The 72,089-nt window shown below is 34.6% G+C and overlaps 1 protein-coding gene and 1 pseudogene across 3 annotated transcripts; both read left to right on the top strand.

Moving 5' to 3' along the window:
• Window positions 1-7,439: 7,439 nt before the first annotated feature.
• Window positions 7,440-26,063, top strand: LOC127839970 (uncharacterized; annotated as a pseudogene).
• A 22,958-nt stretch (window positions 26,064-49,021) lies between these two features.
• On the top strand, window positions 49,022-68,377 carry LOC127839257 (multiple epidermal growth factor-like domains protein 6). Of its 3 annotated transcripts, none has more exons than XM_052367539.1 (5): window positions 49,022-49,145; window positions 61,725-61,793; window positions 61,955-62,308; window positions 62,657-65,349; window positions 66,073-68,377. In XM_052367539.1, exons 2-4 carry the CDS (start codon window positions 61,745-61,747, stop codon window positions 64,681-64,683), a joined length of 2,430 nt encoding a protein of 809 aa, XP_052223499.1. In that variant the 5' UTR covers window positions 49,022-49,145; window positions 61,725-61,744; the 3' UTR covers window positions 64,684-65,349; window positions 66,073-68,377. The 3 variants fall into 3 exon arrangements, with proteins under 3 accessions (XP_052223499.1, XP_052223498.1, XP_052223497.1); XM_052367538.1 differs by having other exon boundaries at window positions 61,955-65,057; window positions 65,203-65,349; XM_052367537.1 differs by having other exon boundaries at window positions 61,955-65,349.
• Window positions 68,378-72,089: the final 3,712 nt, after the last annotated feature.

Below are 72,089 nucleotides of genomic sequence, written 5' to 3'. Positions count from 1 at the left end.
GTGGAATAATTATTGTTAAATTAATCAAAAATAATATTTATCATTGTATTGTTGAAAACACATTAAGAATCTATTATTGACATACCATAATTATATTGCTGAATACCTTCATTTAACATATTTCTGGTCTAAAGAAAATTCCAGGTCACCTAGTTCACGGATAGCGTCTTTATTATATAACAATTATTTTACTGGCGATGACATGTATATAAACGCTGACATCCACACACTTACCGCGAATGGACCCGATACCTCGCGGGTTGAAATGCAATGCATTAAAGTGAGGCCTCGCTTCCACTGCTCTATACTTTTAGATGTTAACATGTTGACAGGAATATGGAAGTAAGCAGACATGCCCAAAAGCATTTTAAGTCCACAGGACATCCGTCCGGTAGTCTTAGATAACTTGCAGGACCGGACCGGGATTCATAGGACCGAAACATCAATGTACAAACATATACTAGTATATCGTATTTATATATTTGCGAAGTTAAGTGTTATGTCGTTCGGCAACAACTCAGATGTTCAATTAATACTAAGTGTTGGTTGTTTTCCTAAGTCGATAAGTTGTATAGTTACATATTTGTTTTCTTAATTCCAGGGGTGTCAATTGACCCAAATTTGAAATCCGGAGAATTAAGCTAGGGGTCTGGGACCGCAGGACCCCAACGGGGATTAAGGGCCGAGTCCCTATGGGGGAGACCCCCGTGACCTAGCTTATGTACCTTTTTGTAGTATTTCTAGTTGCAATTTCTGGTGACAACAATGCGAAATATTATAAACCTTACCATCCGTATCACCGCATGTGTATCGTCATCCTATAAAAATGTTATAAAGAACGTCGAAAATAATTAAAATTGACGAATCATACTGTATCCGAATACGATAGTCCGAAAACATGTACATGCTTGCACATATAATAAAATGTGCTATATACATATCGTTTGAATGTAGAAAATGTAAACGGGTAACCAGTAAACTAGCAAATATGTAATCAATATATAATTCGGTTAACATATTGCGTTACAATATGCTACTGCAGTGCTTAACATTGCTCGCTTAAAATTTCAAGATGGCGGGCATTAGCAGCATTTCGCAGAATCGTAAGATCTTTGGGAAAGTAGCGAAGAGGTTTCGTAAGTTACCGTTCATTCTTTGCCAGCCGCTAACCAATTAGAAATCGATAAATAAAAGACCGGACGAAATTGGTACCAAGCGCAAATTTCCGGAATGCCTAGGAATATTCGTTCTCAAATGATCGCACACTGGAACGAATTCTATCAAATAAATCAACTTTTCATCTTGAATTATTTCCCCGACATTCGGACCGGCAACATGGCATTTTCAATCGGACGTACCTGTCTTTAAAACGTCGGTCAGGTCCGACGGTCCGACACTTTTGGGAATGTCTGAGTAAGTACTAAATATGAGAACATAGCCTTTAAGTATAAACGCTTTTTGCGCTGGTAATTCTCTGAAAATAAAAGGTGCACGCACAAACTGTATTGATGTCGAGAATTGAGTGTAAAACTGTTCTATCTATATATATTAAGCCTTTTCATTTGAGATAAAATTGTTTAATGCAGTAAAACAGTGTTACAAAGACGCGGATATGTTTCCAATTTCTGGTGGTATACTCAAATCAGCCAATGGAATAAATGAAGTGTATTCATTCGTACCTAGCCGCGGGAAATTTTATTTGAATTTTATTGGACACTTACAAAGGTCAGGTAAGGTGTAACGATGGCTTAATACAGCTCTGCCGAAAAAGTTGTCAATTTCGGTCTGCTCAATGGCATCGCATAACCTCTCTGATCAAATCAACTAATCGTTTAGACTCGAAAACACAAACAAAGAGTGGGGTAACTAAACTAAAGATTGTTAAAGATTCATCATGTAATTGTATATACTTTATGGGTCGAATAAACCAACAGGAGAGATAACCGCTGTCTGTGAGATTTTTAATAGAAATTAATTAATCAATTGTTTCCCCTGATTTCAATTTTGTCATGAATTAGTTCAATGAGTCCGTACACTATTTCGTCTATGAAAAAGAGTAGCGTCCTGGCTAACGACACGTTTTCGTTAAAATGTATAGACCAATTCATTGTTATTGTTTTGATTCCGAATTTTCGCGCATGCGTGATGCGCTGGTAGGCAAAAGCACTGGGTACAGTTACGATAAACATTATGTCGTATAGATAACGGCACGTGTTTGGTCAATATATCGAAAACATTAACAACAACATCATAACACCTAAATACTATTAAAGATATTGTATTTTTAATGTCAATATTGTTTAATTAATACATGTATTCTTATCTATAAAAAAAATATATACTCGTTAGTCATTATCATCAAGGTAAAGGTGGTCTGAAGACTAAACACCGACAATTTCACAAAACAAAGCTATGCATTAGCCGTTTTATTTCTTGCATAAGGACTTCAAAAATTACAAAAAATAATAATGCATCCCATTATATAATTATAATTATCAATTATAGGAGTATGAAAGTGTGATAAAAAAATATGAGTGAAAGAAAAGGGGTGCATTAAAATCTGACATACCGGTACAACAAAGCCCTATTAAAAGCGAAGTGCATGACAGGATTTAAATGTTATGATCATTTTCTTTTAAATTGGATGATTTGTTTTTAAGGTGAATAACACTATAGATGAATCGTAACATACAACTGAAAAACACAACTTCACATGATGCAAATTAACCCGTGAATTCATGTATATTGAAATTTCTTTACTAGTGTATATGAGTAATAAATATCTTACATTTTATAATATATATTTATATTGCTTTTTATTTTTCGTAAATATTATTTACCCAAGTAGTCATACGTAATTTCTTGTTTTCATGATGTCGTTTGTGCATGGCCGTAACATTCAATCTTCAAACGGAATGACGTAGTTTTAATTTACCGGTACCCGCTAAATACGTTTAATGATTATATGTACATTTACCAATTATTAAATACGTTTTGTTATAAATTACCGGTAAACAGGCTAGTATCTTCACAGCGTACATTTTCTGTTAATATATACTGGACAAATTACTATATATTTTTTTACAATATGTAGCATATCTAATTGAACAGTTGAACTTTGGCGGTATATTACTCAACCCCAAATAACTGCTCAATACTACTAGAAAGAGAAGACATGGTGGTATCATCAATTGCGTTTAATGACCAGACTTTCATATACCACCTGTGGTCAGGGACCTATTGTTTGTATAGGTCCCTGCTGTAGTTTATGACATTTTGCTGTTAGTTAAGTAGGGACAATATCTGATCAAAACGAGATAATCGGCTTGTGCCGAACAAAGGGGGCAATTAAACACAGGAATACAAAGGCTAACACGATTTTTAGATTGATGCAAACAATCAAATCAAACCAATTAAATTAAATTAATATATTTAATGTGTCAAAGTGTTAGTTTTCCTAGACAGACAGACAAGACTTTTTTTAGTAATTTCCTTTTTTATTTCCATTGTCAAAATAATATATTTTGTATATAACATATTATATTTAAAAATACACAAAAATAGTATATATGTTGTCTTTTGTCCCGATATTAGTTATGGTACATAGCATCTATAAAGACTATGGATGGTGTGAAAAATGATTTCCCGTGAAAAATATGTTTAAAACAGTGTCAATTTCGATATATATTTTATTACAGACATAAGCCCCCCAGGACAACCCCCCCCCCCCCAATGAAAAAATGAACATTTGGACAATTGCCCCCCAGTAGAAATGACAGGTAGGATATAAGCCCCCCAGTGCTTATTTTGCATCTGGACATTTGCCCTCAGTGCTTATTTTAGAAGTGGACATTTGCCCCCCAGTGCCTAATTTTTCAATGACATTACTCGATTTAGCAGATAATCATGTCCAATTATCACCACCTGATAACTCAAAACCTTTGAGATGATAATCCGTTTATCCAATTACCACCACTGAAAGGCTTAAATAATGGAAGGGATAAATAAGGCGACACTGGATTTGATCTCTTCTCTGACTTTCATAACTTCTATGGCTAAGTGGTCAGCATCGTTACTGTGTGTTGTGGATGATGTGACCATAGTAACCTGAATATATAAAAACAATTATTTAATATTGTAACTAATGATAATAGCAATGAAACATTTAATTTATTATATATAAAATTATTTTTTGTCGTTTTGTATAACTGTTTGGAATTAATTATGTAAATTAATTGATATTTTGAATGTTGTTACAGCTTACAAATACTACATTTACCTTTACTTCAAATAATTAAATTTGTGAAGTTATGCAATACTGTCTGGAATTAATTTTGCAAATCGCTATTTTAAAAGTTATGATAGCAAAGATAACAAATAGCATTTTAATATTATACTTACATCAAGATTAGTTGTCAAGGTTCCTTTACATGAAGCGCTTCTGCGCTTGGAACATTCCCAATGTATTGATTCTTTACGAGACTTCTTTTTGGTGTAAGAGTACCTATCCTTCAGTAATTTCTCAGACCCTTTATTACTCTTAATAATTTCCATGATGAAATGTATCATTTGAAATGTGATAGTTTCGTTATATACTAAGTTTTAGTTAATTGTCACTCTAACAATGTAACTACAAAAATAATTGCCTTTTAATGTTGTTATATGTGTTCACTTTAATTATCATTATTTGTACTAAGTTATGATAATTATTATTGATAATCCTTTTGATTGATTAAATAAAGAAGCCATTAATTTTCATTAACAAGTATATGATCAAAGCCACATGTCACACCTTTAACAAGCTGATAATCCTTTTGATTGATTAATTAAAGAACAATTCTTTAAGATGTTTGTTTTACCTAAGATTAGGAAATTCAAGTGAGTTTCTGGACCTTTTTTATTTCAAATTATAATGATCCAAGTATCTATGATTATATATTTGTGAGATATGAAATAATAATGAATCCAAAGACAGAGATATACTAGTTTAATGGAAACAACATATGATATTAGCACTGGGGGGCAAATGTCCTCTTCTAAAATAAGCACTGGGGGGGCAAATGTCCAGATGCAAAATAAGCACTGGGGGGCTTATATCCTACCTGTCATTTCTACTGGGGGGCAATTGTCCAAATGTTCATTTTTTCATGGGGGGGTTTTGTCCTGGGGGGCTTATGTCCTACGTTGTCTTTTGTCCCGAAATTAGTTATGGTACATAGCATCTATAAAGACTATGGATGGTGTGAAAAATGATTTCCCGTGAAAAATATGTTTAAAACAGTGTCAATTTCGATATATATTTTATTATATATATATATATATATATATATATATATATATACATACAAGGGAAAAAGTGTATAAATGTTGCTTTAAGGTACGTGAAACTATGTCACAAAGTATATTTACATTTTTTTTAGGGTAGGTGTACCCATTGAGCATAAAAAGCGCACAACGAATATACAATATATGTAATTTATTTTGTGTAGTCGCGATTAATTCCTCTTGTTAAATTATATTATTTAAAGGACACAAAAAAAACTATTTATGGTGTTGTTTTTTTCCTGTTTGCATTTAAAAATAAAATATTTTGCTAATAATACTACCGAGTTTATAATGTGTGCATTGATGTAATCAGCTATGGTCAGATTACAGAATGATATAATTGCAAAGTTTAGTTCAATGTTTTGGAAGACTTTTTTTAGTTGACTTGCACAATGTACCTCGTCAACATCACAGTCATGTGGTTGATATTGATACGCGGCAGAAAACACATTTCAACAAACACGAGTATGAATAAATCAAATGTATATTGGGGTACGTTAGATGAACAATTGGTAAATTACGTTATACGATTTTACAAATTTGATCTGATACTCAAAGATTTCTTAACACATAAACAAAGTGTTATTAGTTCAGACCCTGTTCTTTAGTTGCAGCAATTGTACATACTTAATAACAGATGGATTATGGATTATCATAGTGGTAAGTTATTATATGTTGTGTGCATGGAATCGATCTATTTATTGTTTGTTTTCATTCTTATTTGTTTGAGTACAGTACAACAACTTTTGGGATGTTTAAATCTAAAATCTAAAAATGGTCGTATACATGTCAAAATAATATTAAATAATGTATTTAATATAGATATAGAGCATGACAATAAATATCATGCTCGATATCTCCCCTTTGATCGTGTCTTTCTTTTGCCTACCAGAGTAGCACGGATAAAAACACGCAGGTGCGCGTGACGTCACGCGTGAATTGGTCTATTAATCGTTTTTATAATAATAGGTCAGATTTTCAGTTTGCGAGTGTATTTGAACAATATAAAGTTATGAAATAAAACTTAGCAATGGCTAGAAGTGTAACTCCGTTGCTCAAGTCGTACAGTCAAGTTATCGATACCATTACCGGATCATTACCCATAGCGGATCACTTTGATATTCAAGACTGCGTATCGCGATAAATAGTTGACATTTTAGATGATTTTTTGCACACAACATCTTCAAGGCCTGTTTTTTTAAAACGCATTGATTGAGTCGTAATCGGAGCTACTCTTTGTCAAACATTTCGGTATGTTTTGCTGACATGTATATACGACTTTGTTGACTTCCGTCTCATTTCCAAATCGAGGTTGAACATTATTTGCGGCCACATGCTATACATCTGTTGGAAAGTAAGACGTTTACGCATTAATTTAAAGGCCATTTAGTAGTATTTCTGCCTGCAACAGTCCATTTCAGTTTTGATTCGTGTTTAAGATTTTGCAACACCTTAAGTGAAATGAAGAATTAGGGCAATAGCGGATCAAGCGTGAGAATATGCGTATTGATATTATATTATATTAAAATATCTGCAAATCTTGTTGATTCTTTCAATAAATGATCTCAATCTTAATGTTTTATGTATGTTCCATGTTCAATATCGATGATTAGATAAGATGGAAACATGGACTATAAGATGCCCATATCTGTTCGATCTATTTAGGATTTTCAACAGATAATTCATTTACGAACGACATGCGTAAAGTGTACATACAATATAACATATAGACATCAATTAATAACAAAAAAATGAATATAATTTATAACTGGCAATGTAACTTGGCCATTGTAAACAGCACAGTTCATGTTTCAACAGTTCAAAAAGCGTGTTAGATGCCCTACTGAATGGTTTCGATCACGTGATCTGTTATGGCTACAACTGATCCGTTAATGCGTGAATTCTGAGGCGAAAAACAGGAATCACAAATACATTTTGCATGCGCTTAAAAATAAGACTATTCGCCGAAACAGTAAGCAAAGGTAATATTTAATCAAACCGGTGTTAAACAAGTCTCAAAATATGTATTGCTTTTCACCAGAACAACTTTATTAAGCTACTGATCCGGTAATGGTAGCTTGACTGTATTTAAAATCCAATCTCATCCATCAAGGATGTCAACACCAAGGGTTTTCTTATTCATCTTGCCTGCGGACAGGTAAGCAACTTCTTCTGGTCAAAGACCAATAGACAAGGAGGATAAATAACCAACATTTTATGTATAATCGATGATTTAGTGCGCTCCTGTCAAATAAGTTATACCAATCCAAGTGGCAACATATGGCTATTAACGCTCGACTGGTCATTGTTAGCTGGGGTACTACTTAAAGTACACTGGGTAATACTATATATACTTAAATGTACCCCAGGTAAAAAAAATATACTAAAACGTACCCGGCCAATTTTCACTGACTGTACCCGAGTATTATTCCCGCCCAAAATCCGATGTCATAAAACGCGCTACAGAAAACAAAACAAGATTCTCTTTGAAAAAAAACTTCCTCAACATGCTTTTTGAGCAGGACTTTCGATAATATAGAGGCTATTTTACAGAATATTGACATTAATATAACATAATTAATTTTAAAAATTAGCTGATAATGACCAATTTAGCGTTAGAATTTCCGGGTACATGTTAGTAAATGTACCGTACCCGGGGAACATTTAAATGTTTCCAATTTGAAAATATGACAAAATTAAACATTAACTCTCCTCAGAATTCTTCGCATTCCCAACAGGGTGAAAAAAACTGTATTTTTATTAGTGCTCAGCATAAAGGTTATGATGTTATCGTTTGCTCAGTAACAGAATAAATATTTATTATTTAATTTGAACAAAAGGCAATGGTCAAGTATTGTGAACAAATTAACATACATAATATTTCTGTTTAAGAAAGAGCAGTTACTTTAACTATGCAATGTAAATGTTTTATGCCCTTAACATCTACTGATACCAGAAGCATATAGTGATTTGCCCGTTCATTCATCCGTCTGAACAAGTTGAACCCAAATTGACACTTTTCCTATACATCAATACTGCTCTTTTACATAGCTCTGTTAAGTCGTATGAATGTTGACTTTGAACACTATCAACACACCAACATCTCCCTCATCTCATTTTGAACATGACATTGACCTACTTATACACTAAGATTAATTGAGAAGGTCCTCATTTTGATTTAATTAGCCCAAAATGATGTTGTTCTACTTAAAAAATTGTGTCTCTTGTATTGTATGATGTCTTTGAAGACTATCGACACATCAACATCCCCTGACTTGATTTTGATCTTAAGATTGAACTACATATTGACCAAAACTAATTCAGAAGATCCAATTCTTGGTTAACCAAAAATACTATTTTAAAATCTCAAGATCAGAGAGTGGGATATTGTGTATATTGTTTTACAGGACTGCACTAGAAGTAGAATATATTGTGTATATTGTGTTACAGGACTGCACTAGAAGAATATGATATTGTATATATTTGTTTTACAGGACTTCACTATAAGTAGAAGATATTGTGTATTCTGTTTTACAGGACTGCACTAGAAGTAGAAGATATTGTATATACTGTTTTACAGGACTGCACTAGAAGTAGAAGATATTGTGCGCCAAGCAGGGGCAGTTCCTGCCACTATAGGGATCATAAAAGGACAGGTGTACATAGGTAAAGCAAACAACAATAGTTCTGCTTCTTTTCTTTCTACCAAACCTATAATTTGTTTTTTTCTCTCTAGATATGCAATGTTTGTTAATGGGATATCAACAGGTATGACATTGCTATAAAGTTACAAACCACATGTAGGTAGTCAGAGTAATTGCTGACCTTTTGCCCTGAAAACATAAAACTGTTATGAAATAAACACTCAAACTCTGAACTCGTAAATTTTGAAAATGACTTGGTCAGATGATTGAACAACCGGGCTTATTTGCCTTCTTTAGCAAGGGCCTTTTAAAGGCCCCTTTCCCCAAGAGAAAGGCCCCTTCCCCTAAGAGAATTTCTTTAAAATGATGCAATTTTCCCCAAAGTTCAAGCTTACTTTGGTAAATTTCTTTCTCCTTTTCAGTTTTGTTGATAATTTTGTGTTTTAATGGAACTCCAAGCACTTTCCCAAAATCAAGAAAAAAAGCCATGGGCTTGTAACATTTTGGCAGGGTAAAAAACTCATATATGTGTTGTGAAACTTCTTGTACAAAGGGCTTTATGATAATTCAATGGCACATCAGTGATTTAAGGCCCAGTTTGCTATTGACCAATACCTATCCCTGTTGTGTTGCACTCCAACTATTATATAGCAAATCAGGCTTTATGTTGTAAACTTCTTTTTTTTGTCTTCTAATCTCAAATGTGCACAAACATTAGTGATGTTTTTTAAAAGCATTGTACACCCCAAAGTGCATTGTCTATTAGTAATGTATGCCTTAACCTGCATAAGTCTTGACCTTAGAATAACTGAAAAATTTAATCAACTTCAGCTATGAAATCATATGCGCAGGACAATACTATATATGTTTCCAAGGCTTGGAAAGGGACCAGATAGAGTACCTCGCTGATCCTGCTACAACTGCAGTGAAAACCTCTCGACGTGATCTCGCATATGTTCTATCTCAGGTACAGTAGGCAGCTTGTCTATATGTTACATGGCTCAACTGAGATTCATTAAGAATTGGGAGGTGCTGTATATGGTTATTATTGCTTTTGGAAGTTATGTAGTATTCTAAGTTACACATTTTGATAACAATACATAAACAATACAGTTGTTTTCCTGAAATTATTTTTTAGTTTGAACAAATTGTGTTTACTTATTTAATCATAACAGCTGGAGCACACTTAATAGGCTATTCATATCTTATGGTGGAGAAAACTTTATTTGTCCACTAGACAATTTAATTTTAAACCAAAAAATATAAGAGGGCCCTTCCAACGTTTTCGTCAATTGACAAAATTTAAAAAAATGTTTCAGATTTGCACATTTTCATTTTTGTTATGATATTTTGTAGGAAATAGTAATACAGACCATTTACCATGCTCTTAATTATCCATTATATGCATCTTTTGAAGATTTGAAAACCTTAAAATTATAAAGCGTTGTGCGATGCAAAACGATTGAATAATTTGGAAAGTTCTGTTGCTGAAGTTATATTTTGGGAAAATACGAAGACTGCTTATATAGGTAAAAAATACATCCGCTCTAATCATGAGCATGGATGGTCGAGCGGTCTAGGCGGGAGACTTTTTACTCCAGGACTCCAGGGGTCAATGGTTCGAGCCCTGTTGAGGGTTACTTTTTTTTCGTTTTTTAAATTGTATTCTTGTTTTTTTTACTAGAGATGTTTAGGTCAAATGTTTGAATTTATGAATATAAAGCATTTAATGACATGCTTCAATACATGCCAAAATTTGTTGGACAGCCCCTTTAAGAAGCAATAACTATGTATTTTTTGTGAATAAGATTTAAAGTTGCGATTTATTTTAGTTAAATTATATGTATCTAGTAGATGTTTATCTTATTCATCTGCAGACTTAACCTAAACAAGTGTATAAAGAAAACATCTATACTTTTTGCAATCAAGTTCAAGTTAAACATATAATAACATGTATTTTAAAAAGCTGTTAAGACAGAGACCTACATTGACACAGCCAATAATTTAAGATAAACTTTGGGGATTTTTTGTTTTTAAAAAAAGTCTCTTATAAACAAGAACCTAGTCTAGATGGATAGAGTCATCCTTGTTGAGTCTGTGCAAACTGCGCAGGCTAATCTTGGACGACTCTTCTTTCATTACATGCATTAAGTCCAGTTTTCACAGAACAAGGCTCAATCTAGGTATTGTTGTGTGTACAGCTCTAACAATTTCAGTATGTATATTTTATACAGGGACTGAATGGTGGTACCACTGTCTCTGGCACAATGGTGCTGGCTCACATGGCAGGCATACCAGTGTTTGTGACTGGAAGCATAGGGTGCGTGCACAGAGGGGCTGAGTCAAGTAGGTCACTGAGTCCCATTTAAAACTAATTGAAGTTTGCGTCTCATTCTGAGAAAATGGGGTTAATGCATGCGTATAAAGTCTTGTCCCAGATTAGCCCATGCAGTATGCTAATCAGGGACGATACTTTCCGCCTAGACTGGATTTTTGTTTGAAAGAGACTTCCATAAAATGGAAAGTGTCATCCCTGATTTGCCTGTGCACACTGCACAGGCTAATCAAGAACGACACTATGCACATTAATAAATTCAGTGTTCATTGAACCAAACTCAATTAAGAGATTTTTGAGCAGGTTTTCAGCAAAGTTGACAAACATGGTTATAAGATTGGGGCTGTGCAGGCGATGGGCAGACTGCTGTTTGAATAGAAAAACTTCATTTTGCATTATCAAACCTTGATAAAAATTTGGATAATGCAAGCTTGCATGGAGACCTAGCTTAGAATTGGATTAAAGCCAGTCAGCATCATAAAGGGGAATTAACTGTTACCAACAATTTGGAAAATTCTTGTTAATTTTTTTCATCAAATTTATGATACTGTCACTTTTTAAGTATCTGGCAAACAACTTCCCCAATTCTATTGATGTTGCTGCAGACATCATATGACCAAATGAATTTTATTGTCATAAATTTGCATTTTACTGTTTTGTTCCTTTGCGCAGCGATATTATTGATTGCAGTAAGTTTGCTATCCATACTTTTTCTTCCAGCAGACCACGCCATCTTGGAAAAACAAACAAATACTCTACAATACAAAAAAAATTTTTTGAATGTATTATTTGATTGATTGGCTAAAATGGTAGCATTATATTTGTTTCAACCAATCAGAAAGCAGACTAAAATCAAAGTTAGATTCGTTCTCTTTAAACATAGAGAAATGTGATATTCATCTCTGATTTTACATCAGCATTTTTGATGATTCATACCATGACATAATACAGTTTGTATACACTGAGTGCTTTAAGGTCTAATCTGGAAGGTGTAAAAAAGGGTATGTTTTAAGAGCTTTAAGCAGTTAGATAGAGTGTGAGCGACATAAATTGCAACATTACTACACAATTTTTTGGGCAACATTTTTGAAAATTATCCAAATATATCGCCATTTGGCGGCCTAGAAAAGTACTGCATTTTAACTTTGTTATGTTATGTTTATTATCAGCCATGGACATCAGTGCTGACCTGACAGAGCTAGGCAGGACACCGATAACCGTGGTATCAGCAGGGATCAAATCCATCTTGGACATTGGCCGGGCACTGGAGTATCTGGTGTGCTCATATTGTTTGGTTACTCAACTCATCCGTCCAGTTTACTATTTGCTGCAGATTTTCATCAAATTGCTGATATCATTTAAGATCTCTTGTTTTAGACATTGTTGCTTAAGAAAGCGCAATGTTTTCAATTATTTCTTCTGCTGCATGACGCAAACATGCATCTGCAGGGACAGAAGTGTTAAGTTTTGTTTTATATGTTACTTACACTGAAAGATTACAGCTTATTGTTGAAACTCTATGGAGTCTGTGTCCTTCCTAGGGAGAGTCAGTACTTATTGTATGTTTGAGAGATCAAGGAAAAGCTGTCTCAGTCGGGATCAAACTAAGGTCCATCGATTTCCTGGGCAGACTCCATATCCACTATTCCATTTATGACTTATTAGGCTGGCTGTTGCCTGAAGCTTACTTGTAAAATGTTTGTAGGCTTATTTTGACAAAAAGTCCAATATAAGAATATTAGATTATTATGCCCATATTCAAGTATATAATTGATTTGCTATGAACGGTTTGCTTGACTTTTGCGCGTCGGTTTACCTCATCTGCGTTTTTTCTGATTTTTACCATTCTTCTAAAAATATGCTTGGCCATAATTTTCCATTAGCTTAATCCTTTTTGATTGTATATAGTTAACATACTGACAAATTAGGTACTTGTTCACAGATTTTGGCATATTTTGAAATTTATCATTTAATGATCAAAATTTATGTCAACAAGTTATACTCACCTCGGCTTGAATCACTGACCATTGGAGTAAAAGTCTAGCGCTTAAACCACTTGGCCAGCCGTGCTATGATTGGTTATTGTGTATTTTATACTTTGTATAAGTAATGCAGTTAATGTCTCAAAATATAACAATAACAACAGAACTCTCCAAATTATTCAATTGTTTTGCATTTGTGATGCTTTATAATTTTCATATTTTTAAATTGTCAAAAGATGCATATAATGGGTATTTTTGAGCATGAAAAATGTTTAGTATAATTGTTTCTTCGCAAATAATATAACTGAAACAAAAATTTGCAAATCTGAAACAATTTTTTTCAATCTTGAAATTTACCAAACCATGAACAGGTCCCTTTAATACTATACAAACGCTAATTTACTATGTGTGATATAATATATACAAAAAGGGTAACAGTACAGTGAACACCTTATCTGAATACATATCCCAAATAAACCATTAATATCATGATTTTCTCTATAACAGGAGACACAGGGTGTATGCATGGCAACTTACGGAGCGACCAATGATTTTCCAGCATTCTTTTCCTGCTCAAGTGGATTCAAAGCTCCGTACCATGTGACATCACCATATCAGGTGGCCTGTATGATAGGTCAGATTTCTTTACAGATTTACATTTGCATCGATGAGTTGCGTCATGCGAACATATGTCTTATGCCAAATAGGCCAGCGTAGCACTAGATCAGCCTGAGCATACTCTTTCCGCTATTCAATAATGCAATGTTTTTTGTCTCATTAATGAAAAGGGAAGCCCCTGACCAGATTGTGCAATTGCGCAGACTTGTCTGGAGCTACACTGTTTGCATATGTAATGAGACAAAGTTTTGTCTGATGCAGCTCATAATAATTAGTTGTAAATGTTTCCCAAACTTCTGCAGAGGATTAACAGAGTATGTTAGTACACCAGGATTACTTTGGAAAGAAACCGTTCACTAGCATGTTTGAATTAGGTTATCGTTAAATATCTCATTTCCTACAAAAATGACCTAATCCAATTGGCTTAGAGCGGTCACGTGCGCATGGTGTATTTTCCATACACCCCGATTAATCTTCATTCACCCTGAGTTATCAAGTAGTCGGTTGAGATATAATTGTTACACGGTTAGTAATTGATGGTTTATGGGATATACATCCTCAGTGCTTTCTCATATACTCGAGCTTTGTTCTCGTATGGTTTATGTAACTAATAGTATTTAGTACATGTTTTTGTGGTGTAATTTGTTTTAAAATTGTAATTCTTTTGATATATAGAAACACATTGAAGCTGTTCATAGGCCTTTTCTTCGCCATATTTATTTTATTTTTCTAATACATTGATAAAATACAAAACAATATGTACACTGACAAAATATTTGTTTTATGCAAGCCTCTAATGAGATTCAAACTCATAAACAACCATGCACTCCAATTAAAATTTAACATTGTATGTATACAATATATGCATGTCAGTTTTATGCAAGTAAGTGTTCTCATTACTGGATCTCTTTTCTTAATTTGAATTAAGAAATAATCGACGTGTAAGCGTTGGTTATTGCAGTAATAACCAACGGTTTGGAGTTCGGATGCGTAGTAATCAAACCATGAGGGCGTAGCCCAAGTGGTTTGGTAACAAGCATTAGAACAACAAACCGTTGGTTATTACCGAAAGTAACCAACGCTTACACGTCAATTATTTTGATTCTAACACGATTTCATTAATAAATTATCCACGATTTAAAGGTTATAAACGATAATTATTTTAACCGAACATCCTCCACTCCACGAAAATGTGACGTCACCACAACAATGAAAATCAAATGACGCCGTCTTCATTCATAAACAGTGCGCGGACAATCAAAGTGACGTCATACTTATCTCTAAATATAAACAAATGTTTTGCTTATTGATTCAAATAAAAAGGAGATAACCATAGAACAAATACATTAAATGAATGAAGCGGGACATTTTAGTACTATTTTGGTAGAAATGAACTGCAGTACGCAGACATATATTTCTTTTCTGAATCGCGCGTTAGCGCCCGTGCATTTTACTGAACTAATTCTAGGAATTTCCAGAACTATTTTCAAAACATTTGTCTTTGCCCATGGTTTGTTGCAGAATAACCAACGGTAGTTTTCCTTCTTTGTATATAGAAAACAAGTCACGTGCCGTGTTAGAATATTGTTTACAACACATATACTTGAACAAATTATTTTCAAAACATATGAGATTTTGTTTTTTAACCTCATGTGACGTATTTTACGAGTATGAGTATAAGACAGAAAAAACACATATTTTCAAGTTAAGCTTTGTCATGGAAACCATTCAGTGTCAGAGAAAGACTTCTATGAGTTTTAAAAGTTCCCGAAGTCTTTGTTTATTCTTCTTTTATAAAAACTTTAAGACATGCCTTAGTAAATATTGGTAAAATGATTAAAAACAGACCATTTGATAGAAAGTTTTCACTAAGGTACAACTTAAGTTGCCATTTCCCTCAGGGTCTTTGTGATAACTGGTGTCTGTTTATAAGAATTCTTAGTTCATGAATGATTCATTTTCCAGTTAAAGGGAAGTAAATGCGCTTCTCTTCCAGATAAGAATCATGAGCTCGGCCTGCAGTCCGGAAGCCTGAGGTTAATGAGGTATTGTGTTTTTCAAAAAAAATTCCATAACTGAAAACAGAAGTACTACATGATTGAAATAATATCTAACATGACAACCATACATGCCCTGATTCGCTCATTTTTTTGGGTGATCGACTTTAAATTCAAATCCAAGGATCCCAGCTTTGATTCATGGTCTGAGCCGAATTCTGGAAAATAAGGGCTTATTGCATGTGTGTTAAGTGTCGAAGATTAGCCTGTGCATTCTGCAAAGACTTATCAGGGATGACATTTGATGCCTAGATTTTCATGTAGATTTCCTCTTAATGAAAAAAATCCATAACAGCTGCAAGTTTTGCTGACTGCGCAAGCTAATCTGGGAGGACACTTTACACACAAGCATTAGGTCCAGTTTTCCCTAGAGTGCTGCTCATTTATTTCTGTTGACATTCACCATATACCTTTTATTCAAGTATAGCATTGTCGGTAACTGTAGTTTGTAACAGTTAAGCAGTGAACCCAGTAAAAGTAGTAGTGAGTAGGTTTACTAACTGACATGACTAAAAACATTGTTGAGAACAGCAAAAATCCAAACAATCAAAGAAAACAAACAGACGACCATATGATTGTTTCACAGACTACTAAATATGAGCCTGGCTGTGGGAAAATGGGGTTTCATGCATGTGAGTCAAGCGTCCTTGATTAGCCTGGGAAGTAGAAGACATTTTCTGAATGAAAAATTCCCTAAAATTTAGAGTGGCGTCCGTGATAAGCCTGTGCAGGCAGACTACACAGGCAAATCTGTGATGACACTGAACGCACATGCATAAAACCAGTTTTTAAAGAGCAACACTCAAGACTATCTATTATCAGTAGTTCCCACATTGTGTTTCAGAAACAAGGGGATAAGTGGTAAGGAAGTGACCCCCTACATCTTAAAGAGAGTGAATGATCTAACCCAGGGAAAGTCATTGCAAGCCAGTATCCTTCTAGCGTACCATTGGGGCAGGGATATGAGGGGAAGGGCAGGAAGGGTATGGATATGAGGGGAAGGGCGGGGATATGAGGAGAGGGTAGGGATATGAGGGGAGGGGGCGGTAAGGGCATGGATATGAGGGGAAGGGCGGGGATATGAGGAAAGGGCAGGGATATGAGGGGAAGGGCGGGGATATGAGAAGAGGGCAGGGATATGAGGGAAAGGGCAGGGATATGAGGAGAGGGCAGGGATATGAGGGGAGGGGGCAGGAAGGGCTGGTCTATGAGGGGAGAGGCGGGAAGGGCGGGGATATGAGGAGCGGGCAGGGATATGAGGGGGCGGGTCGGAAAGGGCAAAATGCTTTTGCAGGTTTATGTGCCCTTGACCTTTATCAATTTTGTAATACTTTACATTATTGTAGATGTGTTGCAAACTAGTTTCTCAGTTCTCTATGTATCAACATGAAACTTTATAGAAATGTTGTTAGTACTGTAGAAGTGCAAGATGTTATTTGGCCTATGGCATGATATTTTCTGCAGAGATGTATGCCCTTGTAACTATGAAAACATCATTGTACATTGTGTACTTTGTGAAGCAAACTGTTTTATGTATATCAGAATGAGACATTATAGGAGTGCTGCTTATACTGTGTACAAGTGAAAGATGATGTTTTGTGTTGGGTTTGTTTTTCAAGCTCTTGTTTTCATAGTTATTTGCAATGGAACTTAGACAATTGATTCAATAAATCAATGCAAATATCTTTGTCTTTTTATGTGATGTTTTTGAAGGAGCAAGTAAACAAAGTTTGGAATTAACTTTACTTAAGCTTAAGTTTTGCACCTCCTTGAAATGATCCAGTATGTCGGGGGTATTTGTAATCTTCAATGACTGTTTGCCATGATGATAGGTCTCTAAAATTTCCAAATTTCATCATTTTAAATTTAAAATTGCATGAAAATGTGTGATTTTATTGCTGGAAAAGGGCAATGGTTATTTATTTTTTCCTTAACCGCAATTATATATTTATCTTATCAAGAATAATGCAGCAGTTGGTAGTGCTATAGCTGTAGAATTAAACAAGTTGAAACAAATGGAGGGAGGAAACTCTTCAAATATCAAAGAAATATATGCTACAAAGGGAGATCATCAAAAGTATCATAATATTTCCACTGGAGGAAACACAGTTTATTCTACCTTAAGAAACACAGCCATTACAGCAGAAACAAATGTGGATAGATCAAGTAAACCAAAAAAAGTTGTAAGTAAAGCGATTGTTTTTTTCGTTTCCAAGTGTATCAGATGATGTTAAACAAATTGAATTTACCTCATAAATTATATCTTTATTTGAAGTCTTCATTTTTATTTATCATTAAAAAGAAAAATGGTTTTATTTTATCTATTATATTAAAAATGCTTGTATCTTTAAGAATAGCTCAAGATTTGCTACCCTAATCTTTATACTTGTCCCAAAATAAACATTTTAAATAATTATTTTATTGTTTGCATGCTTCATGTGAGAAATAAAACCATTATCACATGATCATATAAGATTTTGAAATCAAGGTTATACAATAAAATGGATTATAATCAAATAAATGCATGGAATGAAATGTATAAGTATTTTTACAATTCAAGTTATAATAATTATTATTATCAATAAGTGTGATAGTACATGCTATACATTGCTTATTCATTATAAATTCTTGAAAAAATATTATGTGGTATAATGTTTTCTAAGTTTTAACATTTAACTTATTAACATTTTTATAATCATGACTTCAAATTTTATATTATATGCATCGTTTCAGACAGTTGTTGGTTGTTCCATTGTGGACTTCACAGTAAAGGTGACCCAGCCTCATTTTAAGGTAACATTTTTCACTTTGATCAGTTTTTAAGGTATTAGCCATGAGTTACAAGCTTCATATAATTAATGCCCATGGGGTGTTGTCCACGAATAAGTTCAATGCAAAATATAGCAACAGCCTGTTACCCCAAAAATAATAATTATAGTAAATATATAAAGTCTTATGTGCGGGGCAGGGAACTATCTAAAGCATTAATGTATATTGTTCCTTCTTTCTTAATAGGTTCTTACATTTTAATACTTTTCTCCTATATCCTATTCCTGTGTCTACATTTGAGTGAATTTCAATTATATCAAATCACTTGATTATTTTTGCTTTTGAATCTTGAAAAATTCTCCAGCTGATGCTTGATTTGCAGTGTATTTGTAAACATATAAATTAAGGAACTTGTTCACCCCATTGGAATTTGTCACTTCAATTTTGGAATTGTCATTTGAACTGCAATTATTGTTTATTTGGAAATACAATGTTCATTCTGGGCAGAGTGCTCTCAGTCATAAAATCTGTATGACTAATCTATTTTTATGGGGCCATGATTTTTTGATGCATTCACCAATTAAATATCTAGTTAGACACAGTGCAGGGTAGCCTAACAATGGCTTATATCAACTAATATTATGACTAAGCAATGTGTTCAAGTAACTTTATGTATTTATTCTCATTTCATTTTCAACGGAAGTGCCTAAGTAATTGTAAAGGACTGGGATAGCCCACTGACAATTTTTTAGTGTAAGCTTTTTACAATTTTATGCGGGAATCCTCCAGAATTAGCACAGGAAATCGATTGATTAAGTACACTATTTTATGATCCTTTGCTGTGGGAAAATTGGGCTTAATGTATATGCATAAATTAAGTCCCAGATTAGCATATGAAGTCCGCACAGGCTAATCAGAGAGGACAATTTCTGCCCAAACTGGATTTTCATTTAGAGTAGTCTTCCTTTGAACTAAAATTCCACAAAAGGGAAAAGTTTTGTGCCTGGTTACCCTGTATGGACTGCTTAATCTAGTCTGGGAGGACACTTAACGTTCATGCATTTAGGCCTGTTTTCCCAGAGCAAGGCTCACTTTGTATGGCACACAATCACCACTGGTTTCAGAGCAATGGAGCTTGTTACGCTGGCCACATACATCAATCCTTTGGAGGAGTGGGGCGTTACCTTGCCGACGGGTTGTTAAGGCTGGGCACCGACACACTCTTCCTGTCAGCTGTAGGGGACGACTCCTATAGAGCAGCGTTTGAACAGCACTGTACTCATATGGTAATTCGGAAGCATTTGTTATAAATGCATGTTGTTCAATTAATATTGCAATAAGTAAATTATAGCCCTGCAGACATTGTTTTAGATGGGGTATATTGGAGTTTTTGTGATGGTTAGTCAGTGGTAGGGGGTAAGTCAGCATAGATAGTTATTTGTATTTTTGTTTCTTTGTGGTAGAAACTACTTCTTTAGTGATCAAGCCTTTAAATTAAAATAGCTATGTCATCATTGGAAATTGGAAAGTGATGAGTTATTTGCAATTTAAAATAAATGTCAAAGCGGTGCATGTTTATAAGTCATATATGTGTAAAAGTTCTTCCTTTTTTCCAATATTTTTTCATCCTAGTTGATGTTTTTCTCATTATTTTATCAAACAAACGTTCTTTTATAATAAAATTAAATCTTGGATGTACATGACCTGTTTAAGTGTTTTACCACAAACAAACGTATGCAAGTATTTAGTAAAAACATTCTGGTTTGAATAAACAAAACAAAACCAAACAAAAATTCAACATTGTTATGTTATTGATAAAAAATTGACTTGAGAAATTTGCCAACTCCTCTGTCAGCTGCCTTTCTTGTTTGTTCAATAATTTCAAAGATGTAAGTGGATTATTGCAATTATGTGCTTTTATTGTCATCGCCTGATTAGTCAGTGCAATATTTAATTGAGAAGTCTTAATAGGCAAATCTCTTACATTCTGACTGTGATAACACAGTGTTATTGAAATCATAAAACAAAGGCGCTCATTATTTTAAGAACCTATCAGGTGTTGCTAGGTTACCGGGTCACCGGACAGCGACCTACTGTGCCATGCTACGGGACACCGGCCACTTACTGTTCGGGTCAGGATACCAATATTGCATCACAGATAACACCACAATATGTGAGAAAGTTTCTTATTAAAACAGCATATTTCTTGAGCAATTTTTGCATTAATTTACCCTTTTAAAAAAACAATTCATAAAGTTTATAATATACTTGTGGACACAGTGATATATTTACCCCTGGATTACTGCACTACTTGTTGATTGCATGCAAAGATCTATTATTTGTTTAAATAGATCTTTTTACCATCTTGATTCTGTGATTGCCGTATGTCATCATAAGATAAGGACTTAACTATAACCTCTCTGGTCACAAAGTGGTCATATGTTCATACATGATTATGATCAAATAATTTACAAATTAAGGTTTGGTCCACTAGACCAAATTGCATTGTTTCTAGCTATACATTACTAATACAATGACACTGATCATAACCAGTTAATTTTCTTGATCAAAATGTAAATTCTGTAATTACTTCTAAATTCTAAATGTAATATGACAGCCATGTATAATAAAAATTATGATGACGGAAGTAACCATATTTGGCAAGCCTTGTGGATCTATAGATACGTTTTTGGGACTGATAATCCCACAAATCTTGAATTTGAAACTCTTCTATTACAACTAGTCCTACCATATACATGTACATTACTAATTTCTATTACATTTTTCAAGCCATGGGCTGCATGTTTGGCTAGTAGTGAGAGTGCCGACTGGTTTGTAGCACTAATGTCTTTAAAATTCTAGGCCAAAATAGTACCATGTATATCAGTGTTAGGTATGTGTACTGCAATATTATACATGTGTTTGTAAGCTGCAGTCCCGAAAAATGTGTGCAGAACATATCTATATACTTGAAATGTTAGCTGCATTTTGCAAAAAAGGTACTAATGTCATATTCATCTTGTCAGGAGTTAACCACAAAACTTTGCATGACTAAGATATCCAGTTTTGAGAGGCAGCTGGCTGACTCTGACATTGTATGTATGGACGGCAACATCACAACAAAGGCAATACAGACCATATGTGGTATCTGTAGAGTGAATGGGGTACTGGGTAAGACCATATGTGATATATGTAGTGTGAACAGGGTACCAGGTAAGACCATATGTGATATATATAGAGTGAACGAGGTACCGGGTTAGACCATGTGTGATAAATGTACAGTGAAAGGGGTACCGCGTAAGACCCTATATGATATATGTAGAGTGAACAGGGCACTGGGTAAGACACTATGTGATATATGTAGAGTGAATAGGGTACTGGGAAAGACTATATGTGATATATGTAGAGTGAACTGGGTCCTGGGTAAGACCCTATGTGATCTAGTAGAGTAAACTGGGTACTGGGTAAGACCCTATATGATATATGTAGAGTAGAGTGAACTGGGTACTGGGTAAGACCTATGTGATATATGTAGAGTGAACTGGGTACTTGGTAAGACCCTATATGATATATGTAGAGTGAACAGGGTACCGGGTAAGACCATATGTGATTTATGTAGAGTGAAACAGGTAAGAACCTATATGATATATGTAGAGTGAACTGGGTACTTGGTAAGACCCTATATGATATATGTAGAGTGAACAGGGTACCGGGTGTGACCATATGTGATATATGTAAAGTGAAGGGGGTATAGGGTAACACCCTATATGATATATGTAGAGAGGACAGGGTACTGGTTAAGACAATATGTGATATATGTAGATTAAACGGGGCACAGGATAACACCCTATGTGATACATTTAGAGTGAATGGATTACCGGGTAAGACCCTATGTGATAAATGTAGAGTGAACTGGGTACCACAGAAGACCCTATGTGACATATATAGAGTGAACGGGGTACCAGGTAGGATCCTATGTGATATATATAGAGTGAACAGGGTACCAGGTAGGACCCTATGTGACATATATAGAGTGAACAGGGTACCAGGTAGGATCCTATGTGATATATATAGAGTGAACAGGGTACCAGGTAGGATCCTATGTGATATATGTAGAGTGAACAGGGTTCCAGGTAGGACCCTATGTGACATATATTGAGTGAACGGGGTACCAGGTAGGTTCCTATGTGAAATATATAGAGTGAACGAGGTACAAGGTAAGCCTGTGCTGTTTAGTGAAAGGGTTGAATATTTTGAATGCTTTATTTTAACACTCTTATGTGTTAAGTTATAATAAATAATGCATAAAGCTTGCAATGAATGGTTTTAAATCAAATATTGGCAGTTGTAATGATTAATTTTTATGCCCCTGGTAGGGTGGCATTAAGCAGTTGAACTCTCCGTCAGTATGTCAGTATGTGTGTATGTCAGTCTGTTCGTCCGTCCTAAAAAAACACTTTAACGTTGGCTATAACTTTTGCATTATGGAAGATAGAAACTTGATATTTGGCATGCATGTGTATCTCATGAAGCTGCACATTTTGAGTGGTGGAAGTTCAAGGTCAAGCTCATCCTTGAAGGTCAAAGGTAAAAAAATAAAAAAATAAAAAATCAAAGGGGCGTTCTCATGAAGCTACACATTTCGAGTGGTGGAAGTTCAAGGTCAAGGTCATCCTTCAAGGTCAAAGGTAAAAAAAATATTTAAAAAATTCAAAGCAGCGTTCTCATGAAGCTGCACATTTTGAGTGGTGGAAGTTCAAGGTCAAGGTCATCCTTCAAGGTCAAAGGTCAAAAAAATAATAATTTCAAAGCGGCGCAATAGGGGGCATTGTGTGCCTGACAAACACATCTCGTGTTAAAGGAAGTTACTGTACTGGTCATAGTCTGTTTGTTTGTTTATTTTATATTCAATTTGCTTGTTGTTTTAAAAAGTATTTCAATTGTAAAATGGTTGTAAACAAAACAATTCTAATTTTTTGCGGGAAAGCTGAGGTGTTAACCAAATGGCTATCAATTGTTGAAACCTACGTTATATTTTTAACCAGGTTTTCCGAAGGAAAAAACTGGCTTTTAGATTAGCGAATGTCGGCGGGTGGACGGGTGGGCTGGGGAGCTAGCGGGCGGGCGGAACAAGCTTGTCCGGGCCATAACTTTGTTGTTCATTGTGAGATTTTTAAATCATTTGGCACATTTGTTCACCATCATTAGACGGTGTGTCACGCGAAAGAATTACGTCAATATCTCCAAGGTCAAGGTCACACTTTCAAGGTAAAAATTGGCCATAAATTAGCTTGTCCGGGCCATAACTATGTCATTCATTGTGAGATTTTACCATCATTTGGCACATTTGTTCACCATCATTGGACAGTGTGTCGCACAAAATAATTACGTCAATATCTCCAAGGTCAAGGTCGCCATGACTAACAATAGATTTATTTTGAAACAAAGGGGGCTAATTATAAACAATCAGTTCAGTTTGAGTTGTCTCCCTTTATCATACTTTTTTTCCTACTTCAAACCTGGTTTTGTGACAATTTTGTCCCTTGTTTTGTTTATTAAATACTATGGGTTATTGACCTGAAAAATCGTTTTCATAAATATTGATTAGCCAACTAATGACCACTACATGCACAAATGAAGTCTTGGAAACAACACCTATTTGAATGGATAACAGCTAATATGATAAAGCATATATAGCCTGAATTGTAACTGTTTTGAAATTTCATCCTTTGATTGAATATCCTGCAGAACATATGAGATGTCTCATAAATCTATTAATTATTGCTAAATTTTCCTAGCATTATCTGCCACAGTCAATCAAAAAGCATAACGATGCTGACTGCGGTAAATTTTATAACTAGTTTAAACCTATCTTTTTATGCTCGATTGCATGAAAATCCTCAGGCTTATTGAAACATTCTCCGTTTCCTGGGCCTAGAACCAGTACTTTGTGTCTTTGGGGAAAATCTAAAGAACGCTTCTACAGTGGGGATCAAACCCATGACCACCCAGTCGCTAGGCAGACACCTTATCCACAACACCACGGCTCCCTCATAATTTTACAATTTTACAACTGAATACTGTTGAAAATGATGACAAATCCAATAAAAGAAACACAAAAAAATTAACTTAAAATCTTCAAATGAGGCGCGTTCTAGGACTACTGGTTAATGCATGTTCTTACAGTGTCATCCCAGATTAGCTCTGCAGTCAGCCCAGGCTTTTCAGGGACTTCACTTTTTGCTTTTATTGAAAATTTTTGCTTAAAGCGGCCTCTTCAGAAACAAAATCCAGTTTAGTCAGAAAGTGCCTTGATGCACATTAATTAAGCCCAGTTTTCCCATAGCATGGCCCAAATACTTATGTACTGTGCTTGTGTTGTAGTACTGTTTGAGCCCACAGACCTCCTGAAGGCCATCAAGACCCTCCAGAGCTCCGCCCACACGGTTGTAACCTTGACCACGCCCAACTTCAATGAGCTCAGGGCCATGGCAGAGTTCATCACTGGGAAACAATATACTAGTATAGGCAATGGTCTAGATGTTATCACTAGGAAACCCTATACCATTATAGGTCATGACCTTGATGTTATCACTAGGAAACACTATACCAGTATAGGTAATGGTCTTGATGTTATCACTAGGAAACCCTATACCAGAATAGGTAATGACGTTGATGTTATCAATAGGAAACACTATACCACTGTAATAAGTATAGAGAATGGTGTTGTTTTGACATTGAATGGACTTTTGCATATTGATTACTTGTGAATATTCTGAATGATTCTGAATTTATTGAGAAAAAGTCCACAACAACGTGTGTTTTAGTCAGATATGTATTTCAAACATTTTGTCCAAAGTTTTCATCAGGATATAATACATGTGTACATGCAAGAAATTACACAACAGGTATAGAGTTAAAGTTAAAATTTTATGATTCCCCGGTTTCTTAGTACTTTTGTGTTTGTTTTTATAATAGGCTTAATAGTGGAATATATAGTTTTATTGGTGAAAGAAAAGCTTATTAATAGTGAAAAAAGAAACAATTATTATTTTTATATTTGAAAGTCAATCATATTATTTTTTATAAATGTTTGTAAGCAGAGCAATACTTTTATATTTAGACAATGCGGTGCATTGAAGTTTGTTGTTTTTTTACAGAATCAGCAGATGACTGCAGTTGTTCTGAAGTCATTGAAGAGTCACTACGTCTCCTGTCACCTGTGTCTGACCGCATTCCAGTAACCATGGTAACGTTAGGTCGCCATGGGGTCCTTCTGTGTAGCCGTGGAGATTTCATCATTGGAAAGGGTTCTTGTGTTCAGGTACAGTAATAACCCCTTTCCTGCTCAGATATGCATTTGATGTGTTTGTAGTCCCTTAATACATATGGAATTAATGGAGTTAATGACCTTTCTTACTTAATTCAAGTTTAAAGGCTTCATTTCCAAGCCTTAGATGCTGGTGATCAGTAAACAACATTAAACCAGATCAGCCTTCGAGTAGTACTGGTTTTATGGTGGTTGCCAATTTTATTTTGCTTCTGAGAGGGAAAGGGTGAAAGTGTATATTAGTTTGGCTCTGGGAAAATGGGGCTTAATGCTTGAGATTAAATTGTCGTCCCAGATGAGCCTTTGCAGTCCACGCAGGTTAATTAGGGACAATATTTTCCACCTAAATTTGATTTTGGCTGCAAAGAGACTTCCTTTAAAAGAAAAATACAATAAAAGTGGAAATTGTTTTCTATTATAAGCATTAGCAGACTGTACAGGCTAATCTTGGACAATACTAAACACACATTCATTAAGCCCGATGTTCCCAGAGGGAGGCTCATATATATTTTTCATCCTACAGCAGATATAGTGCAACATAAACATGTCGCTACTGATTGCCCATGTGAAGGTTGATGTCAAGAAGTAAAATGGGGTTGGCTTGGTAATTGGTGAACAAATTGAGTATTCATTATCAAATTGCAAACATAGATATTGTATCAAAACTTGAATTTGCATATCAGCATTACTACAACTATGGGAATGGTTTCTGCTAAAAAAACTTGAGGGCTTAAAAATAAATTCAGCTATTGTTGAGATGCTGTATACAGATAATATATACATGTATATACCTTATATGAAGATCTTTCTTGGTGAAGCTCTATTTGGTCATGGGGTCATAATGGCGCAAACTAAATCAAGTGTTCATATTCAAATACTCCAAAAATAGTAAGTTAGTGTAACGAAACTGATTTCATCTATATCATATATCCAGTTCATATAGTTATATTTTCCAGTTCAATTAGTGAGCCCCCAAGCTTCAAATTGAGATTATCAGGTGACATACGTCGTATATGTATTGTGTGGCAGTAACATATATTTGAATTCCTATTTCTTTGTCAGGAAATAATTGAAGAGCTACTCTATGGAAAAAAGTAATTTTGATTCTAATCAAAGGATAGTAAAATAAAGTACTTGTTACAGTATCAAAATCATCTGTCTGATAATTTTAGAATTTAACTTAATCCATCTATATAATTTTACCTTAAACATGATTTCGCTTAATGATGCATTTTTTTTAAATGTAAGGGCATTAGAAATCCAAATGATGTTTATTCATTTAACAGGTTTTTCTTTGATACCGTAGTATGAATCGGTAACTAAAATTTAAAAGATTTGGCTTGTTAAGATGAGATGTCATTTGAAAAGATTTAACTTGATTAAAAAAATATTTTTCATTAGTTTTAAATTAAATATTATGTTCTATTTTCTGCTTTTGTCCATGGGTTTGAAGTGGTTTATGATTGTTGATTTACACTTGTTCAAAGTTTGTGTGAGGGAAAATTTCACCGCTTTGTAACTTTACCTGATTTATTTATGTTAATGTATATGTTAATGTTTTCTATATTATTTGATTATGCCTGTTCCGTTTTATCATTATGTATTATCCATTTTCTAATATGAATAATAACTAATGCTAGCAATTAGTACAGTGACACTGATTACTATTTTATTTCAACTGATGAACACGCTTAAAATGAAAGAAAAGTTTGACCTGTTTTCAAATTATAAATCCATCCAATTTTTGAACACAGTCATATCAAACAAGAACTATAAACTGCAATGTGAAGAAGACAAGATTCATTATCATGTGTTTTAACATGTCTCTATTAATGCCTGTTTTCCTTCTCCAATTTTTCTCTTACTCCAGTAAGCAAGATTATAAACCCCACATCCATTTGTATATTTATAGAGAGAGGGTAGGGCCACTGTGCGACACTACCCCGCCCTGCCTGTCTCAGACAGTGCACCCATCGTCAGTGTGTCAGGTGCCGGCGAATGGTATGTACGGGGTTGTATTTGATCTAGGGGTGTGAGCTCATTTGAGCGTCGTTCTTGTAAAATTTGGCTTAAAGCATGTGCATTAAGTGTCCTCCCAGATAACACTGTGCAGTCCACACAGACTATAAATGGACCATACTTTCCGCAAAAAAATGGATTTTTATTTAGAAGAGACTTCTGTTTAACAGAAAATCCATTAACAGCGGAAAGTGTCGCCCCAGAACGGGGCAGATTGCACTTGCATTAAGTCCAGTTCTCCCAGAACGAGGCTCTCATTTGTTCTCCTTTCAGCTTTTTATCACCATGTAAGTGTCACTAATGCTGCATAAATCATTCTTTAATTTAATTTATGTTTCATGAAAACAAAGATGGGAAAAGGATATGTTGAATGAGTATTATGTAAAAAGAGAAAAGGAAATCTTGAAAAATAGGCACTACTTTCAAATGAAGCACAGAATGAAACTCATTGATTTTATAGAAAGTTACCACAAATGATCCACATGTGGAAACATGTGTTGTGAGATACAGCTGTTTTCTAAGCTAACTGAGAGGTCAGATGTGACCATATTACAGCTATCCTTTCAAAAAATGTATCATGGGGCGTCGCTTTTTGGCAGCTAGAAACGCCACTATATATTTCAAAACACATCGTCCTGTATACATTCACTTTATTCTTTTATGTCTTGATTGACTAAATATTCAAAACAACTCTGAGTCAAATATTTCTTTAACATTAATAATTAAACGAAAGTAACCTACATACGCACATTCATAATTTTAAAAAAATGTATCTACACTACCACGTTTATATTTCTTATAGCATGGTGTCAGCGTTCCTAACGAACATTCTGGAAGGTAATGATCTGAACACTTGCATGATGTCAGGACTCCAGGCCGCACACCTGTCTCTCATGTCCAATTAAACCGTGCCGGCCACTATGTAACGTAACGTTCTGAGAGTGGAGTCAAGTGTGAACCCAACGCTTTATTCACTTCTATTAAAGTGACATGTGATAAATAATTGACCAATATGATAATTATGATCATATAAAACATACTCAGGACTTCACTGGACCATTTACTAGTATGTGATTTGATTATATTTGTAAACAGTATTATTAGCTCGTCGTTTTTGGAGAAAACCCGAGGTATTGTCATAGCCAGCTCGCCATACGCCGTCTGCCGTCCGCCGTAGGCGTCGTGCTAAAACCTTAACATTGGCTCTTAAATCAAAGTGCTTCCACCTACAAATTTGAAACTTCATTTTTAGATGAACCTTGATGAGTTCTACACGCCACAACCATTTTTGGGTGACTAGGTCAAAGGTCAAGGTCACTGTGACCTCTAAAAATAATATTAAAAAATAAATAAATTCTGACAAGCTTTCATTTATTCTATCCTTCGCTCGTAGCCGAGCGTTTTCACCCGTTATACGGTGCTTTTGTTTTGAGTATAGCAGGTGAAATTAATCACTAGAAAAGTGGCTTGTGGACCTTTTTCGCAAAAAAAATGGCTTGTGGACCTTTTTTGCATGTATAAAACCTGTAGGATGGTGTTGTTTGGTTAACCTCATCCGAGCATAACATTCACATGGTGAGTATACCTGATCACTTATGTCTGCCTTTCATTTGTTGACAATGTTTATGTTGTGTACACTCTACATGCCGCACAAATTACCTTGTTAGCTTACATTGAGCTCATGGTGAGCTTTTGTGATTGCCTTTTGTCCGTCTTGTGTCATGCGGCGTCAACATTTGCCCTGTTAACACCTAGAGGCCACATTTATTTTCAAATCTTCATGAAATTTGGTCAGAAGATTTGTCTCAATGATATCTTAAATGATATTAAAAATGGTAAAGTTTGCTTGAAAAACATGGCTGCTTAGGGGTGGGGCATTTTTCCTTATATGGCTATAGTATGGTAACGGGGACTATATAGGAGCCACTTTGTCGGTCGGTCGGTCTGTCTGTCCCAAAAATGTCATCTGATCTTCACCAAACCTGGTCAGAAGTTGTATCTAGATGATGTCAACGTTAAGTTTGACTATGGGTCATGCCTGGTCAAAAACTTGGTCATGTGGTCACTTTGTGCATTTTAAACCGAAAGTTTGTCCGGACCATAAGTATGTCATTTATCGGGGATCCAGACATAAGACATAAGCCCCCCAGGACCACACCCCCCCCCCCCGCATGAAAAATGAACATTTGGACGAATTGCCCCCCAGTAGAAATGACAGGTAGGATATTAGCCCCCCAGTGCTTATTTTGCATCTGGACATTTGCCCCCCCCCCCCCAGTGCTTATTTTAGAAGTGGACATTTGCACCCCAGTGCCTAATTTTCAATGACATTACTCAATTGAGCAGATAATCATGTCCAATTATCACCACCTGATAACTCAAAACATTTGAGATAATAATCCATTTATCCAATTACCACCACTAAAAGGCTAAAATAATGGAAGGGATAAATAAGAATATACTGTGTGAAAGAAAATGATTTTAATTTTGCAATTATAAATACAATAGCAATTACAGTTGTACATACTTTAATGCAGTTTATCACAAACATGCAATTTATAACATCAAGTGTTTGAATAGAGAGAATTATCATATATTATGAAGCACAAAAGAAGCAAATTTTTGGAAAGAATTAATATTCTATATACCAATAAATCCATTTAATTATTATTGTAAATTGAAAACACATTATATTATATTGAAAAACAAGAAATTGGTGCTGGAATTAATTATTGCATTATATAGTTCTAACCCATTGAACATTGTTAATCAGTCTTACTGGAACAACTCTTATAATATAATGGAATCAAATACATGATATTATTTGCACACTTTAGACATACTCTCATATTACACTCTTCAAAACTTACATTGGCATCAATACTTAAATCTGATCAAATGGCCAAGCGCCTGCAGAAATGCAGAGACAGTCTTTTTTCCCCTCGGAGAACTGTTGACACAGACTCTTCAACTTCTGTTGGTACTGTTTCACTTCCCTCCTCACCCGTTTCCTCACTTGGTCACCCTGTCTCAACCATTCAAGTTCTTTCAACACATTGATCTGATCCTTCTGAATGCTACTCATACAATACCACAGGCTGGGGTTCTTCTGTCCAACTAGAAAGGCGAATCCATTGTTCCAAGACTCGAAAATATTGTTGGTACGTGACCCGTCATTCAGAGTCGCTTCATTCACATTCCACATATCAACTGGATACCTGGGATTGTTTGTTCGGGTAACTTTGATCACTCCTCTTGACCCCCGGGTTGACTGGTAAGGGCCACTAACATAATAAGTGTCAAAATATTCCAATATTTCACTGAGTTCTTCTGGCACAACTGAGCGCAGGTACCGCATTCCCTCCTGCACACAGTCTGTTGGCAAAAATGCCAACCCATCGATCATTCCACAGAAGTGTTTGATAGAATCATCTTCTTTGTACAGAACCGACAGACCGTCACTTTGAAGTTTTCTCCATGTTGACTGCGTTAGGTGGTAAAAACAACTCTTAATAATTTCCATGATGAAATGTATCATTTGAAATGTGATAGTTTCCTTATAAACTAAATTTTAGTTAATTATCACTCAAACAATGTAACTACAAAAATATTTGCCTTTACATGTTGTTATATGTGTTCACCTTAATTATCATTATTTGTTCATAAATTATGATAATTATTATTGATAATCCTTTTGATTGATTAAATAAAGAAGTCTTTAATTTTCATTAACAAGTATATGATCAAAGCCACATGTCACACTTTTAACAAGCTGATAATCCTTTTGATTGATTAATTGAAGAACAATTAAATCTCTTTAAGATGTTTGTTTTACCTAAGAGTAGGCAATTTCTGGACCTTTTTTATTTCAAATTATAATGATCCAAGTTTCTATGATTATATATTTATGAGATATGAAATAATACTGAATCCAAATACAGAGATATACTAATGGAAACAACATATGAAATTAGCACTGGGGGGCAAATGTCCACTTCTAAAATAAGCACTGGGGGGCAAATGTCCAGATGCAAAATAAGCACTGGGGGGCTTATATCCTACCTGTCATTTCTACTGGGGGGGGGGGGGGCAATTGTCCAAATGTTCATTTTTTTCATTTTTTTTTGGGGGGGGGTTATGTCCTACAATCCATTTATCGTTTGATTCAATAAATGCTTGGTACATTTGTTCACCATCATGGGACGGTGTGTCATGCCAAAGAATTACGACGACATCTCCAAGGTCAAGGTCACGCTTTGCCTATAAATGAGCTTGTCCGAGTCATAACTTTGTCATTTATTGTGAGACTTTAAAATCATTTGGCCCATGTGTTTACCATCATATGACAGTGTGTCATAAGAAAGAATTACGTCGATATCTCAAAGGTCAAGGTTACACTTTGAGGACAAAGGTAAAAAATGGCCATACATTATATTGTCCGGGCCATTGCTATGTCGTCCATTGTGAGGTTTTTAGCTCCACTGGCCAGAGGCCAGCAGGGCTTTTGTCATGGTCCTGTGTCCGTCATGCATGCGTGCGTCCTTGCGTTAACTTTTTCTTTAAACATCTTCTTCTCCTAAACTACAAGTCCAATTCTGATTAAACTTCTCACAAATGTTCCTGGGGTGAACCTCTTTCAAATTTGTTCAAATTATTCCCCTGAGGTCAAATTTGACCCCGCCCCGGGGGTCAATAAATTAAACATAAGCTTATATTAAGCCTATTTTGTGCAAACTTAAAAATCTTCTTGTCCATAACCATTGGGCCTAGTGCTACCACATTTGGTATGTAGTGACATATAATAGTTCTCTACTTTGTTTGTTCAAAGTATGCCCCTGGGGTCAAATTTGACCCTGACCCGGGGGTCACAAAAATGAACACATGCTTATATAGAGTCTATTTTGTGCAAACTTTAAAAATCTTCCTATCCATAACCGTAGGGCCTAGGGCTACCAAATTCGGTATGTAGTGACATCTAATAGTTCTCTACTTAGTTTGTTCAAATTATGCCCCTGGGGTCAAATTTGACCCTGCCCCGGAAGTAACAAAATTGAACATACGCTTAAATAAGGCCTATTTTGTGCAAACTTTAAAAATCTTCTTGTCCATAACCGTATGGCATAGGGCTACCAAATTTGGTATGTAGTGACATCTAATAGTCCTCCACCATGTTTGTTCAAGTTAAGCCCCTGGGATTAAATTTGAACGTTCCCCAGGGGTCACAAAATTGAACATATGCTTATATTGGGCCTATTTTGTGCAAACTTTAAAAATATTCTTGTCCATAACCATTGGGCATATTTCTACCAAATTTGGTATGTATTAAAATCTTAAAGTTCTCTACCAAGTTTTTTCAAATTATGCCACTGGGGTCAAATTTGACCCTGCCCCGGGGGTCACAAAAATGAACATATGCTTTAATAAGGCCTATTTTGTGCAAACTTTAAAAATCTTCTTGTTCATAATTATAGAGCATAGGGCTACTAAATTTGGTTTGTAATGACATCTAATAGTCCTCTACCAAATTTGTTCAAAGTATTCCCCTGGGCTCAAATTTGACCCTGCCCTGGGGTTCACAAAACTGAACATATGTTTTATATAAAGCCTCTTTTGTGCAAACTTTTAAAATCTTCCTGTCCATAACCATTGGGCCTAGGGCTACCAAATTTGGTATGTAGTGGCATCTTATAGTTCTCTACCAAGTTTGTTCAAATTATGCCCCTCGGGCCAAATTTATCCCTTGAAGGCTCCCATTAAAAAGTTGTTCAAGAAAATTTGATTCGTCAAAAAACATGGCCACAGGAAGTCGTTGAACTTTGCATGTTTATGCATTTTTGCTATTTATTCATTATGGGATGCATAAACTATTTTCTCAAAATACACTTGGAATAACTTTTTAATTATAAGAGATACATGCATACATGTCGAGCGTGAAAGGTAGACCAACATGTTAATTATCCATAAATGTTAACCCTTTACCAAACGACACATTATGGACTGCCCCAAATTGAAAGAGATTGCAGACGAGAAATAATATTGTAAAGGACTATTTATAAATTGGCTGGGTGGGGTAGAAATCATTGTGATAAAAGGAGAAATTGCTCATCATGAGCAATTTCTCTTTTTGAAACCGGAAGTCCTGTTTTCAAAACGAAAACAAACTCTTCAGAAGAAAAGAGAATGTCACATGCTTGGGTACATTTCAACCCATGCGCATTGCACGCTTTTTTCGCATAAAAAAACAGTGGAGCGATACAGGGCCATCATGGCCCTCTTGTTTAAAATTATTTGGCACATTTGTTCACCATCATTGGATGGTGTGTCATGCGAAAGAATAACGTCGATATCTGCAGCATCAAGGTCACATTTTGAGTTCAAAGGTCAAAATGGCCATAAATGATCTTGTCCCGGCCATAACTATGTCATTCAGTGTGAGATTTTAAAATGACTCTGTACATAAATTTTGAACACAGTCATTGGACGGCGTGTTATGCGAAAGAATGCAAGAATTCAAAGGTCAAAATGGCAATAAATGATAATGGCATAATAATTCTTAAAAATCGCCATAAATTAGCTTCTCTTGTGTTGTGAAGACAGCCTGCAAAATATTGTGTCAATGCAGCATGTGGGGGTAAACATCACTTCTGTGGCGAAGCTCTAGTTAACACTCTAGAGGCCACATTTATGTTCCAATCATCATGAAACTTGGTCTAAACATTTGTCCTGATGATATATTGGACAAGTTCGAAATTTTTCACGTTGCTTGAATAACATGGCCACCAGGGGGCGGAGCATTTTTCCTTATATGGCTTAAGTAAAACCTTGTTAACACTCTATAGGCCACATTTATTGTCCGATCCTCATGAAACTTGGTCAGAAGATTTGTCCCAATGATATCTTGGATGAGTTCGAAAATGGTCACGGTTGGTTGAAAAACATGGCCGACAAGGGGGCGGGGCATTTATCTTTATATAGCTATAATAAAACCGTGTAAACACTCTAGAGACCACATTCATTGTCCAATTATCATGAAACTTGGTCAGAAGATTTGTCCTAATAATATCTTGAAAATGGTTCAGGTTGCTTGACAAACATGGCCACTAGGGGTCGGGGCATTTTTCCTTATATGGCTATATGTGGCTTCAGTAAAACCTTGTTAACACTCTAGAGGCCACACTCTAGAACCGCTCTTCAGGAAACTTGGGATGAAGATTCATTCTTATTATATCTTGGACGAGTTTGAAAATGGTTTAGGTTGGTTTAAAAACATGGCCACCTAGGGGCAAGGCAGTTTTCCTTATATGGCTATAGTGAAACATTGTTTACACTCTAGAGGTGACATTTATTGTCTGATCATCATCAAACTTGGTCAGAAGATTTGGCACAATTACATCTTAGATTAGTTTACAAATAGTTTTGGTAGGTTGAAAAAAATGGGAACCAGGAGGCAGTGCATTTTTCCTCATATAGCCGTATATATGGCTATAGTTAAACCTTGTTAACTCTCTAAAGGCCACATTTATTGTCTAATTGTCATGAAACTTGGTCACAAGAATTGTCCCAATGATATCTTAGCAGAGCATAAAAATTGTTCCAGTTGGTTGAAAAACATGGCCAGCAGGGAGCGGGTCATTTTTCCTTATATGGCTATTGTAAAAACTTGTTAACACTCTTTATGTCACATTTATGGTCCAATCTTCACAGAACTTGGTCAGAATATGTGTTTTGGATGTGTACCAAAATGTATCCGGTCTGTTAAAAAACGTGGCCGCCAGGTAGTTCACCAATCATGAATGTTGGTTCTAATGACATCTTGGGCTGCACAGAACAGGTCAGTTCCTTTGAATCTCAGGTGAGCGACTTTAGGCATTTTAGGCCTTCTTGTTTTCACAACACGTTTGTTCAATATGATATCCTGGCAAAGCTCGTAACTGGGTCTGTTAGAAATGTAAATACTTATTTATCATGGCTTTGTGGTCTGGTGGGATATAAATAACGCTGTCTTTCTGCATGCAATGTGTGTTTGCGTCTCTGGTTGGTTTTTGTATTAATATCTATTAATCATTGTTTACTACCACCCCATTCAATACATATGAAATACCAATTATTAAAACAATTTAACTTCAAGCGTGCTTAGACTTTTCATTGAAAGCTTCAGAAGACATTGTCAAGAAGAACTGGGTTCCTACTGAAATATGAATTAATATTTGACCTAAAAGATTTTATTTTACCTCACATTACCAAAGAAAATAATCTCCAATTCAGAAAAAGTGGGTATTTTACTCATGACTTACGAACCTAAACAAGGAAATTACAGTACTGCAAGGTATTGCTTTAACCAACTGCTGTGTCAGGCTTGGTGTTTTACCCTGTCTTATAATGGATATGTAAGAATTCCCAGCAATACGACACCAGAATGTAAAAATAAAACATAGGGTAATTCGCCCTTGAGTCGGACGGGTTAAAGGTTTAGGCTTATAATAACAAGCTTTGTGATCAAGATTGAAGTATGTTAATTTGAATGACTACACGGTTAATTCTCATCTATATGCCTCTGTCAGTAGGTACATTCATGTTTGCCATTAGCACCGTCTATCATCAACACCGGAAATAGATGACCAGCGAAGCGAAAGTAAACAAACCAACCATGGAGAGAAATGAGTATTTACCTAAATATAGATCTAATAATTACTCGCTCCTGGATTACCAGTGCGTGTTAGGCATCTTACAGAACGATTAATATGTTTAAAAATGTGTATCTATATTGCAATTCGTATTGATGAAGCGTTATTTACACAAATTTATGATTGCTTGGTACCGGTTTGAAATTGGTAATTCTCGGTAACAGCTTTTCTTTTATGATTACATGGTTTGCCATCGTGCATGGAGTTGATTTCCTATTCTTATAGGCAATGTATACTATCTAAACGCTATTTCTGGTCTTGGTTTGACTATTGTTCGTGGAAATCTATTAAAATAAAATAACTGTAGTGTACTGCGAATAGCTGTTTATGGCAAAAGTCGTGTACAGTGAATACTTGTTGTGGTAGTATTAGTGAGAGAAAGGTAGAGATGCAATGCAAACGAAAACGTCAATTTTGAAAACAACTACCCTCCCCAAGGGTGGCTAATAGTGGAGTGGTGAGTAGTGGGGATGGTGGTGAGTAGTAGGGGTGGTGGTGAGTAATGAGATTGGTGAGTAGCAGGGGTGGTGGTGAGTTTTGGGGTGGTGATTAGAAGGGGTGGTGGTGTGTTTTGGGGTGGCGAGTTTTGGGGTGGTGAGTAGTTGGGGTGATGAGTTGTTAGGTTGGTGAGTAGTAGGGGTGGTGAGTACTGGGATTGGTGAGTTTTGGGGTGGTGAGTAGTTGGGGTGGTGAGTAGTAGGGGTGGTGAGTAGTTTGGGTGGTGAGTAGTAGAGGTGGTGAGTAGTTGGGGTGGTGAGTAGTAGAGGTGGTGAGTAGTTGGGGTGGTGAGTAGTAGGGGTGGTGAGTTTTGGGGTGGTGAGTAGTTGGGGTGGTGGTGAGTAGTGGGGATGGGGCGTTATGGTGGTGATGATGAGTAGTGGTTGTGAGTAGTTGGTGGGGTCGTGAGAAGCGAGGAGGTGGTGCGTAGTCGGGTGGTGAGTAGTGGGGTTAGGGTCGAGTAATAGTGGAATTGATGAGAAGTGGGATGGTGTTGAGTAGGCGGGTAGATGGGTTGTGTTGAGTTTGTTAGTGGTTCTGAGTGGTGAGTGAAGTGGATCGTGAATAGTATTGTTGGTGAGTAGTGGGATAAAAAGTTTGAAACACTTTAAGAGCGAACTATTGTTGGGCTTTCTGGACTTCATACTTTGACCTCATCCCCAGAGCATAAATAATCCATAAACTAATACACAAAGTTGTCAAATAAAACTTAATTTCCATGTCAAAAGACCACAACGTCAAATCATGTGTTCAAACAAATAATAACAATCATGTGTTCAAACAAATAATAACCATTAAGCTTTCTTTGTCCAACTAAGACATTTCGTTCTCCTCTTCTATTTTCCTACTATCTTAATGACTTACTAAAATACATAAAACAAAGTAACAGCAAGGGATTCGAATTTGAAACCAGGAAGGATACGCAATCCAACTGCTTATTTGATTGTTCTACTGTTTGCATATGACACTTTTCTCACTAACTTTTAAACAATGTTCAAAAGATTTTGATAAATATTGAAAACTACCGAGAATATCAAGATATAGGGAGAAAACTAAATTAATAATATTTTGCATCAAAAATATCTTGGCGAAAAAACTCACATAATAACATAATACACAATAAATTGATTGCAATAGTAGAATATTATAAATATCTCGGAACATAATTATTTGAGTCGCAGTGGATTTTTAAGCACGAACGCATGATGAAAAACAGGCAAAAAGCATCTAATCTACTATACATAGGAATAAACAATCTCGATCTGTCACTCGATATTAAAATATCTTTATTCGATAGAAAAAATGAACCAATTCTTACATATTCCACTGCAGTTATAAGCTACGAAATATGAAAACTCTAAAAATTTTGATCGAAATTTATTTTCTAAACAAAATAACGAACTCAAGGAGATAAACACACAATTCAATTCTCGTCGCAGAGCTCGGCTGATACCCACAAAATCAAATATTGGTAAAACGTTTTATAGGGAGACTTTACAAAATACACAAGCATTTTATTTAATCATGTATGCTAAATAGTCATCATACTAACAATATGTCGGTCAATAGCGATACATCGCTAATGTTATACTTGTTATGTACAAACCGACTTTAAATAAAATTTGTCAATCGTGATACATCGGCTATCTCGGATTCCTCCGTAAGATAGGCCTCGTGGCTAACGGTCGCCATATTGCCTTGTATTACTACTTTACTACCCAAAAGGTTGTCAGTCTATTGTTATGATGCTGTATACGATGCGCGTTGAACTAGCGCCAATTTTTTTACCGAAACTTTGATATTAAGAGCACTATTAACGTTCATTTGTGTTGCATTTTGACATATTATCGAAGTGATTTACTTTCCCATTATTATTTAATCACCCTATCATCCAATTTTTAAGATGAAATTACGGTGTTTACAAAACCAACCAAACCGAAAGTGAAACTGGATGCATTACGTTTCGCGATGTAAACATTAAATATTTGTTCAGTTTGAGAAAGGGAATCGATAATAGACGGTGGAATATGTATGCAATACAGACTATCATTGCCGATTGAAGTACTGGCTAAAAATACCTTTTATGACAGGTCATGTATAGAACGTTAATCAAAATAGTTACCATAAATCACTACAAATGTCTGGGTTGATCATTAATATAATTAATGCACGTTTCTGATCTAATTGCCTGTATCTAGTTGTAATTACCATGATATTGATAACATGATAACGTTTTTTCATAAATTAACATTACATGTTTTATTTTTATCATTTAGGTAATATATAATTGTATCATTATCATCATTAAATATTCTGAAAATAATCTAAATTATCATTATTACTTTAAAGTAGAATTTTTAAATTTTACTCATTATTTTAAATGAATTTGCAATTTGCTTGATTCAAAATAAAATGTATTAATAAGGGTTTCAGTTGTTAGTTTTAACCCATTTTTAGTTCGATTAAATTTTAAGTACTAACTACGTACATGTATGTGAAATGCTCTTGAGTTCGTTTCCTGGGCCTAGAACCAGTACTTGGGTGTCTCTTGGAGATTTCTTAAGAATGCTCCCACACTGGGGATGAAACCAGTGACCCCCAGATCATTAGGTGGACCCAACATCCATTACACATCAGCGACCTTTAATTAGTAAAATACTTTAGTATTGCAGCATTATATAGCTAATATAATGTTGCTACATATTTTTGGAAAATGATTAATGTGCAGTACTAAATAAATCTAAATGCATACAATTTTAATTGTGTATATTGTGTGATTATTAGTTACAAATTCACTTTTTACAGGTATACTGGATTATGAAAGACTGATAAACATAAAATCTCATAACAACTCATCTCCCCAACGATAATTTGTGTGGCTCATTCAAACCCATAGTCAGTGAGAAAACTACAGTGTAAAAAGACCACTTGATTGTGACAATTATGGCTGACCAAGCAAATGTTATCATTAAAAATAAAGAAAACTTCCAGTTCAATATACATTTTATACCAATTATGACATTGACCAATACAGAAAATAATTATAAGGTTGATTTTCCCAAAATTGACTGTTACAATTGGATACTGTTTAAAGCTTCACTCTACTTTGTCTGAAGTTTAACTAATATATATATATATATATATATATATATATATATATATATATATATATATATATATATATATAGTTATATAAGTAAAATCTAATAATCCAGATTGTGAATATTATATAATAAAAGTAAAAACACGTGTCTGGGATTTTAAATATATATTGATTTAGCCAACGCGTTTCGCATAGCTCATCAGGGCATAATACAATATATTACAACGTCAAAATGTCATGGAGATAACGTCATATCAATTATGACATAATTGATATGACGTTATCTCCATGACATTTTGACGTTGTAATATATTGTATTATGCCCTGATGAGCTATGCGAAACGCGTTGGCTAAATCAATATATATTTAAAATCCCAGACACGTGTTTTTACTTTTATTATATATATATATATATATATACATACACATTATATACATGTGTATGCTTTGATTTTTTTCTATTGAAGCCAAATTTATATTCCATTAGATAGATACCGGTACATAATATCACAGCAGTATTCCTAGTTTGTCTGCAAGTACTGCAGAAATCATGGATTTTACTGAGTCAGCCTTAATCTTTATATTATAATTGTTAAAACAGATTAAGATGTGCATAATACAATTGAGGATGCATCAAGATTAAAAAATGATACATGTATAAATTAATAAAGAATCAATAACAATCAGAAACTGTGCATTTTTTCAGTATTGTGTGAAAGTATTTGAAGTAATAATGTGTTTTTGAAATATGATATATGTGAATTTGAATAAATATATAAAATTTAGTGATTTTCTCAGACAAAACTGTTAATTACATACTAAAGTATTCAGAATGTATTATTGTAATATTCATTCGAATTTTTTAGTACAAAAAGCACTTTTCCCTGGCATTTGTATTTATAGTAATTGCATATTTTATAATTCTGACAGCATTTATAAACTGTGTTCATGCAAGCATGAACACGGTTTCATTTTTTGAGTATTTAAACAAGAGGGCCATGATGGCCCTGTATCGCTCCGCTGCTGAAAAAAAGGCTGAAACAAATTTCTCTGCATGTGCAAATACTTAAATATAGGCCCTATTTAAGCACATGTACACTTTTGTGACCTTCTGGGCTGGGTCAAATTTAACCCCAAGGGCATAATTTGAGCAAACTTTGTAGAGGACTACTATATCTCACTACATACAAAATGTGGTAGCCCTAGGTCCTAGAGTTAAGGACAAGAATATTTTTACAGTTTTCACAAAATAAGCAAGATATAAGCGTATATAATGTTCAATTTTGTGACCCGCGGGTCAGGATCAAATTTGACCCAAAGGGAATAATTTGAACAAACTTGGTAGAGGACTATAAGATGTTACTGCATACCAAATTTGGTAGCCATAGTCCGAATGGTTTTCGACAAGAAGATTTTTAAAGATTTCACAAAATAGGCGTTTTATAAGCGTTTATTCAATTTTGTGACCCCGGGGCAGGGTCAAAGTTGACCCCAGAGGTATCATTTGAACAAATTTGGTAGAGGACTATTAGATGTCTCTACATACCAAATTTGATAGCCCTAGGCCCAATGGTTATGGATGGGAGATTTTGAAAGTTTTCACAAAATAGGCCTTATATAAGCAAATTTTCAATTTTGTGACCCCCGGGGCAGTCAGATTTTACCCCGGGGGCATAATTTGAACAAATTTGAAAGAGGTTCACCCCAGGAACATTCCTAAGAAATTTCATCAGAATTGGACCAGTAGTTTAGGAGAAGATGTTTAAAGGAAAAGTTAATGCACAGACGCACGATGGACACAGGACCTTTGGCCAGTGGAGCTAAAAATCATTTAGTTTTGATGTAAAATCAGTTTTTATATGCAAGTGTCTATTTCACTTATAAATTAAAACATCATATTATACCATATTGAAAAGATTATTCCAAGCTTGATGTAATATTTCAACTTTGCATAGAGTAGTTAATTGAACCTTGTATTGAACTGTATGGGCAGCTATATTTTTTAACTTATGTATGTTGTATTACATGTATACAAAATGCATTATTTCTGCCACAAGTAGACAATATAAGGCCTACTGCTACTAAATAGGCACTGGTATGAATTTGACACTGTTCTTGATGCTCATACAAAACTTTAATTATTACTACACTTTAGTATATTAAATATTTTCAAGTTTTTGTTAAACATTTTTTGCAAAAAGTGTCTTAATGCATTTGAAAATATACTTAAAACAAACTAAAAATGCATTTTAACATACCTTTTTCCTGGAAAAGTGTATTTGGGATGATAAAACATACACTTGAAGAGTATTAATGCTGGAAAAATGCAGAAAAAAATACATTTGTTTCTGTTAGAAGTTTGTCTTGTCTGCATTTTTAAGTGTATTAAATGCACATCAAATGGAGATAAATACAATGCCAATACTGTTACATGTATTGTAATGGAAATAAAATGCACTTGTACTTGTAATTAAATGCTTTAGTGAATTGAAATAACCTTTTTTAACGTTTTAACAATTAATAATACCTTTTTATATAAATTTTCTTTTGAAATGTGACACTTAAATGATTTTTGCAACACTAGTAAGAGATATAATTTGTGCTCATAATGCTTTATCATTACACTATATAATATCATTTGTTGTATGAAAATTACCCGTAAAATTCATGTGAAAGCTCAAGAGATCAATAGCAGCGTGCTATACCCTGCTCCTTTTTACATGACTTGATGGTATTTAGTCCCCAATTCTACATGGCCAAGGTCAAATTAATGTGCAGATTTGACAAGAAAAAATGTAAACAACTGAAGTCAAACAAGAAATATCTTTAAAAAAGATATACGGCGTAAATAGTTTAATGAATGAGATCAAGTATAGCGAATGTCTTTTTCTGTGCAGTTCTTAGCTGCATCACACGCAGTACGGGATGTTACGGGGAGTTTTCGCGGCTTATTTTACATTATAACATATTGCTGGTCATAAACCTATAGATACAAAACAGAAAACCAAAAGAAGAATGGAAGTGAAATTTAAACATATGAGTCAACCGGCCACACGAGAAGTATCCGTATTTATAGGCGCGTTCTTCGAACAAACCTGTTTTAGTGGTTTGTCGGGCATTGCTATTTGATTCGATTATTAACAGTATCAATTATCATCGTGCTAATGCTTAAAGTGATATTATGGGCATTTTGCACTGTTGAATTGAGCTGAAAAGAATTAACAGGTCAAAATAGTTAGTTAAAATGTGGTTACTGATTAATTATCTGCAACTCACCTTGCTACCAGTTGTTTATAAAAATATATTTTATATTCGATATTCTTACGTGACCCACCCAGTCCTGTAAGCTGAAATGATCCGTAAAACAATTTCGTGTCTTTGTGTCGTATGAACAAATCTGCACTAAAACTAAATTTAGGTTCAACTCGTTAACGCATGATCAGTTGACAAACGTAAGTACGGTTGATATTCAAATGCATTATTTTTCTCTTTCTGGTATATTGTTTTAGTATGATGATGCTGCATTAATTAATATAAGTGTATATGAAGTAGAAACATCAAAAATAATCAACGGTTGCGATAGACACCTATAAACTGTTACATGCTCATAATATCACTTTAGTACATTAGGCAATATGGACGAATAATTATTGTTAAATTTATCAACAATAATATTTATCATTGTATTGTTGAAAACACATTAAGAATCTATTATTTACATACCATAATTATATTGCTGAATATCTTCATTTAACATATTTCTGGTCTAAAGAAAATTCCAGGTCACCTAGTTCACGGATAGCGTCTTTATTATATAACGATTATTTTACTGGCCGCCAACTCCGGTGATGACCTGTATATAAACTCTGAATGTCCGCGAATTGACCCGATATACCTCGCGGGTTGAAATGCAATGCTTTTAAGTGAGGCCTCGCTTCCATTGCTCTTTATACTTTTACATGTTAACATGTTGACAGGAATAAGGAAGTAAGTACTAAATATGAGAACATAGCCTTTTAAGTATAAACGCTCTTGCGCTGGTAATACTCTGAAAATAAAAGGTGTACGCACAAACTGTATTGATGTCGAGAATTGAGTGTAAAACTGTTCTATCTATTAAGCCTTTTTATTAGAGATAAAATTGTTTCATACAGTAAAACAGTGTTACAAAGACGCGGATATGTTTCCAATGTTCTGGTGGTATACTCAAATCAGCCAATGGAATAAATGAAGTGTATTCATTCGTACCTAGCCGCGGGAAATTTTATTGGAATTTTATTGGACACTTACAAAGGTCAGGCTAAGGTGAAAAGCTGGCTTATGCAGCTTACGCCGAAAAATAGTACGCTTGAACAAGTATGGTGGGCCAAAAATTATAATTTATAATAAAAAAAATATGAAAGATACAGAAATATTGAAAACATTTTAATAAAATCCCTTCAATTTTATAGCACATATTAATGAAATATGCATAATGATATATAAATGTGTTTGTTAAAGTTATGTTTTACACATTTAAAAAAAAGTCTCAATCTAATTTATATTTGTCTTTTCTGGTCAACCATACTTTTTCGTACTATTTTTAGACTGAAGTTGTTTACATTTTTTTCTTACAAAAAAGGATGCTTTTTTCAGTGTTTCTAGTGTGTTATATTTAATAATACTCTAACGCTATGTTCTACAGTGGTGTATGTTCCAGCTGGTATCAGTGGATTTATGAAGAAAATAAGAAAATAAGAACGTTGAACGCTCAAGAAAAAAGTGGTTTATAAGATGAAAAAAGTGATTATTAACTCTTTTTGAAAGACTTCATTAGAAATTGTTCATGTATCACTGAAGTATATGCTATTTTAATTGTGCATATTGTTCCAAACCTAATACAGAATGTTAATATAAGGAATATTTTTTTCACATAACCCCACCCACTTCTGACTGTTTCAGAAAGTGATATGTCCTTAAGTGTCTTACTAAGCTTTAGACTTTGAGTTTCAGTGCAATCTATCTAAAATAAATTGGTTAACTTAAACAATAATTTGTAAAAAATAAACATTCTGCACAAATTCAATTATTTACTTTACCTGTGTGCATGAATCATTTCAGTCTTGATGGTTAGTGAACTATGTCAAAAGCACCATAGCTATGAAACACTTGAATATTGCAATGTTCCACAGAAATGATGCTGATGATAATTCTAAACGATGATGAATTATTAGATAGATATACTACCGTAACCCAAATTCGACGACACCTAAATTCGACGATGTTCTATTTTTATCGGTTTAAATTTAAATGGATGATTATTGTCTTGGAATCATTTCAAAGAATTACAGCCGAGTTAAAAATTATTATTTTTTGCTATATAAGTTTTTGTAATTATTTGCTAAATATTGCTTTATGTATCCGTTATATCGTCGAATTTGGGTCACACCGGGATATATTTCTAAATGCCATTTCCACCAACAATTCGGTTATTCCACTACCAGTTCAAATGATTCGAACACAGTTGAAAATAACACTATTCCACTCAACAACCGTGACACATGTACTCAATTTTTTAACTTTACGCAATTAAAATTGTCTTCTATTTACTGTTATTGTTGTTGTTGTACTTTTGAAAGTAGTTCGACAGATGGCGACCATTAACCCAGAGATTGATTTATGAAATAAATCGTCTGCTGATCCAGAGTGAAAATTTGTATTTGTATTTGGCTAGACTACATTCAACAGGTATGGCCGGTGGGTTGCACACCAATAACTTAACACAGCTCTATTTAAGAGTCTCACCTGCAGACGCAGTGGTGCTTGTGACAGGTTTGGCCGACCGTTGCGGACTTCATGGGTCAAAGGCGTTTATTGATCCCGAGGTACAACTAAATATGCCCAAGTATCCCCAAATAGATTTAATTAATGCAGTGCAAAAAAATTAGCATGGCTAAACGCACAACTTTTTAACCCGTACAATTATGGGTCTCGCATTCAATAACCCACGCAAATTAACAACACTACACTGCATCAAAATAAAGAAATAGAGAATATTTGTTGGGTTTGGTGCTATATCGATTTTAATTTACGATTGATCATATAAAATGATATATTCACGATTTTCCACCAATTCAAACAATTGTATTTTTATCTTTTGCTTACAAATGATTATTTTTGTATTTTTGCCTTTCCGGACAATATAATTCCCCGCTGGGCGCCCCAAAATGTAATTACATGTATGTAATGCGTATGTTTTTATAAACATCCAATTCAGAGTAGTTACCCTTGGAAAAATAAGGGAGGTCACAATGGGGAAACCAAAAATATCTAAACATAGTTCCGGTAAAACAATGAAAATTGTCGATAATTTTCACTGTTATTTTAAGCTCATCTATTTTTTGAAAAACATTTATGAGCTATTGTCATCACCTTTGCGTCGGCGTCCGATTAAGTTTTGCGTTTAGGTCCACTTTTCTCAGAAAGTATCAAAGCTATTGCATTAAAACTTGGTACACTTACTTACTATCATGATGGGACTGGGCAGGCAAAGTTAGATAACTCTGGCGTGCATTTTGACAGAATTATGTGCCCTTTTTATACTTAGAAAATTGAAAATTTTGGTTAAGTTTTATGTTTAGGTCCATTTTATTCCTTAAGTATCAAAGCTATTGCTTTCATACTTGCAACACTTACTAACTATCATAAGGGGACTGTGCAGGCAAAGTTATGTAACTCTGACTGGCATTTTGACAGAATTATGTGCCCTTTTTATACTTAGAAAATTGAAAATTTGATTAAGTTTTGCGTTTAGGTCCACTTTATTCCTACAGTATCAAAGCTATTGCTTTCATACTTGCAACACTTATTAACTAGCATAAGGGGACTGTGCAGGCAAAGTTAGGTAACTCTGACTGGCATTTGGACGGAATTATGGGCCCTTTATACTTAGAAAATTGAAAATTTGGTTAAGTTTTGTGCTTTGGTCCTCTTTACCCCTAAAGTATCATAGATATTGCTATCATACTTGGAACACTCGCAAACTATCATAAGGGGACAGTAAAAGGACAAGTTGCATAACTCTGGTTGTCATTTTTACGGAATTATGGCCCTTTTTTGACTTAGTAACTTTGAATATATGGTTAAATTTTGTGTTTCGATCCACTTTACTTCTAAAGTATCAAGGCTATTGCTTTCAAACTTCAAATACTTTCATGCTATCATGAGGTTACTGTACCTGGCAAGTTGAATTTTACCTTGACCTTTGAATGACCTTGACTCTCAAGGTCAAATTATTAAATTTTGCTAAAATTGCCATAACTTCTTTATTTATGATTAGATTTGATTGATACTTTGACAAAACAACTCTCACCTGACATACCACAATAGACTCCACCCAAACCATCCCCCACGCCCTCCCCCCCCCTCCCCCCCCCCCAATCCCCCCACATTTTTTTTTAAAGATCAATCTCACAAATGACCACCACACCCTCACACTATACCCCCCCCCACACCCCTAGCCCCCCCCCCCCCCCAAATTTATTTTTTTGAAACTGTTAAAAAACACAAATATTTATTTTTATTATTTTATTTTTGAAATACCGTCCAACCATCGCTTCCAAGAATCCCCTCCCCCCCCCCCTCGAAAAAAAATGCATTTTTTTCGCATTTTTGGAAGATAATGTAATAAATGACCACACCCCCACACTATACACCCCTCTTCACTCCACCCCTCCCTCCTTTGTGATTGAAATTGAGAGTCCCTTCACCTTTAAATAGAAAATAGATGAGCGGTCTGCACCCGCAAGGCGGTGCTCTTGTTCACTGTTTGAAACAGTGAAATATCAGTTTTAATTCACTGATATTTCTCTATAAACCATCGGAAAGCATAAACTAAAGAGACATTACTGCAATTAAAGGGTAATCCCTCATATGGCTTTTATCTCAGCACGTCAACACATTTCTATTTCATTCGTAAACGCACTGCTTACATGCCCAATTCTGATTTGCATGTGCAATCGATTTCGGCGCGTAGGTCAGAAAATTCCGTGTATCGCATTTTCTAAATATATCATTATTTAAGTTCCCATACCACTGATTCCCTACTCAAACAGGAATTTTCTGTTGAAGTCAATCTCTTTGGTTATATTTGAATTTCTATTTGTGCCGTATGATTAAATTACAAACTCACTATGGAGTATTATGTTTATCGCTTGTTTTATCGCATTATGTGTTTTCAATTAATGATTTGTCTAGTTTTTCAACTGCATTCAACACATAAATATTTTATGAAATGTGAAGATTTTTCTTAAAAATCGTATGACTACATTAGTTAACCCTGTATATTTTGCCAAGCTTCTTGCAACTGTTTACGATACTCTGTAGTCTGTTTTTAAGTACATTTGTCTTTTTGGTTTAACTTAAGCTCGATATGTGTCTTAAATTTGTATTGTGTTGCCTATCTAATATCATTTGCTGTGGGACACTTCACAAATATCTTTAGATTTGCTTAATACATACACTATAATATTGATATCTGTTATCTGTAGGATACCTAAAGGGTGGTTTTCGGACTCGTAAGCAAGGCCAAAGTCCTTTTTTATACCTCCATCATGCGGACTTTTTAGATAACAACATGGTGTGGTTCCCGTTTATTTTATACGTTTAATTTACAGCAACTCTGCCAACGGTAAATCAAGCGGATGAAATCTTTTCACATTAATCTTTGTTGAATATTTAAACATAGCTGGGCCTGAGTATTGTCGTTATCAAGAAATTGTCTGCGGTGTTGTACTTATAGAGGTATGTTGTTTTATGTAATAAGTATCATTTAATGTTTGAAAAAAAATCAGAACAGTTTTATGAATTAAGCTGTTAACACTAGTCTTAAATTGTCAGTTGTGTTCAGTATATCAAACTTAAAATCGCATTCTTTCATCGGTAAATATCCGTTCGCAGGTTTGCAATCTTCATAACCGTGTCTCGTAATCATTTGCATAACTCGTCATTGGCAGTTTTAAATCATTTTGAAATGAAGATTCTAGGGTGGTTATTTTATACAAACTTGTGTTGGCTTCCTGCCTTAAATCAATAACAGTAGATTATTCGCAAATAAAAACAAAACAATCAATTATCACATGACTTTGTTTGACGGATATAATTTCAGCATGATATATTATCACGGATACGTTGGAGCGGTTTGTGTAAATAACTTAAACATTAATATTATATATTAAAATTCATCAATTAAAACATATTTGACGGAACGCGCCAAGACGTTGCTTTCATGGTTAGGAAGGAGGTATAGTTGTATCAGTTGCATCCCAGTCTCCAACAGGCTCGTCTCAATCCGTATCCTTTCATACAGGTCTACCCACCAATATTTGACTATGGAGACAAGGATATCGAGCAGTGTTATCGAGAGATATAGCGCAAAATTACCGAGATCCAGTAGAAAGACATTCTCATCGTCCAAAGCGACCTAGAACGCCAATGTTGGATAAGACGCCAACCAAGACGGGTCAGGTACCGTTTATAGATTTGACATACGAGAAACCGACGACAGAGGGCTGAGACTTCTTGAGTTCACTAGAAGCCACCAATTCACCGTGGCAAACCCGCTGCACCTACACAAAACCATCAAGAAAAGCGACATGGCATGCTCCAAACTGGCAAGTACATAACTATATCGATTTCATACTTGCGCCGTAACGGTTAATCTCCAGCGAACACAACAAAGTTGCATGGCGCAGACACCGCAGTCGCCATGACTTAATGCCCACCATCATGAAGCCTAAGCTCCAGAACAATCGTGCATCACCCCAAACTCTCACAATCGATTTGACCCTGAGAAACTGAAAGATCCAGAGGTAGCAGAGTCATTTTAAAGCACAGAAAATTAGCGAGTTGGCAGCCCTGAATATCCTATACAATGACATCCATAACATCACCAACACCATCAATGAAGCCCTGCTGTCATCGGTCGAAGAAGTTCTTGTTACAGAGAGAGAAGGAAAACAAATTCATTGGGTGACAGCCGAGATCATAGAAATCTGCGACAAACAGAGCTGAGGCTTGAGAAGTACACCAGCCTGTTTAGGACAGATTATATGCAAGCAAGAAATGAAGAAGATTAAAGAGTCAAAGGAAAACTTGATTGAGGAGCAATCTGTCACCATTTACCAAAAGATGAGCTCATGCAGCACTAGAAAGGCCTACATTTCCCTCAAGACCCTCCTTTGGCCACTTCTCCTCCCATTCCCCAAGCACAATGCCGTTCTTGTAGCAGCCGTTGCCTCTATTACGTGCTTAATCAGCTCTGAAGGGGACTGGGTCTGGTTGAAGCGGGTAGTTGTAGAGGTCGTAGCTCTTCTTACTGTTGCCTTTGGTAATCTCTGCGTCAATGTTGATACATTCTCCTACATCCATTCCTCCGTGGTATTTTTAATATCCTTCATCACCACCCTCTTTATACTCTGATATTCTGTCCTAGAGTCCTGGCTGTTGTACTTCTCATGCCTCAGCATTCTTCTTTCTCGGGCCATGATCTGAGTTGTCAACCATGGCTGGTTCTTCCTTTTCCGTCTACCAAGACTTGTTTTAGCAGATGATTGTGCTGGTGGTTGTGTCAATGTAATGGACGATTTCTCATTGACTTGATATTGATTCAAGACTGAAAAACTTTGATTTTCAATTGTTTTCTTGTTTGTTCCATTTTATATTTTCAACCAAATTGCTACTTTAGTACTCGATACCAAATATTAATTTATGCGATGCCGAGGCAACAATAACGTTGAATCAAATCGGCTATACTGAAACAGAAAAACCAGTTTGAAGCTCAAATCCTTTAAAATGCGGTGCCTACTGCTTGTGTCATCTTTAGTATGATGTTTGTGTTGTATACGATATTGTCATTTATTATGCCACTAGTGCACAATTACGTTGAGCACGCGGACATGATATTTTTAATTGTTGTCGGAATCACCATCTGATAACGCTTCTAAAATCCGCCAATCAAAAAACGTTTTTCTCCTTCTACATTCATGTAAATCAAAATTTTAGCGTTCTATGTTCCATTCTAAGAACTACTTTTTTGTAGGCGTGGATTGTCGCTTTTTCGTTCAAAATGTAAACACACTTAGTGATTCATATTTTATTCAGAAAATCAATAAGCAATAAAAAAATTAATAAAAATCAGATCATTTATTAAGTATATACACAAAGAGAAATAAAAATACAATCAGCATTAATCAATGGAAAAAATAAAACAAATAAAAATTTATGCCGCTACCATTCAATTGCTGCAGACGAACACAACTATAAAAAGTATGCATAATGATAAACATTTAACTTAACACAAGTAGACTTAGCACGTTTAAATTTAAGAAAAAAACATGGCAGATTATATCAAAAGAAGACTTTAGGACATATTCCCTTAACATCTTGTCTAAGATTATATATAAAAAATATAGCTAATACTTGAAAAATTCAAATGCTTTCCGAGCAAGGCAAACATGTTAATATCATGCACAATGAATTAACATCGACAAAGTAAAATACGTAATACTTAATTAGGTTGCTTTTTTAACACCTTTCATGCCTCATAATACATAAAAATGTCAATTCTTTAGCGTCTGTAATCAAAATTTCGCATAAACAATGGCTCTGTCTCCACATATTTAACCAAACAGGAAATTTCTGTTTGCACTGGTAGTCAACCTGAAAATGAAATAAAGGAAACGTTTATAAAAACATCATATAACACTCATTTCACAAGTGCTTCAATAATAAAAATCTAGTTCTATACATTATTATTTGACTATTTAGTTAAATTTAGATCTATAACATTCAAACATAAAATCATAACATAAACAATAAAAAAACTACTCTCAAAAATAAATTTGCCAAAAAAAAATGTACCTTTCCAAAAAGTACTTAGATGGGTTGATGTGAAGCTGTGCCGGAATGCAGAGAGAGATTATCTTGAATTGCTTGAGAGGCAGAGAAAGACAGACTCAGAGCGGTGCAACTACCCAGGTTGGAACTGTGCCGCCAAGAATTCGGGAAAAGTATCATGACCATTCGAAATGTGTGGTCGCAATTTTCTTCCATCAAAATTAAAAACATGTTATCATAAAATAAAAACAAATCTAAATGAGATCAAATGTTAAAATAGAGCTTAGTAATAACATTTTTGTAGCACAACTTGAAAAAAATCAAGTAAGATACAATATTATTATCACAAAAATGATAATATAGGCCTATAAACTGGCAATACACAACTTTATATTAACAATAATTCAGAATGTTTTAAAACTTTAAACATTTTTATTATAGACTCAGGACTTTTTTTCGTCATCAGCGAATGACCGTTTTTTTTAACTTTGAGAAGTTCACGACAAAAATGTTCACAAGTTTAAAAACGTTCGCGAATCATTTTTTCACAAATTTAAACAATTACAACTTATTTTTTCACAATTTTGTTGAACAGTTTGCAACTCATATTTTCACAATTTTGAACAATGCGTGACTCATGTTTTCACAAATTTAAACAATCACAACTAATTTTTTCACAATTTTAACAGTGCGCGACTAGTTGTTCACAATTTCAAAACAGTGACGATTCATTTATCACACTTGCGAACATTGCGCCGCGACTCATTTGTTCACAATTTTGAACAGTGTGTGACTCATATTTTTTTAAATAAATTTGAACATTATGCGACTCATTTTTTCACAATTTTTAACAATTATGACTCATTTTTTCAAAATTTTCAACAGTGCGCGACTCATTATTTTCATAATTTTGAACAGTGTGCGACTCATTTTTCAGAAAAAAAGGGGGCCAAGAAAGCTTCACAAAATTGGACAAAAAAGCCCAGAAACTATATCCGGAAAAATCCCCGTGGCTTATCGAAGCTAAACAACACATTATATTTTCAACAAGAACACAGCCAAGTATAGTCAGTAGGACCACTGGCACTGATCGTTGGTTCATCAGCATGAGAATGGGTGTCATAAAATAGCAAAAATAATTAAAAATGTGTAATGTGCATGTATAACGATGACACTAACCAACCACTCGGCCAGGAAACATATGGTGCAGAATCTGTGGGATTCAGCATGCTCGTCCACTGATATTAAGCAGATAAGTGGTCGCAAGAACGTACAAAACATTATTAACCAAACGAATATATATCTCAAACTCCAAACACACAAAAATATGTCCATTTATTTTATCCGTCACTTGATTATCAAACAGCAATTAATCCAGCATGCCACCCGGAAAGTATCAAAACAAATATGCAAAACCAATGCATCTATGATTCGTCTCACACACTGCTTTCAAAGTCGTCAAAACTAAAAAACTGAAAGTTAGAGCATGCCTCCTATTAGGGAAAATGGTCTGCTTAAATCGGAACCACAAAATAAAGCTTATATCCTCAACAAACAATTCCAAGATGCCTCCATGCCGATCACATCTGAAGCAATTCCTGACAAAGGTCCCAACACTCATCAATCCAAGCAAGACATCAACATCACAGAAAATGGATTAAGTAAACTATTACAAAGCCTTCAAATCCATAAAGCCTCGGGTCCAGATAAAATACCCTGAAGAGTACTGAAGGAATGCAGTACAGAAATATCCCCAATTCTGACTCTAATCTTTATAAAGTCACAGTCTCTTGGAAAAATCTCATGTGATTGGAAACATGAAACTGTATGCCCAGTCTATAAAAATGACACAAACATAATGCTATAAACTACAGACCAATATCACTCACAGGCATTTGCTGTTTAATACTTGAACATGTCATCGTTAGTTCTTAAATGTCTCACCAGGATAAATATAATATTTTATATAATCCCAAACACGGGTTGAGTGCTTCAGTTCCTGTGAAACACAACTGAAATCATTCCTCTAAAACCTAACACAATCAAATAATAAAGGTATACAATGTGACAGCATCATCATGGAATTTGCTAAAGCATATCTGGCTTCCTAACAAATAGAACCCAGACTGTTGTCCTGGATGAAACCATGTCAGACAAGGTACCTGCAACCTCCGGAGTCTCACAGGGCACTGTCCTGGGGCCAATCTTATTTATGATTTATATAAATGACTTTGCTGATTATATAGAACATAGCACTCTAAGACTTTTTGTAGATGATGCTAATATCAACAACCTTTCCGACGCCTATAACCTCCAGATAGATATTGAAGCTGCTGGTCGATTGGAAAAATGCAACATCATCAGCATTATTAAAAAAAGAAACCCTATAATCTGTTCATATAAATTACATGATCACATCATTGAAAAAGTCAATCACGTCAAGAACTTAGGTTTAACACTCCAAAATAACATAAAATTTGGTAAAGATATTTACTCTTTCACTAATAATGCAAACCAGGCACTATGATTTATTTGCCGCAACCTTAACATTAGCTCATCAAAGGTTAAAGATCTTGCTTACACAGCATAGTTAGGCCTATATTCCTCCAGTGGCTGGGACCCACATACAACAGCTCACATTAATCAACTGGAAAAGTACAAATACGTGCAGCCGGATTCGTAAAAATAGATATCACAAAAAAGCTCAGTGAATTGGCCCACTCTTGAAACATGCAGAACAAAATTCCGTCTAATCATGTTACATAAAATTATCAACTATATAGTTGCCATCAATCCTCCAGATAATCAACTTGTTCCTGTCCATCGCCGATCTTGACTCAGCAGTAACCATTGTTTTAGACATATACAAGCTTCAAAAGACTCTTATAAATTCTCATTCTAACCACGATCAGTTATACAATTGATTTGACTCCCCACGCACATGAGGCAGACACAATATAAGTTTTCAAAACCCTTACTTGTGTGGACGTCATTTTCCCCCGTATCCACCTGTAAACACTTACAATGTAAATAATTTTAAACTAACACACAACCAGAGCTCCAGATAAGGATTTAGTCTAAAGGGTATTTTACCCCCTGATATTATTGTTAAAGGGTATTTAACTCCTTTGTTTCTTCCATAAAGGGTAGAGAGAGAACTTGTATTTCAACAAATACATATACATATTTACACAGTTGAAATAAACCTTTGTGGTCCTTGTTCAACACAGATCGCATAACATGATGTATTCATATTAATATATTCATAAAAAAACATGGTGTTGCATAAAACACGTTATGGTTGAATAAACAATGTTCTGATACAGATCCTACATCTCGCATCCAGTAGAAATTCAAAATCAATTTTTTAAAGAAACATACAGTGTTTACGCAGCATATATTAAATTGATATTTCAATATTTCTAACATCAAGTTCAAAATATCAAATTTCAAACAAACTGTATGTTCTTCAATATTTCTAACAACAAGTTCAATATATCAAATTTCAAACAAACTGTATGTTCTTCAATACAACTACTCAGAGCGCCGGTTATGAACACGCAAATGTTTGCAGGATCTTATTTCCTGGAATCAGCTAACATCACATCATGATTTAATATTCATATTATGTTTTAGTCCTTGTTCAACACATATCACATAACAAGATGTAATATTCATATTATAGTATGGTCCTTGTTCAACATATATCATGATGTAATATTCACATTATATCATATCACATATATTGATGTAATATTCATATTACATTATGGACCTTGTTCAACATATATCACATATCATGATGTAATATTCATATTATATTATGATCCTTGTTCAACACATATCACATATCATGATGTAATATTCATATTATATCAAATCACATATAATGATGCAATTTTCATGTTATATTATGATCCTTGTTCAACACATATCACATATCATGATGTAATATTAATATTATATTATGGTCCTTGTTCAACACATGAATATGTTCATATTATATCAAGTTATATATAAAGATGTAACATTCATATTTTATTATGGTCCTTGTTCAGCACATATCATATATCATGATGTAATATTAATATTATATTATGGTCCTTGTTCAATCCATATCACATATCATGACGTAATATTCATATCATATTATGGTCCGTGTTCAACACATATCACATACCATGATGTAATATTCATATTATATAAGGCAAACATAAGTACAATAATTCTAAGGTGATGAGACTTGAATAAACTAAGACTTGAATAAACTATCTCATCAATGACCCTGTTATCATGGAAGTATGGTGATTACTGGAAAAAAAGAGTGCAGAAAGGGAAAGCTAACTCTTCCAATCATTCTCACAAGGAACAGAAGAGTTGTTTCTCTTTCTAAATGACCCGTTCAGAATACCCCAAAACAGCTAGACATAATTGATATGGTTTAAGATTCGAGATTCAAAAAAGGTATTGAAAATCTTAATCACGGATTGTATCATTTTGTTGCAATATACTTTACTGAAATAATTGAACTTGTTTCATCACTACATCCAATAATGGAACTCTCTTTAACATGCATATGATCCTACCACACTAATATTATACAATATGTATACATCACCATGGGTTGAAATCACTGTGTACATACATTAAAATTTATCTGTAGTCATGTTATACACGTATGACACGTGATAATTTGGCTTTATGGTGTCGGATAATTATTTATGCATATATTTGCAATGTAGAGACCCCAGTAACACCGACAACGATTACAATTTTGACATACTGACAAGTGAATCAGAAAACTGATGGTGAAATATAGTTTATACTATACAATAAACAATATAAATATTAATGCATTGTATAATGTGCTTTTCTCAGTTCGAAGGCTTTGCTTACATATACAGCTAGGTTTCGTAATAGTTCACAGTTATCATATGTAATCAGTTTTAAATATATATTTGGTCTATGACGGTAATACTGCTTAAGATATTTTCCGCGTACACTATCATATAATTTACGCTCAAAAAGAAAATGAAATCCGTCCTCTAATTTATTACATTTGTTACATAGTCTGTGTTCCCTTGGCGTTCTATTCCATCTACCTGTTTCAATATTTAATCTATGTGATGACATTCGTAACTTTGTAAGAGCATTTCATTAGCATTTAACATTTACATGTTTAAGATATGGTTTCAATTCGAAATAACAGAAAGTGTTATAGAATATCGCTCTAGATGAGTTTTCCAATCTACTATGCCAGTCCTGTACAAATATATCCTTAACACGTTGTTCAAATACACTAATAAACTGGCTATTATTTTCAACACTCTGTTGCAGCCATACATGATAGAAACCTAATCTACACAACGTATCTTTAACAAGTGAAGCCCAGTTTTGCTTACGTGGGTTAAAATCAATATAATTTAACATAGTATTGTTAATACATGACACATATTTTCTATCACTACAGTCAGTGATCTTCAACCAATATTTAACAATACAAACAAGCCTCTGGGAATGTAAATCCATTTGGCCAAGATCACCATAAATAAAATCGTTTTGAGTGTTACATTTAACACCTAATACAGTCTTGCATAACTTTGTATGCACTCTTTATTTAGGAATATTTAGGGGTATTTTCCATTTCAATAGAAAACTGACATAACACATGTCGTGTTTAATCTAGAAATATTATTATTTGTTATTAATAAATGCAAACACAATCAATTTTACACGATGATATGAACTGACTTTCTTTATTATTATGTTTTATCTCTGTCTTGGGTCTTTCTTGCATATAGTATTCATGTAGTATTCATATAGGACACGAAGGTCACTTTACAATTAAACTAAGTTATTGCATGGCTTGTACAATTGCAAATAAAGTCACACTGCCTGTGGTCTATGTAGGTTAACTATAAACTTCTTCATCAATGAGATCGCTTAACATTATTTTAACAATTTTAAAAGCGTCATAAGATTTATCTCTATTGGCATATGGTAATATACAATTACTTCTTGCAGGAGCCGCTGTTCGCTTGAAATGTCCCTTTTTCCAAAATTAGAACGCGATGGGCCGCCATTTTGATTACAAGGTTCTTCTGATTGACTTTGTTTTGATTCAAAGGTTAACTTACACTAAACACTCAACTGGATTATTGGTTAAACCAATTACGAACTTTAATCGATCAACAATATGTACAAAGATTTGTATTGCGTAATATTACGTACTGGAACGATTTTTAAAGCGTTTTTTTTATTTTTCAATGCGTAAATACGCAGATACGCATCTTATCTGGAGTGCACACAACTGAGCACCTTTGTACAGTTTTCAACCCTTAAACAATAGGCGACGGCACGAAATCTTCTATTTAGAAGGAGTGCTGTATCAGAAGAAGAAAGAATGCACAAGCAGTCGCGTTCCACACCCACTTTAACTTCAAACGTGGAGGCCTGTTTTTAGGCGAAACCGTTAACATCTAAACGTATACTACGGAGATGTACAAGTTATATAATAAATCACTCTTATCAATTCAAATGAGCGCATTACTATCACATTCCTTTCCATTTGATGATTGTCTTTATTTTTTCATTCGTCTCACACTACACATTCGCTTTGAAAAAGCCGTTAGCTGGTACGTGGAAGTACATGTACATGTCGATCGTGCTCAAAATATTGGTAATGTATTTTTAATGCAGAAATTGCAATTTAAAGTATCAATTTCTCACTTCAATGTTTTTAATTATATGCGTGTAAACGTTTTTGTTTGTTGTTTACTTGCACACTATTTGTTATGTGTAAATATGCATGTCCGATATGGCGTGTGAAAAGGCTCGGTAAGCCTCGCCTTTCTACGCAGTATAGGCCTCGTCTAATAGCACATATCATTAACCATATATTTTCTATGTATTGACGACTTGCCATAATTAACAGACGACAGGATGTCCTCAAGAATTTCTATCAGAATTTCTCTCAGATAATGTATCTTTATGTTGTTTTCTGTATTCCAACATTTAATCTGCGCTCGATAATCATGTGTGTAATGGGAAAGTAATGAAATATTGAAAATTAACGACTACTCTTTTCAAGCTTTAACTTTCTTTAAAATATGTTTTGAATGTATGTGTTAAAACGGTAATAGAAGTAGATCATCAAAAATAAGTATACAAAAATAGCCTTCAATGTTACTACTATCGTACCTTATACTACTAAATTATGCTAATTGTATCCAATCATAAGTATTTTTAAGATATTCAACTATCTTACCTCTTTCAAAATCAGCAAGACCTTGGGTATGCCTCGGGTGTATTTAGGCATCTAAATATGTGACAATGCCTCGAGGGTAAAAGTTATACCTACGAGATATTTGATACTTTTTTCCGTTCGATATATTGTATTATCCTCGTAAAAAGGTGTGGACATCCCACTCCACACCGTACATAATTCGCAAGCAATGTATGCATATAAATCAAATTTGTAACAGTTGATTATCAATAGCTTCTACATTATATAACAAACAATATTGGTTTAACAAATAGTTGACAATAAATGAATTCTGAAATCCCTTATCACAGCTTCTGTGCAAGAGCTAACAAAAGTTCCATATCTTTACTTTGACGCAAATCATTAACATCGTTTATTTCATTTAATACATGATAATGCAAGGACAGGTATGATTTAGTTGCTTTAATATAGGTTGTAGTTTAGTTTTGTTCATTTTATAATTGTAAATAAACATTTTTGATCAAAACAAATATCAAATTTATGGGTCCATTTACATCTGCATCTCCTAATAGAAAGGAAGGCATATTCAGACAGTTTTAATAAAGATTACATCAAGAAAACAAATACGTTATCAACATATTGACATGCTTACATTCCGAAAAAAAAAGTGTTTTATAGTTTAACATTCAGTTTGACAAAAGGCACAGTTTGTTGTAGTTGCATATGCGATTTTGAATTAGAAGGAGTTCTTACATATGATTATGTGTACAATTTTATATTGAAACCGCTGTTTATTGGCATCTAGTGTTATATGAAAAGGCATAGAAAAGATATGTTACAAATCTTTTGCTTCAATACAATAACAAATAGTTGACCATTTATTTATACATACTGGCGAGCACTCATTTTTGGTAATAATATCATACATTGGTTGTGTTTGCATTAACTAAGATGGACCGTAAGCTAATTGAAAAACACGGCTTCATTAAACAGTTGTCAGTAGAGCTTCTCAGCTTCTCGTATCTTGTAACTGCATGAATAATGCCTTGGCAAGTGAAATAGTTTGGTTTGAAGTAATAAACTTGGAAAAATCATTAAAAGCGTAAAAGATTAAAAGTACAGAATTAAATGTATGCCATTGTCAAACCATGATTTACAAAATACACTTTTGTTGCCAATTGTTATTTCAGGATTATAGAATAGTGGATTCTGTAGCCAAAGCTGATTTTTAAAAGGTTCTTTTCTACTAGGTTCAACAAATGGTTTCAATGTATCTTTCCAAATAAATTTAGTATCTTGTTATTTAAGTTTTCAGGATAGTGACTGCCACAGTCGTATAATTTTTGAAAATCAACCTTTGTATTAATAATATGGTTCCTTTTTCCATTCCCAGTGACAAGTCTACGGATCCATGAACACTTAGGCGAATTGACAAATATAAACGGATATATCACCTTTAAACCTCATTCTTTATAATCTTTTATTAAAATATGTTTTCTCATTTGTGGTTTTCCGTTCCACACACAGTAAAAAAAACATTTCATTGATATCTTCCAACATTGCATGTGGTGGATTTGCCAAAGAAACAAATATATTATTTAACACCGCTAGTACTAAAGTTTAAATAACTTGACTTCTTCCTATCGGTATTAAAATCCGTATAGACCAATTTTTAAGCAAGGCTTTTAATTTAACTACATAGTTTTACTTTTTTAAAGGTCAGCATGAAATTTTATGCCAAGCATGTTTAAATGTCTGCTGGGTCTTGTGTAATTTTCATCTTAATATAGTTTTAAAACTTGATATTTCCCAGAAAGTAAACACATTTCACGTAAATGACCCGAACAGGATACTAAACAGATTGGTTAATCATTAAAAATACAGATAAGTCCTAAATATGTATTAATTTAAAGAAACAAATCACGGTTAGGTTGTTCCAGAACGAAGGTATTACAATGTTGGTTTCTTAAACCTAGAGCAGAGCCAATTTTAATCATGTTTGTATAACGCTTCGTGTGTGAAACATTATAGAATACTATAAACGTTTTCGAGCTTTAACATTTTTTTATAAAACAAATAGAATACATTTCGTTTAAATAATAAATCCTTGTCATTTTGTATGAATGGTAGCTATATTAGAATTCAGTTCGAATAGTGTATGGCGTATTATCAATTATGAATCTTATTAAAAATGATAAAGAGTTATTTCTATTACTAAATTATTTATTTAATGTATTATTTTTATACTGTTTATTTTTCAGATACCATATAGTAACACAGTATGAAGATAACATATCTACTTTACTGTTTGATAGCAGTTTGTGTACATGGTAAATGCAGTTTGTAGTTTGTATATTTAAATTGAATATATTTATTTCAATATAAGCCAACGCGTTTCTGAGTATTCATTTTTTATCTCGTCTGCTAAAATACGTTAATGTACTTTACCTACGTTGCTTTTTAGAATAAATATATATGGTTTATGTTTTAGATCAATGCGCATCAGAATGCAACTCAGTATGTAAGAGGTGTTATCAGGAGATTTGCGTCGCGTGCATTGATGGGTATTATATTAACCCGGGCGGCGTATGCATTTATTGTCAAACCGGTTGTCGTTGTCAATATGCTGAAGGATGCTATGATTGCAAAGAAGGCTATTACAAAAGTTATTGGGCGAATAGAGAATGTTATCAATGCAACGCAAACTGTACATCCTGCACAGACTTTAATCGTTGCAATTCTTGTAAAACGGGATCTTATGGTGTAATGTGTGAATTGCCTTGTTCAAGAGGTTGTGAAGGTAGCGTCTGTGATAAGGAAACCGGAGCATGTACATGTTCTGCAGGTTTCACTGGAAACAAATGCGACACTTGTCTGGTCGGTTATTATGGACACGAGTGCAGACCGTGCTCATACGGTTGCCACGGTGCCTGTGATACACGAAGTGGAACATGCTCATGTAAGCCAACATATACAGGTCCCTTGTGTGACACGTGCGGTGAAGGATGGTATGTAGGATTACTTGATACAAATTGTGTTCCATGCAGAGCAAACTGTACATCCTGTACAGACTTGTACCATTGCAATTCTTGTAGAACTGGATATTATGGTGCAATGTGTGATTCGCCTTGTTCTAAGGGTTGTCAAGGTTACGTCTGTAATAAGGAAACCGGAGCATGTACATGTTCTGCAGGTTTCGCTGGAAGCAATTGCGACTCTTGTCTGATCGGTTTTTATGGAGACGAGTGCATACCGTGCTCAAATGGTTGCCAGGGTGCCTGTGATCGACACAGTGGAACGTGCTCATGTAAGCCATCATATACAGGTCCTTCGTGTAACAAGTGCGGTGCAAGATTCACTGGAAGCGATTGCGACACTTGTCTGGTCGGTTATTATGGAGACGAGTGCAGACAGTGCTCAAATGGATGCCACGGTGCCTGTGATAGACGCAATGGAACGTGCTCGTGTAAGCCAACATATACAGGTCCATTGTGTGACACGTGCGTTGACGGATGGTATGAGGGATTACTTGATACAAATTGCGCTCCGTGCAGAGCAAACTGTACATCCTGTACAGACTTGTACCATTGCAATTCTTGTAGAACGGGATATTATGGTGCAATGTGTGATTTGCCTTGTTCAAAAGGTTGTCAAGGTTACGTCTGTAATAAGGAAACCGGAGCATGTACATGTTCTGCAGGTTTCACTGGAATTGATTGCGAAACTTGTATGGTCGGTTATTATGGAGACATATGCAGACCGTGCTCAAATGGTTGCCAGGGTGCCTGTGATACACGAAGTGGAACGTGCTCATGTAAGCCAACATATACAGGTCCTTCGTGTAACATGTGCGTTGCAGGATTCACTGGAAGCGATTGCGACACTTGTCTGGTCGGTTATTATGGAGATGAGTGCAGACCGTGCTCTTATGGTTGCCATGGATCCTGTGATAGACGCAGTGGAACGTGCTCGTGTAAGCCAACGTATACAGGTCCTTTGTGTGACACTTGCGTTGACGGATGGTTTGGGCAAAATTGCGCACAAGGGTGTAGACATACGTGTGAATCCTGTACTGACGGACACAGTTGTATTGCCTGCAAAGAAGGGTTTTATGGACGTTTGTGCACGAAGACATGTCCAAATAATTGTTTGACGTGCGAATCAAATAACCAGTGTTTGGAATGTAGACCGGGATATTTTGGGAATGCATGCCAAATGTTCTGCGGTGTTGGATGTCCGAACGGGTTATGCGACAAGGAATCCGGTGAGTGCTCACCCTGCATTAACGGTTACCATGGCATAAACTGCATACGAAATTGTTCGGAAGGATGCGTTGACAAGTTATGTAGCCAAAATGATGGCGTATGTACACGTGGATGTAAGCACGGATATTCTGGTCCATATTGCTGTCAGCCGGGTATGATTGGGTGGTCGTGTGAGCTCCAATGTGCCACCAACTGTGCAACATGTACATCCATGAACGAATGTCAAAGTTGTAACGATGGATTTTATGGGTCACAATGTAATCAAACTTGTCCTGATATGTGCAAAACTTGCATCTCGCAGTGGTACTGTCCTGTATGCAAGAACGGATACATCGGGGACACATGTAACAAACGCTGTCTTGACAAATGCCTAACGTGTAATAATGACGGTACGTGTGTAACATGCACAGACGGATTTTCGAGGCCCGATAAAGAATGTCAGTGTTTGGTTACTCTGTGTTCGTCTTCTGAGTGCATATCGTGTGCGAATTCTACTTACTATTCAGAAGGATCTACGTGTTGTCCATGCAACAGTAACTGTAAACTTGGCGCGTGCATATCAGCTGATCAATGTACGTACGGATGTAACGATGGCTTTTTAGGACCCAATTGTGAGTTCGAATGTACACATATCGATATGAAGTGTTCTGTGTGTAGTGGTTATAACCTAGAGGCATCTTTTTGTACAATCTGTACTTATGGATATTATCCTGACACAAACCGTTCATGTGTGCAGTGTTCAAGATTTTGTTTGGAAGGTCAATGTAATAGTTCTAATGGACATTGTGAAAAGGGTTGCAAAGATGGCTTTTGGAATCCAAGGTGCGACCGAAATTGCAGTGAACAATGTACAGTGTGCAACCAGGATAGTGGAGATTGTTCGACTTGCTCATCGACAAGTGTTTTCGGTGCAAACTGCGATGTGCCTTGTAGTAACACATGTTTCTCCTTTTAGATAAAACAAGAGTGGGTGTGAGCGGATTATATTTAAGGATAGACTATTTTCATTCAACTTTAAAAAAAACATTACGATAGTTACCTAAGTAAATTATAGGAAACCCGAACCCAAATTATGAGATGACATAACACCTAGGGTTTCCTTCTTTAATTTAGTGGTACGAATTGGAAGTGGTATACAAGGATTGGCTTTATTCCATGACATGTTTAATTAGAAAGGTATGTGGTAAGAAACCATTATTGTAACAATATATACCATTATTATTTATTTTATGAACAGGACTCGTAAACCAAATAATGAAACCATCCTAGAAGCATTGAACAATACATACAACTCGTCTGCATCAGTGTATGCCTCGGTCAAGCGTATTGGTAGGTATTGCGTTTGGTAGGGCAATTGTAGAATGTTGTTTGTAGTTTACGGCTTGACTTCACATTAAAAAATAAACTTAACTTGAAAATGTGTACAGCCCTAAGAAATGGAAGCTAAATTATTCAAACATTTTTTTGTATCAAGAGCATTTAGGTTATGAAAACACACAATCTGTCAAAGCTAAAGACACGACAGTGCAAGTGCGCCACTCTGTTTACAAAAACAGTCGTCCTGGCCCGGTCTCAGCAAAGGATGATAATCCAACAACAACAGAAGACAATTTAGAAAGCGGTACGTCTTATGTTTGACAATTATTGCGTATTATGTTCATTCACTTACTATCGTTGTATGTGTTCGTTAATGGATAGCGTGCATGTATTGAATTTGTATCCACAAATCGTGTTGTCAAACGCGTTCATAGTTTCTAATAATATTGTCTTCCATTCATTTATGAATTGTTTACTTATTACATATCCCGTAAACTTGACTTAGAGCCCCATTAACACTCAAAATCATCGAATATTTCGTAAAATATTTCTAAATAAAATGTTACCTATAGCAAAAGCCAATATTTCAGCGCTATTTATGAGAACTACGCCGTACTCCCGACGTTTCTCGAAACCGATCCCTTGTTTGCTCGTAAATGTTCGGATATCGTCGCGGGAAAATCACATGTAATATATAGTCACATAAAAAATTATATCGAGCATTTTATATCTTGTTAAATCAATGTAACAATACCACATCTAGAGCTGCAATTTTGGCTATTGATGTAAGGAACACATATTTTTATGTATTAATTTTATTTTACGATATATTTTACGAAATATTCGTTGATTTCGAGTGTTGATGTGGCTTTAATTAATATAGTGAACATCCACAACTTTTTTATTTAGTCACGTTGAAACTCCAGAAACAATATCAGGCGAATAATAAGTGTTACAACTGCACATACCACTTACATCTAAGATTAATGGGACATCATTGACGGTCAACATATTTTATTTTTTATAGTACGTCTGTAGCCATTGTTGATGAGATGAACAGCGTGCGATATCGGCGTGACAAACACAGAAAGTGAAACTCCAGTTAAATTATCAGCGCATGGTTATACAGTCCACTCTCGTTATCTCGAAGTCAGCGGGAACAAGAAAAAATATCGAGATAACGAGAGTTCGAGATATCCGATTAGGCGTTTTCAAAGAAAAATGAGACGAAAATTTACCTTGATTTTAGTCTTAATACCTGTTAAGTGGTCTAACTAAAGCCGTCACCGTGTGGCATAATACTCTCTACCTGATATTTACGCGTTTAATGTCGTTTTAAGTATTACAGAATTGCATGAACACATGCGGTTGTAATTGTTCTAAACTGTCTTTCGGCCTTAAACAACTAGTCTTTCGTCTTTTCGACAGTCTGTGTATTAATTGCAGTTAATTGATGTTAAAGTGACAGTTAAAGTAACAGGCCTTACTCAAGTGTTAATGGCTAACGACATTACGTGTGATCATTGATGCAATCAACGGATCAATTTCCTGCCGCACAGTATCAGGAGCAGCCGGGCGAAGCGGGACGGTGAAGTATCAAAGAAACAATGTCTCACCTTTTGCCGACACTGGGACAGATATTCGCACTTCGAGATAAATCACAGAAAATACATGTAAAATCGGGACTCGGGGCAAAATTTTATATCAACATATCGAATTATTCGACATAACGAAAATCGAGATATGCGATGTTTATTTATATAGATAAAGAAAAAAGTTGGGACATTGAGCTTTCTTCGACATATCGAGACTATCGAGATATCCGAGGTCAAGATAACGAGAGTGGACTGTATTGTAAAGTGTAGCTTTCATTCGCTAAACGAATCTGATAAACTCAAGTTCTTGTTTACACACCCAGATATGATTAGAACTATAGCGAAAAACCTATTTTAACAAATAACAAATCAGAAACAATACCTTGTACAATAGATGATTTAAGCAATTTTTAAGATCTTCAGTTATATTTTAACTCGACTTTTTTCATATATTTTTAAGATCTTATGCTAAATGTTCAGTTGGTGAATATATACTATTCCCACCACTATTTCACTTTTAAAATGTGTAACCACTAATAGAGAGTCCGCAGGCATGCTGTGTTTTATTAATTACTATTTGAGAATTTCTAAAGTTTGTATAGTATTTAGAGTAGCAGAATTCTCAAAATTTCTTAAGCAAATTGTATTATGTGAATAAGACGTGTATAGTACAGGTCATCATCTGGGGTTTTTGGGTTTTTTAATTATTATATATGTACCTGTAATATAGTCTTCTGTTATTGCATACGAATAGTCATGTATTAGTTGTAATACATTTTAAAAGTACATACATGTAGGTGAGACTGTATCAATTTACTGATGTTTATGACTGTAAATAATGAATAACATGTATGTACATTAAAGTCCCTTATAATTCTTTTGTAGAATGGTCATATAAAATGCAATGTAACTATTTTATGAATCTTGAAAGAAATTTTTACAATACATTTTATATACTGGGACTATTACAATGCAATAAACTTGCTTGCTAGAACAGTTGAATGAAATTGAAGAAAGGTAACTCTTTAGGGCTTGAAAATGGTTGGCAATATGGTTCGAGTTACTTCCCTAGCAATGTAACTGTATACATTATGAAAACTGATTTTAAGTTTATATTATATTGGAGATTTATATTATCACCACGATTCATCTTAATCAATTTATGACCATGGTGATTGGAGGATCTTTTAAGATGTTTAATTGTTTGCGCAATAATGCATTTTGTTATGACGGACAATATATTGAAACAAGTGTATGGCATTCTTGATAGGGTCGGTGGTAGTAATGTAGTTTTTACCATGTATATTCATGATAGTCATATAAATTACATTGATAAGTGTTAAATAAGTCTCTTATAACTCATTTAATGAATGGCCAATGTTTGATCTATAGTTATATGTTTTATATATGCATTGCGAAAATTGTAAATATTGGATGAGACTATCATAAACTATAAAACATGGTCACGTTATGTTTCTGTTTGTGTAATTGTTTCCACATATATCAACCAATTCTCCAACTCCCGCCCCCTTCTATTGTATTCAAGACTTTATGTCATTTCAAATTGTATTCATGATCATCGGTATCGCTGGCATCGATTTGTCTTGTGAATAAAGTTAACAAGTTATTAATTAAGTGTTGTGTTTTGTTCCTTTTTTCTAAAAAAAAATGCTAGGGATATAAGGTTAAGAATACCCGGTAGTTAATGTTTGTATGGTTTGAGTCAACCAACAAAGAGAAAACCAACAATTGAGCTTATTGTTTTTTTATTGTATGGTTTTACTATGATGACATAGGTAACCATGAACATCGTTTTAATTAATTTGGAAAATTCAAAAGTTTTATACTATATAAATGATAACATAAATCTATGGAATGCTACTAAATGATTTGTTATGATTTATGTTATTTATTTAATTTGGAAGCGATACGCTTTATTAAAATTCAATAGTGTTTCGGTAATATAATACATTGCGTCGTTTAATGTTGGAATGACAAAAATACAATGTATTGGTATATTATTTAAGTTTCATAACAACTCATAGTTGTATTTCATTTAATTTATGGATTTTAAGTGGGATTGCGTTTTTTTAATTCAATAGTCTACCGGAACATGAACTCAGGTAATATATCTGTTGGAACTTATAAATTGTAATCGGTTGGATATTCATACATTAATAACATGTTCAATCAGAGATTTATTTCATTTTCAAAAAAATATGAGTCAAATGACCCCTGGATTGATAACATGAGGGGTCAAAATGAAAAGCGTTCTTTTGAAGATAATGGAATCACAAATATAGAGAATACTAAGTGTCTTTGTGTACTTAAATTTACCTGACGAGGTGAAGAAAAATTTACAAGGCGAGTTGTTGCCGTGTAAGCCTATATAGGACGAGATAGATTAAGTCCAGTATTAAAGACGATAACAATGTAGTATATATCCTACAAAATGTATAAAGGATCTTAACTAAGGAAAACCATTTTGTCGGGGTGTGTGCCTTTAAGTATGAAGCCTATGAATACAAATCAAATTATGAATTGCTGAAAATGCACAGAATAACACATTAAACGTGTCGATTCAACTTTAGTCAGTTCATTAAAAAAAAAAACACGCTCAAACCATAACATATGAAGTTTTCAATGATTATTAACAAACGATTATCCTTCAAAAAACTTTAAAGGTCGCCATTTGTCATCGTAAATCATGTACAGCACATGTGACAGGGTCAATCCAAAATAGATGGAACAAGGATCACTAGAACACCAATGTTAGCAATAATCGCGCTTAAACACAGATTGTTGCATTAACTTTGTTAAAGTAATGAAATTTTGAAATTTTGACAATTTAAAACTGCCCCACGTGTCTGAAGGACATTAAAGTAAGTTGAGAGGGACACGTGATTATGTGTTGAGTGGGTGGAAAAAGATTAAATATTAATGTTCTTAATATTGATCGACTTGGGTTCATATGTTGGGTCCTTGACAAATAGTGTTACATGTACATCATGACCATCGTGCTATACACTTCATATGTTAACCCTTGAATGCGATGATGGGCATGTGACTGTTTCAGTTACTGGATTGCGAGTTTGACGAGGATGTCTCTCATAATGAACGTGTGGGCTGGCCTTTCGAGTGAACTCAGAAATGGCACTGAAAAAAGATTGGATTTTTCGTAGTGACCATTGATGTACATTATGTCTATAGGTAGAATATTTAGTAGTTGTAGTAGTAGTAGTAGTAGTAGTAGTAGTAGTAGTAGTAGTAGTAGTAGTAGTAGTAGTAGTAGTAGTAGTAGTAGTAGTAGTAGTAGTAGCAGTAGTAGTAGAAGTAGTAGTAGTAGTAGTAGAAGTAGTAGTAGTAGCAGTAGTGGTAGTAGTGGTAGTAGTAGTAGTTGTTGTTGTAGTAGTAGTAGTAGTAGTAGTTGTTGTTGTTGCTGTTGTTGTAGCAGTAGTAGTAGTAGAAGTAGTAGTCATAGTAGTTGATGTTGTTATTGTTGTTGTTGTAGAATCAGTATGGGTTCCCGTTGTTGTCCTAGTGTTTGTTTCTAATTCAGTTGAATGTGTCAAATAATAGGAAAACTATACTTCGGAATGTTCCGACTGCAATTTGCATCATTGACCATGTACCATTCTCTTTTTACTGATGAGCAAACTTAAAATGAAAGAAATGTTTCACCTGTTTTGAGTTATAAATCCATCCCATTAATGGAACACACCGTCATATCAAACAAGAACTATATACTGTAATGTGAACACAACAATAACCATGATCATATGTTTTAACACTTCTTTATTAATCACTAGAAATGTTGCATGTGTTGTGTATTCAGCTGATATGTTTCATGTTGCAATTATAGATTATACATGCATGTCGAATAATATCCGTTCAAATAAACAATGTTTGATATTTAATGTTTCAATTTTCAACAATGTTAATTTTTAAGTTGGAGACATCTCAAATGTTCATCTTGTGCATTACCCTATTAAAACTGTTCAATGAATAAACAATTAAATGTTCGAAATGCAAAATATACATTTACTTTTATTTTTAAATCGCATACGCAACGCACAAAACTTTGTCACAACTCTAACGCTTCTTTACAAAAGTGAATGCTAAAGTATACAAATTTGCAATAGTTACTTTAAAGGGGCCTTTTCACGATTTTGGCATATTTTGAAGTTTGTCATTAAATGCTTTATATTGATAAATGTAAACATTGTATCTTAAAAGCTCCAGTAAAAAATCAAGAATAAAATTTAAAAAAGGAAAAAAAAGTAGACGGTGTAAGGGCTCGAACCAGTGACCCCCGGAGTCCTGGAATTAGTCTAAAGTAAAAACGCATTAGCCCTCTCGGCTATTCCGCCGGGAATACACAATTGTAGTATTTTATACCTTATATAAGCAATCTTCGTAGTTTCGTAAATTTAAACGACAACAACAGAACTCTCCAAATTATTCAATCGTTTCGCGTTGCAACGCGTTATAATTTTTAGGTTTTCAAATCGTCAAAAGATACATATAATGGCTATATTGGACTATGGTAAATGTTCAGTAATACTGTTTCCTCACAAATATCATAACTTAAACGAAAATTTGCGAATCTGAAACAACTTTTTTCAATTTTGTCAATTTACCAAACCGTGAAAAGATCCCTTTAACGAACTGCCGATTTCCACTACAAGCATGTAAACACGTCTAGATTATTCATCGCGTATCTTTACATCTTGCAATGTTACAAGTTGACATTTGAACAGTTGGAAAGTCTGCATGAAATCTTCACGCGGTAGGAGCGACAAAATTATGTTACGTCTAAGCCATGAACCAATGACTCTCTTACGGGCCGGAAACCATTGTAAATGAAAACTATGATTTTTCTGATGCACAGGTGCTGGGCGCGTGGCCATGTCACTTTAACACTCTCATTATGTCATAAAACAACATTTTTCATCATTTTTACCAAAACTATTTTTCTGATATAATATATATATATATATATATATATATATATATATATATATATATATATATATATATATATATATATATATATATATATATATCCATTAAGTGCCTAAATGGCGGTCGATTTTCATAAATTATGTACATGTACCATTTGGTTGAGAAAGGTTGCCTCGTGACGAACAATGACCAAGAACGGCTACTTGACAACATAAACGACAATGAAACAATTCTCAAATTGTAGAAATGCTAGGTCGGCTCTCGTCTGACCAAACGTTCAGTGCCGATTTTTACAAGAGTAAAAGTATCGAAATACCCCAGCTACCGGACATAATCCGCATTAGTACAATAAACAAATATGAGTTTATCAACTCAAGTGGCTTGTGGATCTGTTTTGCATGTATACAACTAGATAAATATTATCAAGATTTAGTTAATAAATAGTGTGTTGTTTTTTTCAATAAATCATATTGCAACCTGTACG

The sequence above is a fragment of the Dreissena polymorpha genome, chromosome 7 (assembly GCF_020536995.1).
Source record: "Dreissena polymorpha isolate Duluth1 chromosome 7, UMN_Dpol_1.0, whole genome shotgun sequence".
Taxonomy (NCBI): domain Eukaryota; kingdom Metazoa; phylum Mollusca; class Bivalvia; order Myida; family Dreissenidae; genus Dreissena; species Dreissena polymorpha.
The sequence above is the reverse complement of the archived record's forward strand: the minus strand, read 5'-3'. Positions and strand labels throughout refer to the sequence as shown.

Coding starts and splice junctions, on each gene's coding strand:
- LOC127839257 (XM_052367538.1), top strand. CDS start 61,745: ATGAAGATAACATATCTACTTTACTGTTTGATAGCAGTTTGTGTACAT. Junction 61,794..61,954: donor GATAGCAGTTTGTGTACATG/GTAAATGCAGTT, acceptor TTTATGTTTTAG/ATCAATGCGCATCAGAATGC.